This window comes from Lampetra planeri, chromosome 1 (assembly GCF_965212315.1).
Source record: "Lampetra planeri chromosome 1, kcLamPlan1.2.h2, whole genome shotgun sequence".
NCBI lineage: Eukaryota > Metazoa > Chordata > Hyperoartia > Petromyzontiformes > Petromyzontidae > Lampetra > Lampetra planeri.
In genome coordinates this window covers 21,030,947-21,097,908 of record NC_136107.1, presented here as the reverse complement: position 1 = coordinate 21,097,908, position 66,962 = coordinate 21,030,947, and the positions used below count along the sequence as shown (strand labels likewise).

Sequence of the window (66,962 nt, the reverse complement as noted above, 5' to 3'; positions counted from 1 at the left end):
GAAAGATTTAAGTCAAGATTGAAAGTAACAACGTGCAATTCGCCGATTTTTTTGTTTGTTTGCGTGATCCCACGACGTTTGAGCGATAAAACCGAACAGAAAAATCCTCCCGCGGCGCGGATCAATACGCAGAGTGGACGAGTCGAGGCACGCGAATTGCCATCAACATCCTGCTTCACTGGCGTGAGACGCGGTCAAAGTGCGCGCTGGATAGAGGGGCTCGGTGCAGGGAGGGGAGAGCGTCGTGAGGAGAGTGAGGGGTGGGGGAGATACAGCAAGGGAGACGTAAGGGAGAGTTAGGGAAGAGAAGAGAGAGAGAGGACGGGAAGGCGAATGGGAGGGAGAGGTAAGGTTAAGTTATGAGATCGCTCAAAGCTAGGAGAATGTATGAGAGACAAAGACGGGGGGGGGGGGGCAGGATGGTAGGGAGAGAGATTTCGGGGAGAGATTCCGGAGAGGATAGGAAGAGTCAGAGGAGAGCGTTAGGGGAGAGGGAATAGAGAGGGGAGGGTGGTACGGAGGGGAGAAAAGTGAGGAGGGATGTGAGTTAGGGGGAGAGTTAGGGTGAAGGGAGAGTGGGATGGAGAGTCAGGGGAGAGAGAGGGGTGAATTGAGAGGTGGGAGGGAGATGGGGGAGCAGTGTGTGTGACCGCTTCACGGCCGCATGCAATCAGACACACAGAAAAATTCGAATATTGCTTCATCAGTGTCTTGTCGCGCGTTCACCGCGCTATAATTAGGGGGAGATTGCAGGTCGTCAGCTCATTAAGCTGCTGTGCGAGCGATCTGGGAGCGGATAACGAGGGACTTTAGCATGGGGGGGGGGGGTGGCCGTGGGGGGTGAGGGGGGAGGGGTGGGGGTAGGAGGAGGTCACCGCCAGGAAGTTTAAACAGCGCGCAAGAAGATTCGTGCTTTCATCCACCCAGCAGTGTGAATGGGCCCACCGCCAATGTCGATCGGCCTAGCTGGAGCGACCTCTCACTGATCTACTCAGTGTGTGTATGTGTGTGTTGAACTTCTTTCGCACCGTACATAGCCCACCGCGCTAATCGGAGGTGCGGAGTAAGGATAGCAAACTCAACCGAAAGAGCAGTTCGATCTAAGTGAGTTTTCAATCTAGATTTAAAAGTGCATACCTCCAGAGGCGTGTTGTTCTTTCCCCGCACCTCCGATTAGCACGGTTGTCTGCGTACGGCGCGAAATAAGTTAAACGTACATGCAAGAAAGAAGAGCATTCCAGACGGCCGCAGAAGCGCATCTGAATGCGCGCGATGCCGTGGCCCGCCCTCTTTGTTCGATGGCCAGCAGCCAAAAGCCGTTGATGCGAGGAAAACCGTAGTTTGCGCTATGGTGTAGGGTCCTTGATGGTGGTGGTGGTGGTAATGGTGGTTGGCGGTATTGGTGGTGCTGGTGGTGGTGGCGTTGGTGACCGCGTTAGTGATTGTAGTGCAGGCGGCAGCGGTGGTGGTGGTTGTGGTGTCGTGCCGGTGATGGTGCTCGTGGTGATTCTTCTGGTTTGTGGCGATGGTTTCCGTAGTAATGATGGTGATGGTGGTATTCGTGGTAGTGGTATTGGTGGTGCTTGTGGCGACGGTGGCAGCAGTTATCGTGACAGGGCTGCGGCTGCTGTTGCTACTGGATGAAACAAACGGGAGCCTTTGTTTACGTTTGGCAAATTATGAACATTAATGAGTTTGTTTTGATTCGGTATCAGCAAACTGACCGCATCAATAAACATGCGTGGCTGGAGATAATGAGGCCTGCTCGGCCACGACTCACACACACACAGAGAGAAGGAGTCCCGCATTCTCTCGTGCTGGCTACTGCGGTGGGGGTGGTGCCGGGGGGTGGAGGATTCTGGGAGGGGGGGGGGGTTGTGGAGCGGTGGTGCAACGGTTAGCGGCGCTTCGCTAAGAACCCGGCCACCCGAGTTGGATTCCCGCTCGCGGACCACCAAAACCAGCGACGATTATCTGAACCGGTCCTGGGCCTCCCTATCGGTCGACTCAGGCTCAAATGAGTACCCGGTGCGGTGTGTAAACATCGTCACTGGGGAGACAAATGCGGCCGGGCCGTGGTGCTGGCCACCCACCCCATCGTTTACCGTGCCGTCCTTCACGGGTGCTACTCGCTAACAACACTTGCCCCAACAGTCTGTGAAAGGCCATACGGGGGGGGGGGGGGTCTCTGTCTTTGGTGCGGGGCTGTAGGAGGATGCGGGAGATGTGTGGGGGGACATTTGATTGTGGAAGAGGAATTAGGAGCACGTGGAGGTGCGAGGGTTGGGAGTCTGGGGCCGGAGGACGGTGGAAAAGATGCCCGTATCGTCTTAATCGTCCACTGAGATAATCTATTCACTGGCTGGGCTCAGGCGTCCAGCAGCCGAGAGGAACGCCATTGGGAAGCGGGGAGCGGCGACACGCGGTGAAGTGATGGACACACCTCTCACACGGCCGTCACGGCTTGCAGGGGAGGCCGTCGTCTATCAGTGGATTAACGGAGGGCTGTCAAACATGATTATTATTACGTATTATTAGTGTCGTTTTTTTTCTTCGGTTGGCTACTTCCGGTGCGAAAAAAGTTCGACGGACATCCACGCGGTCGGAGGGCCAATGTTTAACTTCGTGTGTCGCAAAGTCTGCGTTAAGCGGGCTAAGTAAGGATCGATATCGGTGGTTGGGTGATAAAAAAACCATAGCCCAGGATGCTCTTGCAGCGTTTCGTGCTGAGATGACAGCTGGCAAGGCGCCCGTGGTAGCTCTCTCTCTCTCTCTGCGTAACATGTCAAAGCACGGCGCCTTTACGTTTCGAAAGAGAATTTCGAGATGTGAAACGAGCGCGGAATGTGAAAATCATTCGCCGGTTTTGGGCCCACGCAACGGAGAGTAAACAAGCTACGCCGTCGAGCTCGTAGTGGATACCGCAGGTCCGGCATATGCCACCCCCAGGTGGGGTTCCCTTGGGCTCACGGGCTCCTCTCTCTCCGAGCGCGGTGTCGCACGCACGGAGAGTCGCCGTTGTGAATTTCGCCCCTTAGCGGCCACGCGGCTTCAGTGTCGGGCCGCGGCGCTTCGCGCTCCCATCGAGAGCCGTCCCTGCCTCTTTTTTTTTCTTTCACACTAAACCACCGCACCCCACTAAATCAATCCGTTCATCCAGCCAACCAAGTCACCCATTCGCCCACTCTCCTTCCATTCATCCGTCATCATCAATGTCATCATTATCATCACCACCACCACCATCGTCATTACCATCCATCATGTGTGGATAAAAATAAATAAAATAAATGCCATCACCTTTTTGCCGGACACGCTATTAATGGGCGGTGCGTGCGTTCAAGAAGAAGATGAATTAAGATTTTTTTTTTCGAATCTTGGTCGGAACATCTAATGCAAGACCGGATTCCATGTCCCTAGTGACCCTTCCTCGCCGCTCTCTCTCTCTCTCTCTGCGTGTGTGAAGGCACAGGTGGACAGGTACACATTATCACGTTCTCAGCAAACCCCGCGGGGACGCGTCTCTAACTTAAAAAAAACAAAACAAACGTGGAGCGACATCGAGACTGGAGAAAGACTGGGGGGGGGGGGGGGGGGTGGTGGTGATGGCTGAGGCTGGAGACTCCTAGCGTGTCACGACCCCGCAGCCGTCTCTCTGGGTCTCCGTGTTGCTCCACACCCATCAATTACACGGGCGCTACTATAGAGCGGTGGCGCAGCGGTTAGCGCCGCTGCACTATTGAACCCGACAACAAAGAGTTCCATCCCCCCCGCCCCCCATCCACGGCTGACGCCAGCGGTGGGAGATAGATGAATCGGTGGTTGTGGTCAGCTTCTTCTTCTTCTTCACAAAACTCGCACATGACCAGAGCGGTGCAGTATGGTCAAACCACCCCTCTGACCGAAGCGGCAACGTGGATACTGTCACCCTGCAGTAGATTAACAGAAGACGTTCTGATACAGTTCGACAATCTGTTACCCGAGCCCTGCCCTGTCCCCTCGCTCTCGTGCAATTATAGTTATGACTACGCTAATTGATCCAGAGACGCGTTCTAATTGGCTGCAGGAGCGTGTGTCAGTGCCGTGGCGTCACGATCGGTGGGGAGCGCACTGCGCTACGAACCCGGCGAACCGGGTGCGATTCCCGCTCACGACCACCACCAGTGACGATTTTCTAAACCGCTGCTGGGCCTCCCCGAGGTCGACTCAGCATTACATTACGAGCACGTCGTGCGATGTGTAAACATCGCCACTAGGGAGACAAAGGCGGCCGCGCGTGATGCTGGCCACCCACCCGCTCGTGTGGCGTGCCGGCCTTCATAGGTGCTACTCGCTAACAGCACTTGCCCCAACGGTATGTTAAAGCTATACGTCGGGGGGGGGGGGTCTTTGTCGCGATCGAGGGTGCAGGCGGTGCAACTGCTCCGGGAGTCGGAGGGGCCCAGCGGCCGAACTATAAAGAGGGAGGGGAGGGAGGGGAGTTGGGACTACGCTTCGCCACTTTCAGAGCAGTGGTTTTCACTTCACATTGGGCTCGTTTCTTGCAGCCACAGGACACCGGCACGCACGTGCATAACATGACAACGTATAATGACGATTGCTCCATAGTAGAGGTATTTTGGGTTAGATCGCGTGAATATATAAATGTGTCGTTAAAACCAGCCACCACCCGACACAGCCAACTAGTAAGGGTTGTCACGTGAAAAGAACGTGGCCAATTCGTCACTAGTACAGCATCACCGGTGTGTTGGAGAGCCAAGCCGCAACATTTACAATCTGAGTACGACGTTTCGCCAGTAATTACAACTAGCTTCATCAGGCGACAGCGAGATTTGTGGAGAAGTCTTACTGTTTCGTTTTTTTTTTATATAGACACGTAGATGTGTTGACTGTGAAAGTGACGAATTGGCCACGTTCTGTTAACGTGACAACCCTTATTAGGTGGCTGTGTCGGGTGGTGGCGGGTTTTAACGACACATTTATATATTCACGCGATCTAACCCAAAACAACCTCTATTATGGATGATATTGGTCGCGAAAGCCTACTTGTTAAAATGACGATTGCATGTACAACGTCTTTTTTTAGGAGGATCCTGCATTGGGAAATGTTTGGCTCATTTTATTGATGGGTCGTTCTATTAACGAGTGTTTCTTTGCCTTCAGCGCTGCCATCTCCTGGCCACCACCTCTCAGGGGTCACGCCTCCAAAGCCTGGCAAGCCCTTGGCACCCTTGGTGCTAACCCGACCACACATCATCCTCAAACTCCACGGGCAGAATGCCCGTAGGTGTCCACCGCAATTTCTGTCACTTGTTCCGACTTCCCTCTATCCAGTGCCAAGATGCTGAGGCTGTGCCACATCTCTCTGGCACCAGTCTCTAATGTCATCCAGCCATTCTCCACAGCAGGGGTCCCCAACCACCGGGCCGCGGACCGGTACCGATCCGTGGCCAGTTAGGAACCGGGCCGCACAGCAGCAGGAGGTGAGTGGTGAGTCCGCGCGTGGAACCCGCCCCAATGTCTCAGTCACAGTTTTGGTAAGCCCACAAGCTGCTAACCCCTAGCCACAATGAGTAAAAAACAAACGTCGCTGGAGAGCTTCTTTGAAAAGGGGAAAGACCCAATGATGAACCCCCACCCCGGCGGTCCGTGAAAAAATTGGCTTCCACGAAACCGGTCCCTGGTGCCAAAAGGTTGGGGGCCGCTGCTCTACAGGGTCGTCCTATTCTGCCAATTCACTCCATTAATCCCATCATTACAGTTTTTATTTGTCTGCTGTTCTCCATCAGGCATACGTGCCCAAACAAAGCAAATTTTCCTTCTCATTCCCACTTGCATCAAGTCTTCTGTGATGTGTTCAGCCGTTTTCTCGCTCCGACTGTTTGTCACTCATCGTGCTGGCCAGCCGTAAACCCCGCTTAGCTTGCGACATTCGACGGAAACGGACGCGCACAGGGGATGCCCTAGTCGTAGGCGCGGCAATAGCGATGACCTCACTCTATTAAAGCACACCTCGAGAACGGGATATCAGGATGCGTGACACGGGCGGACCCTGACGGTGGCGAGACGTGGGAGACGCGATCCCGCGCGCGTCTGCCACAGACGCGCTGATCCGACTTGAAACAAAGCCACTCGAAAGCGTCTGTTGCCCGAAACGTCCCTTCAGCGAGTCTGGAGTCGCGCAATAAGCGACTTGACGTCCCTGTCTAACCTCGTGGGGGGGGGGGGGGGGGTTCTATTCGTAACTCTCGCGACGGAATGAGCACGATAGCCGAGAGATGGGGGCATTGTGCCGGATGCGAGGGCGTCCTCGTCGCTGATTGGTCCGTACGGCACGCGGTTTCACTGTGCTCTGTATCGCAGCAGCAGCAGCAGGGCGTTGTAAACCGGACTTGAGAACGGTGGCTTCGTGTGATAGATTTCCCCCTTTTTCTGGCAACAAAGCAGGTGTTAATATGTTAAAACACCAAACTGAAACCTTTTACAAGGAATCATGTCTGCGTTAACCACAATACTTGTGGTCAGAATGCAAACAAAAAACATACTCTGATAATATATGCATTAGGAGGTCTAATGATGTAGATGCTTATCCCGAGCCCTCATTACTTTGATAGTGCATTGTCTTTGAGCTGTACGCCTTTTGACGTCCTCTGGTCTAGCACCAATTGAGACGAGGCTCAAAAGAAAGCTGTCTCTGGTGTGAACCAATCCGTTTCAAGGACAATGCATATATTATCAGAGTGTGTTTTTTGTTTGCATTTTGACTGCAAACATTGTGGTTAATGCACACATGAATCCTTGTAAAAAGTTTTCAGTTTTGTTTCCAGAAAAAAGGGGAAAACCCTATTATTATATTTTGGTACTGGCAAAGGAGGTCAAATGATGTAAATATATGCATTGTCTTTGAAACGGATTGGTCCACACCAGAGACAGCTTTCTTTTGAGCCTCGTCTCAAACGGTGTTAGACCAGAGGACCAAAAGTAGTGTGGTTAACGCAGACATGATTCCTTGTAAAATGTTTCAGTTTGGTGTTTTAACATCTTAACACCTGCTTTGTTGCCAGAAAAAAATGGGAAAATATATTCTCATATTTTGGTACCGGCAAATGAGGTTCCATATGGTGGCTTAGTGGTTGGCGCACTGCACTGCACCGCATGATGAAAACCATTTTTTTAATTATTATAATAATAACTTTTACAACAATCGAGCGTTAGGCTTGTTGTTGAAGGGGACATATATATACGGGCTGATTTTTTGTTATGTTATGCTTGAGGTGGTTTCGGAGGCGCAGTAACTCGTGCGTTGCACTATAAACCTAGGGTCTTGAGTTCGATTCCTTGCCAGGGCTAACATCAGTTGCGAGTGACATCTGAATCGTTCCTGGGCCTCCCACTACCCCCCGCCCCCAACCCCGACATTCACGCCTTGACGAGCGCGGCGAAGTATGTTCAGCAAAGCGGCCGCGTTTGACACGGCGTTCGAGCGGCCTTAAACTTGCAACGTAAAACGTGAATAAATGATTACACCAAACTTCCAGAGTGCCTGTGCGGTGGTGTGCAAAAAAAGTAATCACACCTTTCAAACGCATTACAGCCAGAGGTGACCGCGTGCCACAGAGGTGAGAGCACTCAACCGGCACCACCGACAACCTGGGTTCATGTTCCTGGTTTCAGCCGCTGCCCGAGACTTACAACCGGGTTCTCGAGTGCGGCGAGCCGACGACCACAATCGGAATCTGTATTCATCCTGGAGACAAATCCGATGAGCTACGCAGCCGCTTTTTTTTCTTTCTCCCACGCAGATGTCCGATAGATCTTCGGAGCTGACGATCTCTCCGATTAGCTCTGTTTGGCTACGTACGGTGCAAAAGAAGTTCAACGTGCATATATCTCTCACATCTCTATCATTATCTGAGATGATATATCGATGACATATGACTGCAAAATAATAAAAAAGTGTCCATGTATGTTATTTTTACTTACAAAGTTTGAATGCCATGGGGGGGGGGGTAAAACGTCAACACCGCAGCGGCCGCAGTGTTGATACGAGGCGACTGCACGGCATCTCAGAATCAGTGGCTGGGTGATGTTGAGCCCTGCTGCTGGGATCATTTTCAACGGACACTTCGGGGGGGGGGGGGGGGGGGGTGGAGGGGGGGTCGCGGTGGCTATGAGATGTTAACTCCCTCGCCTGGTATACAGGAGGTCGTGGATTCGATCCCGACCCTGACGCTGTAATTTGGAGTTTGCGTGTCTCTCTCTCTTTCTCTCCGTGGATTTTTCTCCGGGTCCTCTGAGTTTCGCCTCCACATTTAGAATCAACACGCGTTCAGAATATGTGGCTGCTGTAAATGTCCACATGATAGGCCACTTCATTGAGCTATCATTTTTGACCACGTGGTTTCTGAAAGAAAGAGCTACATAGCTCAGTGGGCCTTACCTGGTGAAGTAAAAAATAAAGTTTTGTTTTAGTTGAGTCATGACTCAACTAAAACATGACGCCGATAGCAACTAGAAAAACACTCGGAATAATACGAAAATGAAACAGGCGTTGGGGTGGTGATGGTGACGGTGGCGTCAGTTGCGGTGGTGGTGCCAGTAGTTCGTTCTCCTTCCCCCCCCACACCTCTGATTGGCACGGTTGGCAACGTACGTTGCGAAAAAAAGGTTGTACATACATACGTGTTGGTAGTAGGTAGTGACGGTAGCAGGGCTTGCTGCTGGTCACGCGACCAGTGACGGTGATGTGTCTGATGATGGTGGCTGTGTTGGCGATGACAGTGACGATGATGATGATGATGACGTGCAACCTCCACGAGACAATTGCAAGCGGACGCTGTCACCTGTCACTCGCACCTGCCACTCGTACCTGTCACCCGCACCTGTCACCCGCACCTGTCTACACCCAACAGCTCAATCGATCGATTGGTGACAGGAGGGGCCATAGAGGTATGGGCCTGGGGTGGGGGGACAAAAGTATGGGGCGGAGGGGTGGGGGAAGCGGGTGGGGTGGTGGTGCCCCCCGTTCCCACAAGCGCAGGCTGCATGGGGCAGAGCGTGCATAGGAAGTTAGAGGATGGAGGTGGTGATGACGATGAGTTGAGGTGCGGTCTATAGAGGGCGAGCTGCATCGCTAATCGCCTGCGCGGTGCGCCGACACATTAGTGGGGAATTTTCATTCCTTGAACGCGGAGCCGCTGACCTTAGCCCCGGGCGGATAGGGAGCGGCCTCGCACATTTTAGCGGCCCAGGTAGCCGTACATCGCTCCGTCGCACTCATCAGCTCAGGGGGTGCGGCAATCGTTCAGGTGGGACCCCCCTCCCCACAATATTTGATTTGTCTCGCACGGTCGCACCTAGAGGCGATTGTATTTCGCGGATCGTTTTGTCGAATTACATAGTCGTTACGGTCTCGAACATTTAACGCTGTCGGGGCTCTCCGTCTTCGCAATATAAGTGCATTGTTCTTTTCGACTGTTGTTGAAAACATTTCCCATGGTTGGTTGTCAGGGGGGCCCCAACTCGTAGCTTTATCCACTCCGGAGGGGGCCAAGGCACCCCCAGCCCCCCCCCCCCCTACGCTAGTTACGCTACTGGTGTGGTGACGCAGTGCACGCTACCTGCTGTGACACGTGGGTCAGACACGTGGACGTTCAGGAAGAACTCGAACCGACGACGAAGAGAGCGCAAAAGACGCACGGGCAGATGCAGGCTTGGAATTAGACTGAGACACAAGCAAAGCGGAACAACGCATGGATCAGGAAATAATTTTGACTGTTAGGGAAATGTTTTTGCGCTTGAAAGATTGCCGGTGGGTGGAAAGAAGATTGGGGGGGGTGGTGGTGGTGGGGGCCACCAACGGAGGGCACGAGGCCGAGAGGACGTCCACTGTGGAGATAAAATCTCGATTGGAAACTCATTTCTTTAGCACTGCTATTTGTTGTCCTTCAACCCGGCACCTCCATTTTGCGCGGTTGGCTACATACGGTGTGAAAAGAGTTCGACATACAGAACATACATGAAGCGATTAAATCGGCTCGTGCGCGGGACCGCGAGAGATGGTAACGACTTGGGGAAGTCTTCATTCAGCAGTGGCTTGTTCATGGCTGACGATGATGACGGCCCACGCCTGTGAGCCAGCGCTTTGGAGGCCAGGGTTGGTGGATCACGTGCTGTCGACTTGGGCCTCTCTGGAACCAATTTTGGTTTCGAAGTGTCCAGCAATTTGGCAGTAGCACGCCGGAATGCTTGAATGCATCTCCGCGGAGGTTTGAGTGTTAGCCCCTCGTGTGGTCTCTCTTGCTACCAATACTTCCTCCCATGACACTCGTTTAACAAATAAATTGGATCCTCCTGGAAACGAGCGTTGAGGCTCGGAGCGAGGATTTCCTTCACCCACAAAGCGCGTTATGTTGTCTTAAAAACAAAAAACAGTCAAGGACATTGGCTCCCAATGAATTCATTATTTAACGGAGCTCTTCAGCGCACAATTCACCTCTATTGACCATACGGAGAGAGATGGTCGGTCCAAATACATATTACCACCACGATCCAATTTCAATGGGCGCAGGGATATATTAATTCAGCAGTGGATTGACCATGGCTGACGACTTATCCCGAGAATTAATGTCTGCTCTGATCCCATGGACAATGCGAGAGAGGGGATCCCGATCGGGAAGGGTACCAATTTGGAACACTTCTTGCAAATACGAGGATCATCCCAAAGGTTATCGTTACCCTAACCAACGCAGGCACGTCGCTGTGCGACACGCTGTACTCGTGTCGCCTTATTCGATGAAAACATCTGCCTCTGTTTATCCATGCGACCCATCCTGGGCCACGATAAAGTAGTTGTCATGGACTATGGTTGCAAATAATGAAATGTGCCCCCCCCCACCCCCCCCGTCTTCAAATATTCCCGTATGTTGTGGATTCATATGGCCCGTGGGCTCCGGTGCAGTTTTGCCGCCTGCACACTCGATATGTACCCGTGTACGTTGAACTTATTTCGCGCCGTCCGTATAGCCAGCCGCGTTAATCGAAGGTGCGGGGATATCACGCCAATGTTCTGCCACGTGGTTCAATTACCAAGACGGCTAGCCGCTTTCACAGATTCGATGTGTGAGACGGTTTCGTTTGCGCATCGCGTAAGCGAAGTCGAGCGCGCGTTAAATTCTAGACAAAAAAATGCGATCGCTTTCCTCCAACCGCGAAGGGAGCGGTGGGGCAGGGGATGGGGGGGGGTCAGAGCAAAAAAAAAGCAGCTCCGTTAGTTCAAAACCCAAAGCGTAACAGAATGGCCCAACACGCCTCGAGTGTGAAAATTTGATTGCCTGTGGACACGCAGCAGCAGCATCAGCGAGGGCTGTGGTTTGGAGAATGAGGGCGCGCGTGTGTGCGTGTGTACAGTCCGTCAAGGCTATACGGGGGATCTTTGTGTGCGAGTGGGGAGCTGTAGTGTAACCTGATTATTCCGCTCACGGCCAACACTGGTGAAGATTATCTTAACCGGTCCTGGGCCTCCCCTAGGTCGACTCAGCCTCAAATGACTACCTTGTGTGACGTGTAAACATCGCCGCTGGGGAGACAAAGGCGGCCGGGCGTGGTGTTGGCCACCCACCCCCTCGTGTGCCGTGTCGGCCTTCATAGGTGCTCGCTAACAGCACTTGCCCCAACAGTTTGTTAAGGCTATACGGGGGGGGGTGGGGTCTTTGCCTTTTGTGCGGTGTGTGCGAGCCGGTGTGCATGAGAGTAAAAGGTCTTTTAATCGCACGTCTCGCTCATTGCTGTTGGACGAGATTTCACACGCAGCCTGTGGTTACCCTGCCTGCAGTAATGGGTAAATTGGATAATCGCCTCGCGCATTACCCGGCGCGCGAGGTATATGTTTAAATGCCACTTAATCCCTGGCTAAAGGCGTCTTACGTGCGAGTCGCTATAGCCGGGGCTTAAAGGTCCACTGCACCAGCCGAGTCAGTACACGGATCACGTCTGGTTAGACCGTGCCATGTGCGCGTGTGTGTGTTGTCTATGTCGGGAGCTGGCCACCCACCTCCTCGTTTACCGTGGCGGCCTTTATAGGTGCTGCTCGCTTGCAGCGCTTGCCCCGACAGTCTATTAAAGCCATACGGGGGGATCTTTGTCTTTTTTACATATATATATGTCGGGTGGGGTAAGATATCCACGTGCTCCGAACTCTGAGATGGCCGTCTCGCTGGTCCGTAATGTGCGTGTGCGTGCAGTCCTTCGGAGATCCACTGCTGGATGGAGAGGCCTTCCACGCCGTGTCGGTCACGAGCAGATTTTTTGTTGTAACCGTGCTGGGTCAGTGTGGGTTGGTTGAATGGGGGACTAGGCGACTGATCAGTGTAGATAGTCATAGGTTTTATAATCCGAATTAGGTGAACTTGTTCGTTGGGCAGGGAGCTAACCATTGAACCAATACCAATGGCGTAGCAGCGATTGGTATATTTTGCTATCAATGTGAATGAGTTTTATCGTGTATTTTGAATTCTGAAGGTTTCGTTTGAAACTCGGCGTCTGCCTTACGCGTGCAATCACAACTGGCAATTGGTCAATTTCATGAACATCTCCCAGCTTTGTTTTTGCACCCATGACGTAAGCTTTAATAAAAAAAAAACTAAAACTCTGCCATTCTCTTTTCTCTGAAAAAGGGCCATTGCCCGAAACGTCGGTGTACGATAGTTTACTGTACGACAGTTCTACTGACGATTGTGGTCATTTTTTGTTTCGTTACATAGATAACAAACTTGTATAAACACAATTTTCATACGAGCGACACGTGCCTACATTGCACTGGTGGAGGGAGGAGGCGAAGGAAATCTTCTGATATAAGCCCACCGACCTTCTTTCCAAGTAGCTGTGCTTATAAGCAGCTTGTGTATTCACGAGCGAGTTGCTCTCTAAGAAATCGCATGGGACCCACCTGCGAAACCAAGCCCTGATCTGCGCGATGACAGCTGTCTCCCGGCATAAGTCAGCCACGTGTCGCGGATTTATCCTACGTGATCCCAGTGGACTTACACGTTACATCCCCTCTATATACAAATGTGGAACGAGGTAGACACACACACACAAGAGTGTGTAACATTGGGAGACACTGCTATTTGTGCAGCGTTTAATGTTAAACAATGTAGGGCCCTTTGAAAAACCCATTGCTCGATGAAGACCTGGCCACGCCGTGTCATTCATGGGGAGGGGGGGGGGGGGTGGTGGGTCTGTTGGACCATACTTCACCGCGCTGGTCCATTCGGTTTAGTGAAGGTGGGGAGGTACAGGACTGGTGCAGATAACACGGGCCGCTGCTTGCTTAAATGTACCCTGGAATCGAACCCCCATTACTGGGGGAGTTACTTAGGGCTCTGTGCTTGGTCCTATCCTGTTTTCTCTGTACGTCAACCATTTAGGCAACTCTAATCCGCACCCTGACATTACCATTTTTTGCTGACGACACAGCCCTAATGGCCTCTGGGAATTCCATAGAGGAGTTACAACAGCATCTACAATAAGGCTTCGATAACCTTCAACTTAACCCGTTCCCATTCAAAGACGTCTGCAAGTTCCAGGGTGGTTCCTGTTCTCTGCTGAATTTCGGAACCTGTCAAGTAGTTACCGTTAATTGTGTTTGAAGAGGCATAGTGCCGTTGTTTTTAAAGATGGTGTTTTCACCGCAGATAACTGTCATGATATGACCGCACACTATGAGAGATGGCGCCAAACAATACCACACGCCTTTCCGCATAGCCTTTTCGGAGCCTCGGTACGTCTTCCGACCTGAAGACATACTGAAAGGAAGTTTGATTTCAGTTTTCTTCCGATTCCATTCGAAAAAAATAAGGACTGATGACGTTAATGTACGTCATCGGAATGGGAAACGGTTAATGCCTTAAAACTGGTCATCAATGCTAAAAAGACCAAAGTGTGACATGGCCAATAAAAACCTAAATGGAATTCCTAATACAGAATTAAATTCAGCAAATTCCACATCAACTTCTGCTGAATATAGTTAATGCCCACCATCATGCCCATACTTGAATATTGTGAAACCACCTACCAACCTAGCTTTCAAATCCGACTTAACACGTCCCATTCCATTAGAGCACTCCGCTGTCCGTTGTGTCCTTGACACGCAAAATAGAACCCACCATTGCAACATGTACAACAACTGAGATCTGTCCTCCCTGGATATCCGGAGAGACCAACATTGGGCCGTCTTCATCCTAAATATCCTATTAAACAAATCTGCCAATTACTCGAAGGGAACACTTAGTCCCTCCTAACTTTCGGCCTTAGCCTGGGAAGGGCCTCCTCATTGCCATGAAACATTACATTTGCTAAAACTTTGGTAGAGAAAACAGTCTGCTCCTCGTGTTTGGAAAACCCTCGCCACTCACCTACAGTTTCGTTCCCGTCCTTTACTGCCCCCCCCCCCCGTCTTTGTGTCCCGATTAGACCAAAACACAAAGATGACTTGCACATGTACTTAACTTCATTTCTGACGCCTCTTGCTTTCACATTGTTGGCACTTTCTTCAAATTCGTGTGTGTTTTGTTTAGAGCTGTGAAATACGCCACAGTGGTGAGACGTTAATTACCTCGCCTGGTATACAGGAGGTCGTGGGTTGTTCGATCCCGACCCTGTCTGCAGGTTCTCCCCGTGGTCGCATGGATTTTTCCTCGGGTCCTCCACATTGTTACATCCAGATTTAGAAACGTGCGTTTACAGTATTTGGCTGCTATAAATGTCCACATGATAAACCACTTCGTTGAGCTCTCATTTGTGGCCAGGTCTCTGTTGAAGAAGAGCAACATAGCCCAGTGGACCTCATGTGGTAAAATACAAAAATATACATTTTGTTAAATAGTTAAAAAGTTTAGTTCTCCACAATATCAATGTTTTTTTTTGTCTTTTATGTTATTGTTGCTGCTGCTGTGTTCACGTGTAACCTGTGCCCGCTGCGTCCCGTCCTTCTGGCCGTGATCCTCGGCGAGAACACAAGGGGTGGTTATCATCGTCACATCAAATCGTCAGAGTTTGGTGGAGCCCGTGCGTTGTTTTCGTGCCTCTGCTCCGCGTCTCTGTCACCCGAGGGCCCCAGCGCTCCCCACTCTCGCCCGAGGGTAGCAGCGCGCCTCCACTGCCTCTCGTCAAACACCAAAGACAAAGATCCCCCATGTAGCCTCATAAAGACTGTTGGGGCAAGTGCTCTGAGCGGCTAGAATGGCACACGAGGGGTGGGTGGCCAGCACCACGCCCGGCCGCCTTTGTTTCCCTCGTGGACGATGTTTACACACCGCACCGGGCACTCATTTAAGTCTGAGTCGACCTAAGGGGAGGCCCCGGACCGGTTCAGATAATCGTCACCGGTGTTAACCTTTATCGGGAATATAACTCGGCTCGCCGGGTTCGTGGCACATCGCGCTAACCACTACACCACCGCTCCCCACTCGTCAGCGCCTTAGGTCCGCTAATGGTGATGACGATGCGCGTTCGGCACGCGGAGTCAACACAGTGGGGGGGGGGGGGTGAGGATTGTGCTCACGCCGGGAGCCACGGTGGAGCAATCTCGCCGGCCAGGGGAAACCTGCGAGAACTCGTGCCTCCGCGCGTCTTCATTCCACGTGTCGCTCACGCTGTCAATCCTGAGCCTCTTTTTTCAAAGCTTCGCTGGTAAATAAATAAAAAAATTGGCAAGCAAGTCCCGCTTGCGTGTGATTGTAATACTATCGGTTATATCGTAGCCGGTGATTAATTTGTTTATGTTTGTTTTGGGGGGTGTCTCGTCTTTGTTGGAGTAGACTTGAGATACGTGGACTCTTTTGCCACATCCATCATTGCGAGATGGATATATTGGATGTAGGTGTACTGGGTGTGGACAAATATTCTGATTACGTGACCCGAACCGACCCTATTCGTAGCAATGTAAAGGCCTCATTGAGTCTCAAGGCTCTTGCTTCGGAAGAGCAGCACTCTTACTACGTCTTTCAACTATCTTGTCGCGGTGGCCAGATGTTAACTACCTCGCCTGGTATACAGGAGGTCGTGGGTTTGATCCTGAACGTGACGCCTCTATGTTTGCACGTGTCTCTCCCCGTGGTCGCGTGGATTTTGTTTTCCTCGGGTCCTCCACATTGTTCCCTCCGGATTTAGAAACATGCGTTGAGACTCTGTGGCTGCTATACATGTCCACGTGTTAAGCCACTTTGATGAGCAATCATTTTTGGCCAGGTCGTTTAAAAAAAATGGCTATATAACTCAGTAGGCTTTACCTGTTAAAATAAAGATAGTTAAGTTTGAAAAAATGTATGTGAACTCTTATAAATGGCGCTTTAAATCGTGCTGTTTGTTATTGGCCGCTTGGCTTTTGGACCTTTGGGTCTGTACTCAGCAACTACGATTAAAAAAAGGCAATTCAATGTTTGGCCAATTCCATTTTAAGTAAGAGGTGCTTTTCTTCATGTGTTGTTTGATTAACCTATTTGCTGTACTGACATATCTCAGTCACATCACGGCCCAGCAGACGTGGGACTTGCACATCTCCGCATAACCCACAAACCCTCGACTACCAAAGCACTGAATGAACATCGTTTGCCACGACAGCCGGCTTTTTTTCTTTCTTAAAGTCAGATGTCTTTTCCGTCAAAATTTCACGCGAGCCCCTAACGTGGCAATGTTGATGTGATTATGTTTAAGCCTGAGCCACCAGATGTGAAAATGGAATAAGAAAGTAAGAAAAAAAAAGCGATCAACCCGAAGAAAATTAATACCTATCCCTCATCCCGAGACTTAATTATGGCCGCAACTCGATCCATTAAACCGCACCGCGGGCCAAAACGTTGGCATCAGTGGTGACGAACTCTGTAATTCGGCGACAGGGCCTTTTTTTTTTGGCTCGGCAGTCTTCACAAGGTGATTATGGAGCGAGACAAGCCCTGCATTCCTCACATCTGCGGCGGTGACAGTCAACCCGTCAAACCTTATTGTCACCCTCAGGCCGTTGGTTATGAATCGACCGACGGCAAGCGTCTTCATTTTCATGCCGTAACAACAAACAAAAGATAACGACAAAAAAACACCCCCACGGCGAGCTGGACAGCGGTGTGGTCAAGGCCACGGCGCGGAGTTCCTGGGACCGTGTCAGCCACCTGTGGACCGAGGGTGGCAGGACTGCACGGTACGATATATTTATTTTAATTTCTTCCCTATTTCGGACTCGAAAAAACAATTGAACCGTAATTTCGCAAAGGTGGTGCCACCCTCGCCTGTGACTAAACCGGGTTCCCAAGCGGAGTGAGTTTGATGGTTATCAGCCGGGTCGCCAAATGACCGTGCAGAACCATCATTTGGTTCTCCGACTTAATGTGGCAAATCAAATCCAGCAATGAGAATTCAAATGTCAGTTTTATTGTCATGCGACGAACGTTAGTCTCATGTGCAGAGAGGTTGCGAATGTGTTGCCCTTTACCTCTTGCACCAGAGGTCACGTGAAGGAGTCTCAGAGGTGGCTGTGTGATATCCGCTTCCGTGGGTCGTTTACGAATACACTGCACGTTTCAGCGCCTGATGGCTGGTCGTGCAATAGGGAGAAAATTGGGATTTTTTTTCTTCGCAAAAAGAAAAATGGGTCATTTGCACATATGCATGAACACAAATGCACTGTATTTTTTTTAATTTGCTATTTATTAAAAAAAAATCTGAAAATAAATCAAAAGAACATTGCGTAAAAAATTGCATTCTCTTAAACCAACTTTCTACGCATAAATAATTATGACAAATGTTTTCTGGGAAATATACACCATACACACACACACGCGCGCGCGGTTGCGTGCGCGCGCGTCCGAGCGTACACGCGTCAGCGCGTCCACTGTACAGCCACAGCACAAAAACCCCGCTCCGCATTCCTCCACTACAGAAACGATTCATTCAAAGCGTCGCAAATAAATTAAGGTAACACTCTCTAGACTATTTACAGGCGCTCGGTGAGACAGCCGTAGCACGGGAGGGCATTTGCCGCCAAATGGCGGTGCCCAGCTCGGGATGGAGTCCTGTGGGTAGACGCCTATAGACTTAACCGTATTAAGCGTTTGTTTAACTAACTGGAACTTCTCTAACTTTGATCACTATACGAGATCTCCGCTACTAGTGACTCAGTGCTGAGACGATTGCTCGCGCGCTGCTGTGTATTTCCAAGTCTCCGTCATCGGCACAGCCATCGGTCCCGTCGCCTCGTTGCGGGATGAACAGCGCGTGCTCAAAAAAGACGATGCTTATTTCTCCCCGCTGTTTTGTTGTTTTGTTTGTGGTTGTACGCCATGACGTCGCACGATCTTGCTCCACGTGCTCGGGGCTTCTTCACCAACTGCGTTGCATAAGCACTGATGACGTTCCCCGGCACGTGGAGTGAAACGTCGGGGACGCTGTGCCGAACGAAACGCGCGGCGTGACGCGAAAACCGCATCAGAGGTATACGCAGCAGCACAACCGTGGATACCTTTTTTCCCAGTCGTACCGCGATTTTTTTGGGGGGTTTTGCCTAACGACTGACAATGTTGAGGGTGCCCCCAGACGCTCACGACAGCCCGTAGTGGCTCTGCGCCCAGGCCACAGATCCCATAAATGTTAGGCCTCGTCTCCTTGTTGGCAACGATGTCTCTCCGCGGATCAATTTGGGGGAAAAACGGAGACACTTTGTTAGGAGAGATCAAACGTGTTGGCCCAAGATCTATCGACAGAGGCACACCACGCCGACGTGGAGATTAAGATAGGTATTCGCGAAGACTAAAATTACGATTTTAATTTCACCCTGGCCGCCCACTTCTATCGGAGTTCCGGAGTTAATTTGGGCAACCGCTCGTTTCGATCTGATGTCCCCCTGTGTCGCCACTTAATTAATAATCGTGCAAGGCACTCGGTAATTGTTCAGGGAAGGCTGATGTGGAAAACAAAGGTGCAGTGGAGTTTAAGCTTTTTTTTTAATCATGGATTAGACACATGCGGTAAAGTCAGCTCTGGTGGCACATTTGCTTTCAATTACATAGCATTAAGATAAATTACAAAAATTAGTCGATTACCAACCGCAAAGGCTATGTGGAAACGAAGTCTGACAGACAGATAAAGGATCTCAGTTTAACACGTAGGCTTTCGCGACCAATAGTATTCATAATCAACGTTTTTGGGTTTAGATCGCGTTATTTATAAATGTGTCGTAACCCTCCACCACCCGACACGGCCAATCAGTAAAAAAGTGTCACGTTGACAAAAGACAAATAGTTCACTGCTTTAGCCAAACGGTGTGTTGAAGCGTGAAACCACAACATTTACAATTTGAGTACGACGTTTCGCTGGTAATTGCATCCAGCATCATCGGGCAATTCGCCGTGTCGGGTGGTGGAGGGTTGACACATTTATAAATAACGCGATCTAAACCCAAAAACGTTGATTATGAGATAAACGATCAGACAGACAGCGAGACACACCGACATGCAATCTGACAGAGATACACACAGAGACCCAGGGGCAGAGGCCGTACAGTGCTGGTTTTAGCCACTAGGAACACGCCACCCAGAGACCTCAAACACTGAGTGCGAACAGAACACTGAGTGCGAACAGAACACGCACGCGAACAGAACACGCACGCGAACAGAAGTTCAACACATACGCACAGACATGCAGACATACACCCAATACGCCACTGAAAACAATCCAACGTCAGCCGACCTTCCAACGGCCCTGCTGAATGAGAGCATCTCCCAAGCGTGACACACACACACAGATCGCTGTCGCCAACTTGGACGTCGATTGGCTGAAATTGAAGAATGACCCGGAGCGCTGCGTCAAACCACTGCTGGATTACGGCTTCCATTGGGGGGATTGCTTGACCATACTTCACCGGCCTTGTCGGTGTGACTTGCTGAAGTTAGGGGAGGGGAAGGCCAAGACGGGGTTTAAGCCGTGGCCTGGCATCGATCCCAGGTTCGCTGGATTCATTGCACAGTGCGCTAACCACTGTGCCACTACTCCACCCTGAAATAATATTTGGCGTGTATCGACGAAGCGATGTCACGATCGATTCAGATGTATTCTTATGGTCGCGATACACGAATTGAATCGTGAGGGTAAGAATCGCTTAAATGTCAATGTGTCGTTAACCTACCACCACCCGACACAGCCAATTAGTAAGGCTTGTCAGGTGAACAAAATGTACCTATTTTTATTGTATTTTATTTTTCTACCTACGTGATTTCACCGAAAGATCCACAGAGTATGGATTCCTGCAGTCACCAAAGCTTCAAATCACAGATTGTACCTATTAGTTGCTATTTCAGCACACCGGTGTGTTGGAGAGTAAACCCAATACATTTACAATTTGAAGACGAAGTTTCGCTCGTAATTACAACCAAGCCTCATCGGGCGATTTTGCCAGAATTCTGTAGACGTCTTCCTGCTTCCGATTTTAACATTTGCGCGATCTTACCCAAAAAGCCTTTGTTATGAATAATATTGGTCGCTTAAAAGCCCATGTGTTTTAACTGACTTGTAGTCTCTCCATGCGCTGCAATGCCAAGTGTGACGAGCCCGTTACATCGAGGGGAGGCATTCATCGTCACGTGCTTAGGTCATCGGGACAGCATTAAGCAAATGAGAGAAGACGCTGGAGAGATGGAAGCGATGAAATCAGCTCGCGCGCATGAGATAGATCAAGGGTCGGCAACGAGCATAACAAGAAGATCCATTCTCTTAGAATTTGGTATATATAAAAAAATATATAAGCAACTCAATATGAACAAGAGCCGCTATGCACGGTGGTGGTGGTGGTGAACACGAGACGGCGAGTCCAGAGCGAATAACGGCACGAAGCAGTCAGTCGCTTGAAGAGCCGCGCGTGGCTCTGAATCCACAGAGTTGCTGACACCTCCCGCTCACTGGGCTAGATGGATCGTTACCATCGCCAGACTGAGAGAGGTGGCGGACAGTTTCGGGAGTCTTTTATACAGCAGTGGATAGATGTGAGCGAACGACGACGATGATGATGATGCATTCATTTATGGGTTCATATCGACGCTTCTGGCTCGCGATACGCGCGAACAGATCGCCCTTGCGTAAGAACCAATGTTGTGCTGTACTTAATGGGTTCACGTGACTCCCCCCCCCCTACGGTCACTGGAGGTCACCGCATTCACCCGTTGTTAATGTCAAACAAAAAGTAGCAATTCATGAGTCCACTCGCGATTCTCACACGAGAGAAGTCATTCAATCGCTAAGGACGAAGGTGAAACTAACTACCAAGCTACTTAACATCGAGTGACGGGTTACACGCCTCGCGCCACGTGTGTGCTTGTACGCTCATTCGTGAGTATGGGATCCACGTGTGTGCGAGCCGTTTAGCGTAAGCACAACTTCGTTTCTCGCTGAACTTATTTGCGGGCCACTGGCACATTGAAGGAGGTGGCCACGTGACGAGCAGTACCCACAGCCACGGCGATAGGTATACTGGATGTGGTGTGCAGGGAGCAGAAATAATTTGTTCGGGGTCACGAACCACCGAACGAAGCCCCTGGTGAAAATAATCCGTGAACTCATGAGGTGGGAAGGGATTCGTGTTTTTGTTTACAAATATTCGGACTTGGAATTCACGTAGCTACACCTAGCGGAAACGAAAACACGACACTGGATACCAAAATTAAGTAATAATCACTTAACATAATGCCCATCGAAATGCCAATATTACAAGGGCGAATTGCATCGACTATGTGTGCGTGTGTGCTTTTGCAACGTCAATCAACGTAACGATCGAGTGTTTGAGTGTGAACTCTGCGCTACGTTACACGCTGTGTGATCGCACAGGCGATGATCGTCACGGTGATGATAGTGATGATGGTGGTGGTGGTAGTGATGATGATGATGATGATGGTGGTGGTAATGGTGGTCGTGTATCTATGGGTTTGTCATGACGTGGGTCTGTCCCGGACACTGCATTGAGGGGTGACAGCCTGGTACAACGTGGATAACCCACACATCTCGTTGTCCACAACGTAGCTTTGTGTTGACAGCAGGCAGATTCTAATAATATGTTTTACCCCTTTCTGCCAATAAAACAGTTGTGTTAAGATGTTAAAACACCTAACAGAATCGATTTTTCAAGGAATCTTATTGTAGCATATTGTAGCTGCTCACCCCGAGCTATAAATATCCTCATAGTGGCATTGTTTTTGTGCTGGTCGTCTTTTGGCGTTCTCTGCTCCTAACACTTTGAGACGAGGCCCTAAAGAAAGCTGTCTCTGGTGTGTTTCAAAGACAATGAATAGATTATTATTATTAGAGCATACTTGCTCTGATAATTATTTAATGCTTTCGTGACTGCAGGAATTCATACTCTGTGGGTCTTTCGATAAAGTCACGTAGATGGAAAAATACAATTATTTTCTATCTACCTGACTTTACAAAGAGTATTATTTCTTGCAGTCACGAAAACTTAAAATCATTATTAGTGCATGTTTTTTATTTTGTATGTTCGCCACAGGAACGTGTGGTTCATGCAGACAGGATTCATTGAAAAGGGATTCTGTTTGGTGTTTTAACATCTTAACACAACTGTTTTATTGGCAGAAAGGGGAAAATCTATTATCAAGGGTAAAACCTATACTCTTTGGTTCTTTCGGTAAAGTCACCACGTAGGTAGAAAAAATAATAGATCACGACGTTTCGATCGCAACAACAAGCGACCGTCTTCAGCTTGTTGTTGCGATCTAAACGTCGTGATCTATTATTTTATATACCTACGTGGTGAGTATGGATTCCTGCAGTCACGAAAGCTTCAAATCAAGGGTAAAACCTATTGCTATATTTTAATATACTGCCAAGAAATGTCCCAGGTAGATTAATTGGCTGAAAATAAGAATTACGCTCGTTGTTTGGGTAGGTCATACAATTAAAAGTAGGCTGTAAATTATCCCGAAGAGGGTAGCCTGAGTAATCTTATGTACGTGGCCTGTTCATGTACACCATTGTAATTTTACCCCAACAATTTTAAACGTGTGGGCACATCATGGAGTCAGCTTACATGTGTCAAGTAATGACATTACTGCTACTGAAACAGATATCACGCTTGCAAAGTGTGATTAAAAGCAGGTGTCCTCCATTTGACAGAGGCTGGGAAGCTTCTTTGAGACTCGGGACTTTTTCAAGAGGTCAATGCTTCCGAAAGTTGCGGCCAATTCCCCATATTTTTGATTTTCCGTGTTCGTTTGTTGACTCGACTACACGTGCGTGTGGAGGGAGAGGGGGGGAAGGGGGGAACGATCGATTTAAAAACCTCGCCGCTTATCGGTGTTAGTTCCACCCTAAAGATGACCGACCTGTCGAGGAAGCTCATCCAAAATGCAGCGTGTGAAACCTCGCAGGCCGGCACACAGACACGCACGTTGCTGCTCGCTGTACGCACTACGTGGTGAATAAAACGAACGCACAGACGAATGAGTAGACTCTCATCCCTCCTTGTCCACCTAAGGGTGAAGTCGACAATTTTTTTTTTCAGGGTCCAATGTCTTCAAGCAGCATTTGTTACACCAGTGTTTCTAGGCAAGAACAAAGACAAGTCAATAAGATGTGATGCTTACATTCACAATACATGCGTGAAATCATGCGATTATTTACAATGTATGCAGTTCGACAGAAGAGAACAAACGAAGAATCCCTGGCAGGGAGGGCGGATCGCTGTGTCCCTTGACGAACAGGATGGATGGGCCACCATCACTCATCGCACACGCCACGACTCACGATGCATAGGACATCGGCCATCGGGCACAGACCTTCACACCTTCTTCACACATCAGACGCACGCTCGTCACCCACCACAGAAGCCGTTCTGCCGTCACCCATGACACGACACATCGCCCTTCGCTCACAGGGACGCTCATGCTATGCACTTTTAAATCCAGATTGGAAATGCATTGCTTCAGAACAGCTTTTGTTTCCGTTTAGTTTGTTGTCCTTCGCCGGCAACCTCAAATTAGCACGGTAGGCGACGTACGGCGCGAAAGAAGTTCAACATCAATATCGCAGCAACCCATAGGCAAATCGATACATTTGTCATGATTCCGCGTCATGATTCGATTCAGCTATCGAATAGCTTATCCGTCTCGTGCTACCGTCTCATTCGTATCGTTTCTGTCTCGGTACGGTGGCGAGAGAGGAGTCCAGCTCGCCACACCAAACCATCACTCGTCGCAACGCATCACCCAACACCATCATCACCCATCACACTACCACGGCCTTCCCTCCGCCCCACCACCCTCCCTCCCTCCCGCTGTCACGCCGTAGGAAGTCACAGCCACTCGTCCACCCACCCACCCTCCCTCCCGCTGTCACGCCGTCGGCAGTCACATACACTCGTGCACAGTCTCCACCCGCGTGCAGTTCTGGCACGTGACGGTGCAGCACCAGTGGAAGGTGCAGAGGCACCGTTCGGTCACGCGCGCCTCCCTGCTCGTCCATCCGCGCCCGCAGCACAGCAGCTCGCAGCCGTCGAGGCCCGGCGAGCCACGGACGCAGACGCGGCCACGGGTTCCCGGCCACGACAACCCCGCGGTGTCCGCGTGGCAGAACTCGGGCGACTCGTCCACGTAGACGAGGTCGCGGCCACCCGGCGGTTTGTGCGCCAGATCTGCGGGTCGCAGGAGGCCGCCGCCGCCGCGATCGGAGTCTTTGGAGGCGCGGTTGCCCTCTCGGCCGTAGTCGGCCACCTGCGTGGCGCCGTCGAAGCGCTCCTTGAGGCAGTCGCCGACGGCGCGGAACGGTGGCAGGCGCAGCCAGCAGGTCTTGAGGGCGCACGAGCCGGACATGCCGTGGCACTTGCACTCGCGACGCATCTCGGAGTCGACGGTCTGAGACAGCGAGGCGAGCGGGGTGGGGTGGAGCAGAGGGGAAGGTGTCAGGAGGTTGTTGTTGTTGTTGTTTACCCGGGATTTTTTTTTTTGCAAGAGGGTCCTGCCAAGTGTTCACGGTAGAGGGCGTGGGGGGGGGTGATTTGGTAATCTTCTAATTGTGTACGCTTGGGCCACAACGCCGGCACACGACGGTGTAACCCTTGCGAATGACATCGGGGGATTATTGACGTCCGTAGTATTTAAAATCTGTAAAACACAACGTTTCACACCATTGCGGTGAATGCGGTGGTACTAATTTGTGGCTGAGTCGACCTACTGGAGGCTTAGAACCCAACTCTTAGTTTTTTTTCGGTAAAGTCACGTAGGTAAAAAATGAAATTAAAATTAATACAAATAAAATAATAATAACCAGGTTCAGATTATCGCCACTGGTGTTGACTCCTCACACAAAAAAACAGTAAAGACAAAGATCCCCCCCCCCATAGCCTCAACAAACTGTTGGGGCAAGTGCTGTTCGTGAGCACCTATGACGACCTTTACAGCACAGGAGGGTGCTGGGTGGGTGGCCAGCAGCACGCCCTACTGCCTTTGTCTCCCTAGCAGCAATATTTACACACCGCACCAGGTACTCATTTGAGGCTGAGTCGACCTCGGAGAGACCCAAGACCAGTTCAGATAATCGTCACTGGTGTTGGCCGTGAGCGAGAATCGAACCCGGGTCGCCAGGTTCGTAGCACAGGGCGCTAACCGCAACACCACCGCTCCCCATATACATGAACACACACACGCGTCACGCACACGCAGACACACTCACCCGCATGCCCGCCTCCTCGTTGTGTCGATCCATGAGCGCACGTGCGTCGCGTCCTCCTCGCTCTCCGGCCACACCACCACGACCTCCACCACCACCACCTCGACCTCCACTACGACCTCCTCCACCACCACGGCCACGGCCACCTCCTCCCCCGGCCGCCAGCTCCCGGGCGAAGCGAGTTCCGAATGGCAGGTTGTCGCTACAGCCTCCCCACTCCCAGTCGGGGCCCCCACGGCCCCGCCGCCCGTAGTCGCAGGTGCAGGAGGCGATGCTGCCCTCGCTGCAGGCGCGCGCCACGCCATGCGCGAGCGCCGCGCTCATCACGGCGTGGATGAAGGCCGTCTCGCGGCAGCCTGCACGCAACGCAGCCAATCGTCATGTCGTCATTGTTGTTGTTATTATTATTTTCATCAGCCATGGTTCTATCCGCTGCTAGATGGCCATTACTCATCTTCTTGTGAATACAGTACAGGCACCGTGCTTTGCTAAAGTTTGTTATCCCCCTCCCCGCTCACCCATCGCTAGTGCCTGACGTCTTCCGCAGAGAACACGAGGACTGGAGCTCACTGCCTTCCTAGCCTGGCATGGAAGTCGCCACGATGCTGCTGGCAGCCGTCAGGAAGCAAAGCGGCATGGGGAAAGCGACAATCCCCCTCGCCCCCCCCCCCCATTGAGTAGCGCACTTGACAAGGTGGCCGGCCGGTTGACCCTAGGGGTCAGAGCACGGAGCCGGCACCACCGCTGGAATCTTGGGGTTCGATGCGGACCTCAGTTGCCCATCCCCCCCCCCGATGAAGCTGGGTTCGTAAGAGTGGCGCGGGGGTTGATGGTGCCGGCCTGGTTACCAATGACGATGTAGGACTTGAGTTATAGCGTGCCACGCATTCTCTTCCACTGTTGCTATGCGAGCGAGCAGAGTACAGTGGGGTGTATGTGAGGACACGGTTGTTGTTGTGGCATTAGGTGAGAGGGTCGTTAAGTGTTGAGACAGGTGTTCGGGGTAGCCGGGGGGACACAGGCCAGCGATTGGCTAAGAGGGTAATTGGTTATTAGCTGGCGTCGCTCTGGCGGCAATAACAAGGTCACGTGAGACCGGGGGCCAGGGGGCGAGTGATAAGCGGGGGGTTGAGATAATTAATGGGGATTAATTGTTGTGGGGATATAAGCCACAGCGCGACGGAGAGAGGGTCTTCTTGTCTTGGTCGGCGTCTTGGATAGAGCTGCAGCGACAGTGCCCGGGGAATCGCAGAGCAGGCGGTGACGGTAGTAGAGCAGAGATAGAGTGGGTTAGCGGCGACAGATGGAGTAGAGTATAGAGAGACAGTGATAGCGAGAACGCAGTGTGCGAACAGGGGTAGCCATGCATCTGAAGGATGCAGTGTAGAATAGCAGGGGAGTCGACAGACCTAGAGAGAGAGAGAGAGGGAGACGCGGAGGAGACACGGCGCGGCGAGAGAGAGAGACGCGGAGCGACGCGGAGCGGAGTGAGGGCACGGAGAGACGCGGAGCGGTGGCGCTGCAGAGAGAGACGCGGAGCGGAGTGAGGCCACGCAGAGACGCGGAGCGGTGGCGCGGCGGAGGTGGACTGTTGAGCGGAAAATGAAGAGAACAGAAAGACAGCCGAGTAGAGTCCTACAACTGGTGTCAGAAGTGATAAAAGACCTGCGCCGAAATGTCCAAGAAAGTTACGAAGAAAAAGAACTTTCCAGCAGCCTCGTCGGCGGAGAGCAGCGATGCGGACTTGATACCTCCATCGGGAGTGGAGGCCCCCGCATCCCCAGAGGACGTGACTGAGCAAGCACCGCCGCACGACGAGGTCTACCCGCACGACGAGGAGGAGCCGAGCCCACCGCACGTATGGAGAGTTACGATGGCGGCGTGGGAGGCCAGGATGACGGCGCTCACACAAGAATTTGATCGATTTCTGCGGACAATGCGGGAAGTGCCGACGGGATTGGATCCACATCCGCACGATCTCGTTACATCTGTGGGGGCCGACGGCGCGGCTAGATCTCCCGAGGCGCCAGGTGCGCAGCTGGACGAGGAGGAGGAACCGGAGTCGCTGCCCTCGAGCACGCCACGCCGGCTGCACGTGGAACGCTTCGAGGTCCCAGTCGGCGACTGGACGGCGTTTACACGACGATTTCGGGCAGCGTACGAGTCGCTCGGGTGGACGGAAGCTCAACGGGCGCTGCCAACGGCCTTGGACGACGACGCGTTGGCGACGTTCTACGGCCTCCCTCGAGGGGTTCGCTTGTCGTTGCGAGAGATATTCGCGGCGATGCAAAAAATTTACGAACCTCGCTCGGTCGCCAAGCGCAAGTTCCAATTGAGGCGACGGGCGGAGGGAGAATCTTCCCTGGTGTATCGCAGTGCGCTGTTGACTCTTGGCCAAGCGGCTTACCCGGCAATGGACGAGGCGGCCCTTGATTCTTTGGCCCAGGAGAAGCTGTTGCAGATGGCGAAGGAGCTACAAGTCGTCCTCTCGCTTCCCAGTGACAACGACGACGTCTGGTCATCCTTGCAGCTTGCCAGGAACATCCAGGTCAACCTGGATCTACGCGACAAGCCATCGGCAGGGCCATCTCAGCCCCTGGTGGTGGGCGTTGGAGCGGACGGTGGTCTACCGGAGGGTGAGCTGACGCCGCTGACGGCAGCAGCCGCACGGCCACCATTGAGCCCACACCGCCGCTCGGATACGGGTGGATGTGGCGGTCCGCTACGGTGCTACGAGTGCGGGCGTCTAGGACACTTCACGCGGGACTGCTGGAGACGGAGACGGTCTTCCCATGTTCAGCAGGAGCCTACAATCGCGGATTCTACCCAGCGCAAGATTACCAGGCGAGTCGCGACACATGCAATACACGGCCGTATCCTACACCTCACCCATCCGCGACGATACACAATGTTGATCCCCCTTCATATGATGCACAAGGTAATGCGGTATGGGGTGCGTTGGCTCATCGTGTTTTGGGGGCTGCGCCGGGCTCGTCGGATGTGATGGCGCTTGTTCAAGGGGTTCAAGTTCGGGTTATTGTCGATATGGGGGCATCAGCGACGCTTATTTCCTTGCACACCTTCCGATTGCTTCCTACCTCGGCCCATGTTTTGGAACCGGTGGAGGGCCCATGTATAGCGGCAAATGGGGGTAGTTTGGGAATTATGGGTCGTATACTAGCAACGATACAGGTCGGGGAGGTGTGTGTAACGGTATACATTTTGGTTTCGTCTGTTCTGGCTGTGCCGTGTTTGTTGGGCACGGATTTTTTGCAAACGATGCCAATTAAGATTTCGATTGAAAAGGGACAATTGGAATTGCCGTCAGGGAAGTGGCAACATTTTTTTGGAACTCCGTCTAAATTTGCTCGTGTCAACGCTGTGGTCCAGGCGGTGGTTAGCCGCACGGTGCGCGTTCCGCCTGCGACGCAGATGCTTGTCCCGTTGAAATTGAAAAAGGGGCTGTCAGTAGGTAACTTGGAGGAAGGCATATTATTGTTGCCTTCAAATGCCATGACACGAATGCCCTCCTTGGTGGGGTATTTTACGATGGTGCCAGCGACGGCCGACCCATTCATTCAAATTGTAAACACGGGGCACGAGCCGGTCGTTATTCAGGAAGGGACTACGCTGGCGCACGCGTCAGTCGAACGAGGTTTGGAAAGTCATGTGTGTTTGGCAGCGGGGGGTGGTAGCACGCTGCCACGGGCGGAGGAGGAACCGAGCTGGTTTCACGAGTTGTATGAAGGCAACGACGATTTAACACCCGAGCAGCGGACGCGGTTAAGGGAGTTGCTTTGGGAATTCAGGGACGTGTTTAGCTCGGGGAAGTTTGACGTCGGTCGTACGACCTTGTTGCGACATCACATTGACACTAGGGATGCGCCCCCTGTTCGATTGAATCCTCACCGGGTGAGCCCGCTGGAGAAGGATTGCATTCAGAGAACGGTTGACGAGATGTTGCAACAGGATATCGTCTCCCCTTCGTCCAGCCCATGGGGAGCCCCGATCGTGTTGGTTAAAAAAAGAGCTGGTTCTCTGCGATTTTGTGTGGATTACCGTAAATTGAATAAGGTTTCGGTGGCGGATGCATATCCGCTTCCGCGCATTGATGACTCATTGGACGCATTGTCCGGTGCTACATTTTTTTCCACATTAGACCTCTTATCTGGCTTTTGGCAATTGCCTTTGGATGAGGAATCTAAACCGAAGACGGCTTTTCGCACGCCGCAAGGATTGTTTCACTTTAATGTATTGCCTATGGGGCTGCACTCCGCACCAGCCACTTTTCAAAGACTGATGGAACTTGTGTTGATGGGATTGCAGTGGGAGTCGTGTTTGATATACCTGGACGACGTCATTGTGTTCAGTAAGGATTTTGAGGGACATTTGCAGCGGCTGCGAGCTGTGTTTGGCAGGGTACGGAGCGCCAATTTGAAGTTTAAACCCCAAAAGTGTCATCTGTTGCGAACGTCCGTCAAATATCTTGGGCATGTGGTCAGCGAAGCGGGGGTCGCCACAGACCCGGAAAAAACTAGTTGTGTTCGTGCGTGGCCAGTGCCTAAAACGGTGTCGGAAGTACGTCGCTTCATGGGTTTTGCGTCATATTATCGTCGATTTGTTAAGCATTTTGCTACAATTGCGAGGCCGCTGCACACGCTGACTGCTAAGGGTAAGAAGTTTCTATGGGGTGACGAGGAACAGCGTTCGTTTGAAACGCTCCAGGACGCTTTGGCGGACGCACCGCCGCTTGGGTATCCAAATTTTGCGGAAATGTTTACTTTGGACACTGATGCCAGTGATACGGGCATCGGCGCTGTATTGTCGCAAACGATTGACGGGGTTGAAAGGGTCGTCGCGTATGGCAGCCGGGCACTGTCCCCGGCAGAACAAAGGTTTTGTGTAACGCGCAGGGAATTATTGACGATTGTTCACTTTGTGCATTTGTATCGACCATACTTGTACGGGCGACAATTTTTGGTCCGCACCGACCACGCGGCACTGCAGTACTCCTTGCGGATCGATCAACCCTCGGGCCAAATGGCCCGCTGGCTTGAGGTCCTGCAGGGATACTCATTTACGGTCCAGCACAGGAATGGTATGCGTCACGTTAACGCGAATGCTCTGTCCCAGTTGCATTAGGCATCGGGCTCGTGTAGATGCTCCGAAGGATCGCTGTGTTGTGGGCTGCCGCTGCAGAGCATGCCGAGCATGGCCGCTGCAGCTAATTCGAACCAGGTTGACGAAGCACCGGCTACTGAGCCTGGGTTGCTGGGATTGTCACGGGGGCATTGGGTGCGGTTGCAAATAGACGATCCGTCGCTTACCAAGATGAGGCTACGTGCCTCTCGTTCCAAACAGTCGGATGATCGGGCCTTTCTTTGACTCATTGACGACCTCCTGGTTAGATGGGATGTCGTCTTACAGAAATTTTGTATAGTGGTGCCACTGTGTTTACGAGGGAAACTCATTTCCGACACGCACGAGCGATTTGATGCACTCGGGGGAGAAGAAAACCGCTTTGACTTTGAGTAACGATTTCTATTGGCCGGGTTTACAGAATGATGTTCATTTGTATGTTAAAGCTTGTCACGAGTGCGCACGGCGGAAGGCGCCGGCCCAGCCATGCCGGGTACCATTAACAATCGATACGTGTTTCGCGGGTCAATGAAATTGTAGCTCTTGACATTCTGGGACCGTTCCCCGTTACCCCGCGGGGTCACAAATACCTGCTCGTGGGGGTCGAGTACTTAACTCGGTGGCCTATGGCATGGCCGCTAGTGGACCAATCAGCGGGATCAATCGTGGAGGCCTTCCTGCAGGGTTACGTTTTCGATAAAGGGGCCCCAGAGCACCTGCTTACAGACTAGGGTAGAAATTTTTCGTCCCGCCTTTTGAAGGAGGTGTGTGATGCATTGGGTACGAGGAAAATCCGGACATCCCCATACCACCCGCAAACCGACGGAATGGTCGTGCGTCTTCATTGAACATTGACATCTATGTTGTGCCAACAGGTTAATTCGGCTCAGACAGATTGGGATTTACATGTCCCGGCGGCTTTAGCCGCTTATAGATTGGCCCCACACGCTTCCACAGGGTATTCGCCATTTTATCTAATGTATGGGCATGAACCAGAAGCCCCGGCCTTGGTCAGGCTGGGTGTGAAATCTAAGAGCAAGTCGCCAGTGGTGGCCGTCCCCATGCGCGAGTCATTGGATCGGTTGAATTAGGCCAGGGAGGCCTCGCTGCGAAACACGAAACGAAGGCAGGCAGCTAATGAGCGTCTGCACGGTGGGCAGTCTCCACGGGAACCATGGCAGGTGGGGGACAAGGCTTGGTTACATTGTCCGATGGTGCCGGTGGGCACGTCACCAAAATTCCACCGGCCCTGGTAGGGGCCCGTTGAGATTGTGGAAGTTCGTCGGGATCAAAGTGTAAGGATTCGCTACGGTCGACGGTTGTGGCACATTCACCCGTCACGGTTGAAAAGATATGTGGTGCCATATGATGCGTCATCTCCAATCCTGGAACGGCTGGTATTGGATGTGTCTGACGAGTGTCCTGGGGGGCGATGGAAGGATGCACCTCAGCGGTTTACCCCCCGTGTGTCTGCAGGAGCACCATTTTTGAGGCAACGGTCACACCGGGACGCACAAGGCCGTGGGTGGCTCTCGTCGAGGAATGGACAGGGTGATGGAGATGGATGCACGATTCGGGCAAAACGCTGCCCTGTGGCCACGGACAGGGATGCCCTAGCCCCTGTTCAATCGAGTCGGGGTGACGGACCGGCCGCGGAAACACGTTCAAGAAGATTAACTTTTACTTAATTCCTTGGGGACTTGTTGTGTGTATATTGAGCATCTGTTGTACTTCTTGTGTATTGTGGGTTCCGCGTGGCGCGTTGTCTTTAGCCGGGACGGCTATTTTTTCAACAGGGGGGGGGGGGGGTGATGTAGGACTTGAGTTATAGCGCGCCACGCATTCTCTTCCACTGTTGCTATGCGAGCGAGCAGAGTATAGTGGGGTGTGTGTGAGGACACGGTTGTTGTTGTGGCATTAGGTGAGAGGGTCGTTAAGTGTTGAGACAGGTGTTCGGGGTAGCCGGGGGGGACACAGGCAAGCGATTGGCTAAGAGGGTAATTGGTTATTAGCTGGCGTCACTCTGGCGGCAATAACACGGTCACGTGAGACCAGGGGCCAGGGGGCGAGTGATAAGCGGGGGGTTGAGATAATTAATGGGGATTAATTGGTGTGGGGCTATAAGCCACAGCGCGATGGAGAGAGGGTCTTCTTGTCTTGGTCGGATGGAGCTGCAGCGACGGTGCCCGGGGAATCGCAGAGCAGGCGGTGACGGTAGTAGAGCAGAGATAGAGTGGGTTAGCGGCGACAGATGGAGTAGAGTATAGAGAGACAGTGATAGCGAGAACGCAGTGTGCGAACAGGGGTAGCCATGCATCTGAAGGATGCAGTGTAGAATAGCAGGGGAGTCGACAGACCTAGAGAGAGAGAGGGAGACGCGGAGGAGACGCGGCGCGGCGAGAGAGAGAGAGACGCGGAGCGACGCGGAGCGGAGTGAGGGCACGGAGAGACGCAGAGTGGTGGCGCTGCAGAGAGAGACGCGGAGCAGAGTGAGGCCGCGCCGAGACGTGGAGCGGTGGCGCTGCGGAGGTGGACTATTGAGCGGAAAATAAAGAGAACAGAAAGACAGCCGAGTACGAGTCCTACAACGATATAAAAACGCCGATCGCATTTGGTGTTCGCCTAAATCGGTTACATTTCAGCTCCGGAGGATTTAAACATCCAGGTTTTTTTTTGTTACTGCGATGTGATTATAGCGGTTGGCTACGTACGCTGCGAAAGAGGCTCAACATTGATCTGCGTGGCAAAGGGGCGTGTGGGGACGTGCTCCCCCCTCGTGTGCGTTTAATAGGGGTCACACCAAGACATCTGAGAAGTTGTAAGAAGTAGTTCAATGATGTTTCCTTCCACGGGCCGTACACAAACATGGACACGCGCTGCGCTGCGATATTTATGAAAAGGCATGAGGACCATAACACTAAACCAATACTACTACGACCACCGATATTTTCTTTTCCACCGCACCTACTATCATAACGGTTGTCTACGCACGGTGCTAAATAAGTTAAACATTACATAATGCATTATATTTACCCATGAAACCCCTCGCCCCGAGTCCTCTACAAAAGGGTTTTCAGCTCGTGGGTGGAGACTGCGGTACCTGGAAAACCCCGCGCACACGAGGGCACAACAACTCAGAGCTCCGCACAGATAGATTCAATCCGCGGCATGGCACTGCCATCTCCCGGAAGTCCCAGGCAAATAACCCACGTGAAGAAATATATAAAACAGCAAAGAGAAAGGTGACTCTCAACATCGGCCAATTGACAGACGCGTACAAGGCACTGGTAGTTAATTATTTTACTAGATAAGGGCCACCGAGCTACGTAGCGCTTTTGTAGAAGCGACCTGGCCACAAAGTATAGCTCAGCGAAGTGGCTTATCACGTGGGCATTTAAAGCACCCAGGTACTCGAAACGCGTGTTCATTTATAAATGTGGAGGGAAAAACCGGATGACCCGGAGAAACATCCACGCGACCACGGGAAGGGAGACACCGCAAACTCCAAATATACAGCAGCAGGCGGTCAGGGTATGGGATCGAACCCACGAACTCCTGTATACCAGGCGAGGTAGTTAACATCTCCTCGCCACCGCGGCGCCCGCTATGTCCGATTGAGTTCCAGTTCCGGCGGTTGTGAGGCGGCGATATTCTCCTGCTCGCAGCACGGAGCCGGCGGTGGAAATTCCTCGTTCATATGACGGGAGCCAATACACCCAGACCGTCTTCAGGTGAGAGACTCTCACCTGAAGACGGTCGCTTGCGTTGCGATCGAAACGTCGTGATCTATTAATTTTCTATCTACGTGACTTTACCGAAAGAACCAAAGACTATGGATTCCTGAAGTCACGAAAGCTTCAAATCAAGATCCCCCACATAGCCTGTAACAGACTGTTGGGGCAAGTGCTGTTAGCGAGCACCTACGAAGGCCGGCACGGCACACGAGGGGGTGGGTGGCCAGCACCACACCGCACCAGTTACTCATTTTTGAGGCTGATTCGACGAACAGGGGGAGGGGGGGAGGCAGAACCGGTTCAGAGAATCGTCACCGCGAGAATCGAACTCGGGTCGCCGAGGATCGTAGCGGTGGCGCGCTAAGCACTCCTCTATCGATCACCGGTTTCGATCCCTCGCTCGCTCAACTCAGATCTCACCGAGTGCCAGGCACGGTTCCAGAATCTCCACTTCACCGTCGAATTCGGATAAGCGTCGTCTCTTCAAACACACGCGCGTTTGTGTTTGTTTTTTTTGTTTTCTCTCTCTAAAGATCGATAGCGTGGCTAAACTTGCGCGTACGTCGTTTTTGAATGGCAGTCGAGGCAAAAGATGGGCAGTGTGTGGCCGTTTGTCGCGGATGGAGCGCGGCCCTCACATTCACCCCTTGTTTTATTTCGTGCGACAAGTTCAGCTCCAAGGGAAACAATCGCCGCTATTGCAAGTTGCGAATCGACCTCGAGTTGACGTCTTCTGCCGCACCGATGCTTTGCAACACGTGAGCGAAGCAGCAGCAGCAGTAGATGGGCAGTAGCTGACGGTGATGGTGATGATGGCCATGATGACGAGGACGGCGCCGAGTATTGCTGCTGATGAAGATTTATGATGATGGAGACAAGCAACGATGATGATGCCGACAATGGTGATGTTGATGATGGCAGACACGACGCGAGGTACGACGATGTTCACTCCGATGATGTGGATCACACCGACGGCGGCGGTGATGATGATGACAACGATGATGACAATGATGATGACGATGATGACGATGATGATGACGATGATGATTACGATGACGATGATGACGATAATGATGATGACGATGAATATGACGATTATTATGACGATGATGACGACGATGACGAGGAGGAGGAGTGTGGCGCATGATGGGTTGCCATGTATATTTAAGAGCACGCCGGCTTCCGCACGCTCGAGGAATTTACGATCAATGGACGAAGCACATCTGGCAAGACTCGAGATTCCTCAAATATTTCGACAATCGAAATTGATTTATTTCCTTTTTTTAGAAAGTGGGCTGAAGCCATAACAGTACGAGAGGACTCATGGTTCCGAACATTACACTTGTTATTAAGCTATGTATTGATCGTCCTCCAGGGTGACCATGTTGAAATTAAGTTCATGCGTTGAGGAGAGGAGTTTACACGTGGGACTACATGCATGTACATAAACATGTTGAATTTATTTCACACCCTACGCAGCCAACCGAGCTAATCTGAGGTGCGTGGGAGGGACATCAAAGTGCGGGTAAAGGCAGACCTTGCTTAGCGCGACCCCGTAGAACGCCGATTCGTCGTTATGGCTCTGTTTGTCCTTGATATTTTTATTTTATTACAAAAATGCATTAATAAAATAAAAAAAAAACATCAATGAAGCGCTTACGAGCGGGAACACACCGCGGCGCTGTCTCGAGCTGTTTCGCTTTGTGCGGCCTTTGTTTTTTTGGAACGCATCTACCGCATAAAGCGAGGGAGCCCGTACACCAACCTCGCAATCAGTGAACCGAGCAATTCGCCTCGCAGGGAGTGTTCCTCTAAAGCCGATAGGCAGCCGGTGGCGGTGTAATGCGAGCGCTCGACTCGAAAGGGTTCGGATCTAGGTTCCGGGGGGGGGGGGGGTTGGAAGAAGGATACATTTAGCCAATCATCCTGCACGTGGTCGATACAATCCATACAAATTTTTGTATGATTTGTATCGCGGTCGTCGCGCAGATAAACTGGCCCCCGCCATGGAAATGTGTGGAACTTTTCGACTTAAAACTTTCGTGACCGCAGGAATTCATATTCTTAAAAAAAATAAAAAATAAAACATTTTAATAAATGTTTCTTATTTTTATTATTATTTTTCTATCTACGTGACTTTACCGAAAGAACCAAAGAATACGAAAGTGGCTCAGGGCTGCTCAGTGTTCTTCTCAGACTGCGTTCACTGTTGACTCGCAGTGCTCCTGCTGCGTACGCTGCCGGGCTATGGAATGCATTTGCTGTGCAGATGCCCTGCGTCACAGCGTGCGAGTTCTTCTCCAGAACTCGCACGCTGTGACACTCGCAATGCCATTTGGGGGGTCGGGTGGGGGCTCAGAGGTCAGAGTGCTAAGCCGGCACCGCTTAGGGATCTGGGTTCGAATCCGGGTTTGTGCGATCGCGTTACGATACACTAATTCACGGAATACGATCAATCTTGTTTAGACGCTATACGCGCAGCAGCGAATCGAGCATGCTTCGAACAGATGAATATATTTTATGGCTAACGTGACCCACTGTAGCCACTAGAGGCCGCTACATGCACTTCAGAATGTAAAAAAGAAGATTTTTGAATCGCCAAAATGTATAAATCAAAGAATGGCCCTTCCGTCAATCCACGACTTCTTGGGGGGGGGCATGTCTCTCCACGCTGGTGGGCACGACAGCGAAGATCATAGACGCGGGGAGCGTACAAGTGCAGTGCAACGATGTGTTGTGTGCCGCAGCGCCCTCCGCCACCCAGCACCAGGTAGCCGAAAGCACAGCCTGGCAGCTGCCTATGGCAACCCGGGCCCGCATGCCGATCGCAAGAAAAATGCGCCGTGCACTCACGGACGCCCCTTACTTGCACATGCGTGAGCATGTGTGCGCTCGCTCGTTTGGCTCGGCACGCACGCACGCCAGCCTCACTCCCACGTTACCACGAGGTCACAACACAACCCACTATATCACCCCTCCCTCCCGCGTCTCTTCCCACACCCCCCCTCTCTCCAAATGCTCTACCCCCCACCACCACCAGCTCACTAGCCGCCCAGCAACATCAACCATCAACCACCCCCTCTACCGCACCCTCCCTCCTCTTCATCACGAGCAGCAGCAGCAGAGCGTTGTGTCAGTCGCGTCGCTGTTCAATCATCCCCATTAATGTTTGACGAAGAGTGTTGTTCACGGATTCCAAGTAATCGTGGTTAGACCGGCCCCTATCGCCAGCGGCTCACCGCAAGAGGCACGCGGAACATACGCGACTCTGCATTCATGATAAAAGTAATAAGATTTTGTGTGGGTTTTGGGGGGGGGGGGAATTAGATTTAATTAAAAACTATTATTTTATTTCATTTGGTAAGGCCCAGCGACCTGGCCACAAATGATAGCTCAAAGAAAGTGGTTTATCATGGTGTGGAAATGTATTGCGGCCAAATACTATAAACGCGTGACATTGATTCTGAATGTGCAGGGAAAACCCGGAGGACCCGGAGAAAAATCCACACGACCACGGGGAGAGAGACACCGCAAACTGCAAATATGCAGCAGGCGTCAGGGTCGGAATCGACCGGGCAACCTCCTGTACACCAGTCGAGGTTGTTAACATCTCAAAGTTGTGATGAAGCGGATCTTAATTTCTCGTGAAATACTTTTTTTTATATTTCACCAGTGGAATATTTTGATTCCTCAAACTCCCTTCGAACCTCCCTGGGCAAATATTTCACAGCTCAGCTGCCGCTATGGATCCCTATGAAGTGAAGCCTCGTGGTGAGACAGAGAGAGAGAGCAGTGCATCACCATGTGACATTCAAATGCCAATTTTAAATATCTTCACCGGGGGCCACATGGTGTTAAAAGCACATGCAGTGTATAACTTGAATCTACGGCCTATCTATTTACGTGCTATGAAGGAGGACCATAGCCCGAAACGTTACCATATTCCTCCTTTGAAAACCACACTGTTAGTGGACAATATATTGCGTTTTTTGTTGCCATTTGTATTTGTGCACAACTAACAACGCATTATTACCAAATAGTGCGTTAGACAACGACCTCGGGAAGTTGATATCACAGAGCCACGTCTGAGGTTATTTCCCTTGTCTATTCTCCACACTCAGGGGGAGCTGCGCCTTCCCACACGTTCTGTTCGTCGGCTATCGTAGGTTTTAGTTTGAAGTCCTCGGAGTTGGGGAAATATGTTGCCGAATTAAGTTAAAACGACATTCAGTTAAGGCGTTGAGTTGGCGGTCGTCCACCACCACGTAGAGAAGACGACGACCTCATGGCATTGGCCAATGCCACTGTCTTATAACGGAGCAATGTAAGGAGCGTGTAGCGAGATTCGTGTGCGGTGCCTGGTGACCCGACTAAGACGAGCAACTCGCTACACGTGAAAACCCGGTCCAATCACAACTCCGTCTATGCGATCTATGGTTATCTATGCGAGTCTGTGAGTTTCTGTGTGAGTCTATGGGTCTTTTTGTGAGTCTATGGGTCTATGTATGCGCCTCTGGGTTTCTGTGTGAGTCTATAGGTTTTAGTGTGAGTCAATGGTGCTTTGTGTGAGTCTATGGGTTTCTGTGGGAGTCGATAGGTCTCTGTGTGAGTCTATGGGTCTCTGTGTGAGTCTATGTGTTTCTGTGTGAGTCTATGGGTCTCTGTGTGAGCCTATGGGTTTCTGTGTGAGCCATTGGCGACCGGGCTAAGGCCATCAACCAGCTTCTCTCGAAACCTGGTTTGATTAAGAATGGCTGTGAAACCCGGATTCTAACGCAAGGATCGAAGCGGCGATGACAGCTTATTGTCTCTGACGAGGACATCATGACCCACCCCCCACCACTCCACCACCCGTACAACCCTCACCCCGACGAGCCACCACTATTAACCTCAAACGAAATGCATCCCTTTTGAAAAACATCACCGTGCGCCACTTAGCTTCGCGTTTTAAGTGACGTGCCATTTGTTATTGTAACGAACGTGCACTCTCTCCCTCTCATCGCGCTCTCTCCAACGCGCGCTCTCTCCGTCCTCCGTCTCGCCAACTCTCTCTTCAACTTCTCTCACGCTCTCTTTCTCCCATGCACCCCCTCCCCCCGATACTCTACTTCTCTCTCTCTCGCTCTCTGTCACTCTCCCACCCTATTCGTGTCCTCTCCATCCAGTCGACGACACCCCCCCCCCCACTCCGCCGACCCCAACAGCCAGCTCTCGACGACTAAGCTCCCCCACCCACCCCCCTCCACCACAGCCACCCCCCTTCCTCCTCCTCCCTCTCGATGTGTCGATCCATCTCCCTCCTCTCTCTCTCCATCTCGGTCGCCTCTCTTAACCCCCCCCCCCCCCCGCGTTCTCTCATGTTATCTCTCGCTCTCTCTCTTTTTTTTTACGATCAGAGGAAACAAGAAGATGCTCGGTGTAGTCGGCACTTTGCTTCGTTCATCATTTAGTATTTTTTTCAAAGCTTTGCTTTATGTGCCCCCCCCCCACCCCGCTGTTTAAATGAAAGATTTCACGAAATATTTCACGCTCTGCTCTCCTCCTTCTTACCTCTTCCCTCTCTCTCTACCCCCCCTCTCTCCCTACTCTACATCTATGTTCCCCCTGTTTTCTATATACTCTTCTTTTTTACGACAAGTGCTGCATCTGCACCCAGCCCTCCTCGCAGTCCTACGGCCTCCGACGCTCTCTCGCTCTCTCTCTCTCCGTCCATCCATCAATCATCTCGCATCGAACGTCCTCCGCTCCTCCGCCTCTGCCGTCTCTGGAACCAGGTCCGGCGCGCGGCGCGAGTGAGCCACCGATGCCGGGAGCGGGGCCCAGACGCCGACCAGAGGCGACGCCCCACGACCCTCGGCACCTGCCGCCTCGACAAACAGCGCGCGTCCTCTCGAGTGTCTGACGGAGGGGCGCTCGGCTCGTCACAAACACCGCATCGCGCAGACAAACTCGCCATCGCCTCCCCACTACCCCACCCCCGGATAGCCGGACACACACACACACCGCACGGCTCCCCCTGACACACCGCACGGCTCCCCCTGACACACACACACCGCACGGCTCTCCCTGACACACACAGACACACGGCTCCCCCTGACACACATACACCGCACGGCTCTCCCTGACACACACAGACACACACGGCTCCCCCTGACACACACACCGCACGGCTCCCCCTGAAACACACACACACACGGCTCCCCCTGACACACCGCACGGCTCCCCCTGACACACACACACCGCACGGCTCTCCCTGACACACACAGACACACGGCTCCCCCTGACACACACACACGGCTCCCCCTGACACACACACGGCTCCCCCTGACACACATACACATACACGGCTCTCCCTGACACACACACACACACCGCACGGCTCCCCCTGACACACACACACACACGGGGGCGGGGGCAGTGATGGACACTATGAAGCTGATCGTGCAGGATTGCCAACACACATCATCTTCCACACCGTAGCCATCATCGAATCATATCGCACTATCGACATTCTTCATCGCTACCGTCGCCGTGACGACATCCTCATCGTCGCAGCTCGCTCGCCGCTCGACTTGAATCGGCAGTGGATGGTTTTTATTGTCTCCTTGATACCCTCCGGCCAATCCCCCCCCCAAGCCCGAGACCACATCTCCCTGCTGCGGTGGATGTGGAGGATCGCTGCTCAAGAGCCCCCCCCCCCGCAGGCGACCTCGACTCACAGCAAAGTCGGGGCCAGAACAGGTGGGGGCGGGCGGGTGGAGTGCGAGGAAGACAAAGGCGGCCGGGCGTGGTGTTGCCCACCCAACCCCTTCGTGTACCATGCCGGCCTTCATGAGGGATCGCTAACAGCACTTGGCCCTGCGGTCTGTTGAGGCTTTCCGGGGGATCTTTGCCTTTACCTGTGGCAATGCAGAGAGTGGCTGTGGAGCGACATCAATTGTCGCTCGCTGCGTGCGCTCCGACTCAACGCCAATGCCAATGCCACCAACCCCCCTCCTCCTCCTCTCACCCCCCCCCCACTGTCACTCCCACGCACTGACCGGCGTGGTCAAGTATGGCCAAATAACCTACGCGGGCACGGCGTATAGGGGAGGCCGTAACCCACACCTCCGAATAGCGCGCGCCTCCGATTGATAGTCGGTTGGCTACGTACGGCGCGAAAGAAGTCCGAACGTGCATACATGCGATAAAGTTGTGCACGTACAGTTCAGCGCATTTCACCCCCCGCCCCCCACACCCGCCGCGCGCATCGATTGCCATAGCGTTGAGCACGCATTTATTATTTATTTACATCTGCAACCGACACTCATGTACGACGTATTGATTTTCTCCCAAGGAGGTCCTCGAAACAGCGTACTCCTCCCTCGCGTGTGTTTAAATCAAGGCAAACCAAGAGGTGACCCGCTGGGCACCGGGTATCGGAGGCACTCAGCCGGCTCCGCTGGGGACGCTTGCGAATCGGACGGTCTCAACACCCCCCCCCCCCCTCGGGAATTCCTGTCAGCCAGCAAGCCAGCAAAACTTTTTTATTTCTAATATAATATGATTAATCTTGATTCGAAGCTTTCGTGACTGCAGGAATCCATGCTCTTAATTCGTAATTACGTTTTAGTTTTATTTTAGTTTTCTACCTACGTGACTTTACCGAAAGAACCAAAGAGTATAATGTCTTCTTGGTTCTTTCGGTAAAGTCACGTAGAATGGAAATAATAAAATAATAAAAATAAAACATAATACAATAATTCTCACGACGTTTCGGCCACAACGCAAGCAGCCGTCCTCAGGTGGAGAACAGGTCTGTCGAGAAGACAGAGTCAGACATTACAGCAGCCTCAGACTCTGTCTTCTCGACAGACCTGTTCTCCACCTGAGGACGGCTGCTTGCGTTGTGGCCGAAACGTCGTGAGAATAATTTTATTATGTTTTATTTGTATTATATTATTATTTCCATTCTACGTGACTTTACCGAAAGAACCAAGAAGATGAATCCCTGCAGTCACGAAAGCTTTAAATCGGAGTATAATATGATTAATTGATGTGTGTGTGTGTTTTAAGTGATGTTGCTGCTGCTTCTTCTTCTGTGTTGACAGTGGTGTGCGAGCGCAAATGACAACACGTTCGTCAATCTTGATTTGAAGCTTTCGCGACGGCAGGAATCCATATTACTCTTTGGTTATTTCGGTAAAGTCACGTGGGCAGAAAAATCATAATAAATCACGACGTTTCGATCGCCACACAAGCAACCGTCTTCAGGTGCTTGTGTGGCGATCGTAACGTCGTGAGCTACTATTATTTTTCTTCTACCTAGCTTCGTCAATACCACTTTGGTCTTAAAAGAAAAAAAAACTAAATATATGATAGGCGACGTCTTGGGAAATGACTCTTCCTCATATCACGGATAACATTTAGATACGTTATGAATCGAAGGGGCATTTCCTTGTCGGAGGATGTTGTGGGTAAGTGCTCCGTTGAGTCTGTGAATACTGAAATTTCACGTGAATGAATCCCAAGGTCGATTCTCGCTCACGGCCAACACCAGTGATGATTATCTGAATCGGTCCTGGGCCTCCGCTAGGTCGACCCAGCCTCAAATGAGTACCCAGTGCGGTGTGTAGTAAACATCGCCACTGAGGAGACAAAGGCGGTTGGGCGTGGTGCTGGCCACTCATCCTATCGTGTGTCGCCCCGGGCTTCGCAGGTGCTCGCTAACAGCACTTGCCCCGACAGTTTGTTCAAGACTAGATGGGGAATCTTTGTCTTTGTGTGTGTGTGGCCTCCGAAGATTGTCGAGTGTCGTCCTATTGTCAATGTGTGCATCCACTTTGCCGATCCACTGCTGGATGGAGGCATCCTCCACCGTCGTTGGTTATTGACGGGAGTGGTGGACCAGGGTTCGGTTCAGAAATCACCACTGATGTGAGCCGTGGTCGGGAATCGAACGGAGGTGGCTTGGTTCATAGCACAGTGCCGCGACCCGCAGCGCTAAATCTACCACCCGCTGAACTGCATTAAAAATTGTGCTGGAGATGAATCCATTCGAGACTCATCATGGAACAGCGCGTCACTCCGCATTACAGCAGCCTGCGTAAGCAGATGTAACAGAACTACCTATCGGAATCCCTCCACGTGACGTTCGACATCGCACACGCAACGGCGAACTTTCCACCACACACACAAAGAAATGCCAATGGAACTAATAACGTCTCTAACTGTGGGGGGGGGGGGGAGTGGGGGGGGATGGGGGGCGGGAGTGAAGTGATGGGGGGGGGAGTGGGGGGTGAGTGGGGGTCGGAGTGGGGGAGTCGGGGGGTAGTGGGGGGGGGGATTGGGGGGGGAGTGGAATTAGGGGGGGAGTGGGGGGTAGTGGAAGTTGGAGTGGGGGGGAGTGGGGGGGGAGTGCGGGGGAGTGGGGTGGGAGTTGGGGGGGAGTGCGGGGTGGGAGTGGGGTGGGGAATGGGGGGGGGTGGGGGGGGAGGTGGGGGGGGGGGGGAGTGTGGGGTTGGGAGTTGGGGGAGAGTGGGGGGGGGGGAGTGGGGTGGGAGTTGGGGGGGAGTGGGGGTTGGAGTGGGGGGGAGTGCGAGGGAGTGGGGTGGGAGTTGGGGGGGAGTGCGGGGGTGGGAGTGGGGGGGGAAGTATGGGGGTGGGAGTCGGAGGGCAGTGGGTGGGTGGGAGTGTGGGGGTGGGGGGGGAGAGTGTTGGGAGTGGGAGTTGGGGGTGTGGTAGGGGAGACCACGCGCACGCAGACACCGCTCACCTCGCTGCAAGATTTTGCCGAAGATGTCGGGGCCGCTGCCCGTGGTGGGGCAGTCCCAGCGCCGGTGGCGGAACTGCCACTTGCACTCGCGGACTGCCGCGTGCACGGAGGCGAGGGCGCTGTGCAGCACTCCCGGGTTGTGCCGCACCAGACGCCGCTGCCGCTTGCCCAGCGGGGCGAGCGCCAAGTCCGTCGGTTCCGCAGCGGCCGCAGGGCCCCCGTGGGCTCGGAGCAGGTTAGATGGAGTCCCCGACTGGGCGATGCCCCTTCGGGTGGGAGACGCAGCGCGGCAAGAGATGATCAGACGCGCAGAGATTTGAGGCGGGTAACATGCAGACGCTCACGCAGACCCAAAGACATAGACGCAGGTCCCCCGTGTGTGGCCCTTAACAGACTGTTGGGGCAAGTGCTGTAAGCAAGTAGCACCTATGAAGGCCGCCACGGCACACGAGGGGATGGGGTGGCCAGAACCACGCTCGGTCGCCTTTGTCTCCCTAGTGGCGACATTTGCACACCGCACCAGGTACTCATTTATAACTGAATTGACCTCAGGGAGGCCCAGCACCGGTTCAAATATTCGCCACTGTTATCAATCGTGAGCGAGAATCGAACTCGGATCGCCTGGTTTCTAGCACAGTGCGATTACTGCTGCGCCACGGCTCACCCAAGATATACATGCATACAGACACACGCGCACACAAACATAAGAGTGCACTCATACATACACACATGGACACCAGCGCACACAGACACCCATACATCTGAGTTCCACAGTGGACACAGGGATGCGTTGGGCAGACCGTGGCCCGAAATGTAATTTTTCGTGGAATGTTTCTTTTTTTTTGGCGAAATTGTGGCGATGCCTCTCCATCGCCAACCACCCATTGCGGCCAGGTGGGCGGTGTCGAGGTGTAACAACCTCTGCCCGAAATGTCTGTTCGTGTTGGGAGGGTTTTATTTGTTTGTTTGTACTCTCGCAAAAGATGAATTCGCAAGGCGCTTCTATAAATGACGCGGTTGATGAATGATTTCCCAAAGACTAATGTCTGTTTTTTTTTTGTTTCAAGCCAGTTAATCCAACCGGAACACATCTTTTCGAAATCAGCCCTGGTAAGTGCGATGAAGCATGGTGATTCCTCGATGCACACGCAAGGTTCTTTGTCAATCCACTGCTGGATGAGCGCCTCTCAACTCCATGCGGGTCTGTGGGAAGGGGAGCTATTTGTCCATATTTCTCTGCACTGGTCATGGGTGGCTTTGGGAACGCAGGAAAAACTTGGCATGGGAAGAAGTGAAATGACAGAATAAGTTGTGAGTCCACTGCGCTGCCCTCTGCTGCACAGCCCGTAGCCCTGCAGCCTGTAGCAACCTGACGAACGTGGCGATCGTCCATCCAAGCGAGAAGAACTCGAGCTCTGACGAGGCCGGGGGACAGTGCTGGGCGATTCGGTCACAGCGGGTGTCGCATGAGGGTGTGTGGACTGTGTCGACTACGCACTCGGCCCGCTGTAAGTTAGATTCCCGTACACGGCTGACATCAGTGGCGCGTGGTGTCCGAGCTGGACCCCGCTCTCGTCACCCCAACTCCCGCCGCCAAAACCGACGGTGATGAGCCGTGGCGAAGTGCGGTCAAGCAACTCCCACGACAAACACGGGCTCGTGGCGTGGGAAAGACCTTCGCTCGAATAACGACCTCAACGACGACAACACGAGAAAATTATAAACAAAAAACGAAATCCTAAGCACGATTCCATAACACCGTGCGAGAGCGTGAGCGCGTGAACTCCGTGCGTCGGCTGTGGGGGGGGGGGGTGGCACGTGCCCACCCCATGATCCGATCGAAATCCCAAATCCCTAATTTCGATCGGATAATTGGGGTTTATTACTAATAAATCGGCATTTTGCGAGCCCCACTGCAACTGGGTAGTATATTATTACGTGCCAGGGACTCTATGAGATGATAGGACAATAGTCTGAGTCCATAATTGGCAATAAGTAACGGCAAAGCGGTTATAAGTGACTCCCAAAATTGTGCGCAGTTGCGTATACAGTGCACGACTTCCCTGAAGGCATTCACCTTCAGCGAGCGCGATGCCGATCACACAACGCGGTTCGAATTTGACCCTCGATCGATGGCTGCGCCATCACCCCACACGCGTCGAATGAAAAACAAGGGACAAGTCCTTACTTACTAACAACTCCTATAATGTTTCATTGCTGGAAGAGTTGCCCCCCCCTACCTGAAAATCCTGGCTCCGCCATTGGAAGGCAGGAGTGAGAGGAATCGGGATGGGGAATGAACGTGCAGGGCCTTTGGACAGAAGCAGAACGTTGCGCCGAGGGGAAGTTTTGAGCTGCACCTGAGACGCAGAGGGCACCCAAGGCTCGACTCGCGATTCACCATACTTAGCCATCACCCCTAGCCCCTAACCATAACCCGAGCGCTAACCCTAACCTCTAACTCTTAACCATAACCCCTAACCAATAAACCCTAACCTCTAACCATAACCAATAACCCTAATCCCAACCCCCAACAGGTGCGGGACATGTAATTATTTGGCTGCTATACATTGCCACGTGATAAGCCACTTCTTTGAGCTATAATTTGTGGCCAGGTCGCATCTGAAAAAAACAGCTACATAGCTCAGTGGGTTTCACCTGGTAAAATAAATAGTTAATCCTAATTCTACCTATAACCCTATAACTGGAACTCTATCCACAGCTTTCCTATGAATCTAAACTATAACCCTACCTCAACCCCTAATCGGATTTTAAACGATAACTCTAACCACACATTATAATTATAACCCTACCACACGCAAGTCAAATGATAGCCCTCAAACTAACTCTCATTTTAGCTCTAATCCTAACTTCAACCATATGCCATATTCCATAACCCTTTTACATAGCTCTAGCCCTAACCCCTAACGCTGAACGTAACCCTATAACTGTAACGCTAACTTTGGCTACATCCCTCAAATCTAACCTCACACGTAACTCTAACTCTAACCCTAAACTTTGACTCTAACCTCATCCCCTGATCTTAAACGTAACCCTAGCTCGTTCCATTACTATGGTTCCAGCTCTCATCCTTAACCCTAAACTTAACCCCAACTCAAACCCTAACCGTGACCACCATCGCAGACTCATGCCAAGATCGTGGTGAGTCGTCACTGCGACTCGCACGCTTGGAAGCTCTCGAAGCCACGACTAATGCGTTTGCTCATCATCATCATCGCTGTCATCGATGGCGACCAATGCCTTCAATCGATCGTTATTAATCGTCCGTCATCACTGTCGTCACCGTAATCATCACCACCGTCGTAATCATCATTATTTGCACGATCATCCACATCATCATCACCACCATTGTCATCGTAATCATCAACATCACCGTCCTCATAATCGTCATGGCAATCGTCAATATTTGTTGTCGTCATCATTGTTATATTCGTGATGTGCGTCACGCGTGTTGCAGCTTGTCCATGAGCGAGGAGCCACCCTTGAGATGTTCCTCCGGAATTCTTTACTGGCTGAGACAGCTGTTCGTGGCTGACTTTCGCTCGGACTATGAAAGCTCAGACGGCGTTGATGGTGTTCTTGAAAAGCACCGAAAACCGCAATGATTCAATGACCTGTAAAGGTGGGATTGTGGTGGCACAGTGGTTCAGCGCACCGCGCTACGAACCTGCCGATCGAGTTCGATTCCCGGCCACGGTGCAGTATCGGTGGCGAGCGATATCTGAATCGATCGTGACACCCCCCCCCACCTCACCAGAACCCGCAAGACCAGCGTGGTGAAGTATGGTCACAGAAGCGCAAATGGCCATCACGACAAAGAAGAGGAGACCTTCATCCAGCAGTGGATTGACAAAGGGCTGTCAATTGTCGTGGCGTATATAGTCTATGAACCTTGTAAAAGCCCCTGTCACATGCACGTGACCGCAAGCACGAACGTGAGAAAACACTCGTTAGTTTGGGGTCAGACAAACATGGCAAAACCTCCTCTAGGGAGAGCCTTGAGACTCCGTGTGGACGTTCTTGAATAAAATACACGGGGCATTGATATCGTTCGTGGAGACTGTTGGATAGCAAACGCGAACCCGCGCGTGCCTGTGACACTGCTTTGACGATGGTGCACAAACACACTCACAACAACCAAAAACACGCAATTGTCGATTCAGACTGCCCTGAAAGGGGACGCGTACGCGATGAGCGACGTTTCGGGCAATGCTCCTTCATCGTAGCACATAGCTAAGAAGGAGGGTTATAGCTATGAAGAGGCCCCATTGCCAGAAACGTCGCCCTTTTAACGAGATATGCTAAGTCCCTTTTAGGGGCGGTTTATTTTTTTGGGACGATTGTGGTCGAGTGAATATGTGCGGGGTGGTGCGTGGCAGCATGGGGAATGTTCGGTGCTCGGCCCTGCTGTGCTGGATCGCTGTCTCCGGCGAGTCTGCTGCAAGTCCTTGCTTGTGTGACCCGATGCGTGCGCACGTGCATCAGCGAGTAACGGCGTGCGTGCAGGGAAAGGTTGTGTGTGTGTGTGTGTGTCGACGTGTGTGTGTGTGTCAGCGGTAGTGTAGCGGTTAGCGCGCTGCGCTATTTACCCCGTGACTCGGGTTCGATTGCCGCTCACGGCCAACACCGGTGGCGATTATCTGAACCGGTCCTGGGCCTCCCCTAGGTCGAATCAGCCTCAAATGAGTACCTGGTGCGGTGTGTGAAAACATCGCCACTGGGGAGACAAAGGTGGTCGGCTGTAGTGCTGGCCACCCCCCCCCCTGCCCCCTTCGTGTGCCGTTCCGGCCTTCGTAGGTGCTCGCTAGCAGCACTTGCCCGAACAGTCTGTTAAGGCTATACGGGGGATCTCTGCCTTTGTTTTGTGTGGCAAGTGTGTTCGTGTGTGTGTGCGCACGCTTGTGCACGCATTAATGTATGTGCGTAACGGATTCGTCAATAACCCCTGTGAAGAAGGGTCATTGCTCGAAACGTCGCTATGATTGATGAATGCCTTATTGTTGGCTGTGCTTGTCCACCACTGCCAACGCAGCGACAGCAGCAGTAGCGTCACCAAATAAAAAAAAATGCGTTAAATGAGGCGCGTAAAATAGTGTTCCAAAAACGGCAACCGTGAAAAACCGGTAACCGTTGTGATAATCGATTACTGCCTCCGAAAGTCACGAACCGGTAACCGTTTTCCAGTGGAGTTTTAGCGGCAAGAGGTGGGCGTACCCACACTTTACCCCACCGCACGCGACCTGCTGATATGTGGTCTAATCTTGATTTGAGGCATTTGGTGACTGCAGGAATTCATACTCTTTGGTTCTTTCGGAAAAGTCACGTAGATGGAAAAGAAAAATCAAATAAAAATAATAGATCACGATGTTTCGATCGCAATAACAAGCCATCGTCATCAGGTGGTCTACCCATTTTATACTGCGGGGTGAACGAAGGGTGGGTAGGGGGGGGATTTCATACGGTTACCGGTTATGCAAAAACCGATTGGACCACCCAAGTGTGTATGTATGGTAACGAATGCGTGCACGTTTGTTGGTATGCGCAAGAGTATGAGTTTGCAGGTCCATGAGTCACACCACCCCCTCGTGTGCCGTGCCGGCCTTAATAGGCGCTCGCTAACAGCACTTTGTATGTGCAGCTAAGTAGAATGCACGTGTCTTGTATGAACGCACGTGCGCATTCAAGTCAGTGAATACATGCATGTGTAACTTAGTCATAGAAACATTACACGTATGTTTGGGTACGTGTGTATGCATGTGTGTGTGTACGTGTGAGTGCATGTGTGTGCATAGGTACTCGCTGACAGCACTTGCCCCAACAGTCTCTTAAGGCTATAGGAGAGATCTGTGTGTGTGTGCATATGAATGCATGTGTCAACGCGCGTTTATATGTCAGTACACGTGTGTGTATGTACGTGAATGCATGTAAGTGCATGTATTTGTAAGTATATCGTTACAAGTAAGTGCATGGATATGCATAAGCGTATGCGTGCAATAATATATCGAGGAATTAATGTATGTTAGTGCATGAATGTTTGCACGTGTGTGTGTATGTCAGTGAATGTGTGTGTGTGTCAGTGCACGTGCGTGTCAGTTGAAGCCTATACGGGTGATATATGTGTGTGTGTGTGTACGTGAACGCGCGTGTACCCACCACCACGGCCGGCGCTGCCGCACAGACGAGGCCCTCGCGGCCCCGAGACCCCCGGGGAAGGCGACGAGCGGCAGCAGGACGAGCACGAGGGGCAGGGGTAGGCTGCGCATGGCGTGACCGTGCCCCCCTGCTCGGGCAGGAGGAGGCGGAGGGGTGGTGGTGGTGGTACGCCGAGGAGTGACGGGAGACGCAGCCTAGAACACCACCACCACCTCCCCCTTGCAAACCCCTTCCCCACCCCCCACCCCCTACTCAGCGAAGGGGAGACGATTCTGCTCCGTGCGTCCGCGGATGTCCCAGGCCGCGAGGTGTCCGAGGGGTCAATGCGGCCGGGGTGCCGTCGACGTTGGGATGAGCCGCGTCCCCGATGGCTCGTCGGATGGAGAGGGGCGCGCGTGTGACCTGTCGCGCGAGCAGCGCTGACCCTTTTTCAAGACTCGGGGGGGGGGGGGGGCAATCGAGCGCGGCGAATCTTCTCGCGCGGGAGGACGCGGAGACAGGAGCCGCTATTCCGCGCGCAGCAGTGTGCCCCCTTTTGCTCACTTTACAGGACGCGCGCGGGGGGGGGGGGTGGAGTGGATAGAAGAGATGGTGGGGGAGGGAGTGGTAAGGGGGGGAGGGAGTGATGGACAGGGTGGGGACTAACGGGAGAACGAGGGTGTCTGCGTGGTCCTAGGGGGGTGATGGTGTGGTGGTGGTGGTGATGATGATGATGGAGGGGTGGTTGGTTGGTTGGTTGGGGGGAGCGGTGGGAGGTGTTGTGCTGGCAGCAGCAGCAGCGGCAGGAGGAGGAGGAGGAAGGGAACTATGCGAGATGTGCCCGGAGGGAGGGGAGCCGTGCTCGGGCAAGACCAGACCTCGAGCTCGGTGAGCGCCTCTGGGTGTGCGACGGCGACTTCGCGTCAAGTCGCGAAGCGAGAAGCGACAGGCGCCGCGCTCTCGCGCGCGCGCTCCGTCGTTGTCACGCGCACGCGCACGCACAAAGCCAAAGTTCCCCCGTGTAGCCTTCACGGAATGTCGGGGCAAGTTCTGTTAACGAGTAGCACCTATGGAGGAGGGTGGAGAGGCACGCGACGGAGTGTGTGGTCAGCGCCGCGCCCGGCCGCCTTTGTCTCCCTAGTGGCGATGTTTACACACCGCGCCAGGTACTCGATTTTGAGGCTAAGTCGACCTAGGGGAGGCCCAGGACCTGTTTCAGATGATCGAATTAGGGGGTCGTGGTTAGCGCAGTGCGCTATCCGCTACACTAACGTACAGAGACACACACACAGGCACACTTACGGTTACACGCTCACAGATACGCACCCGAGGAACGTAGGCACATCCGTAGAGCAACAAAAAAAGATCACGTCGACGCGTCATACGCAAGGGCAAAGGTGCAAGATCCGCAATATAGCCTGCATGGATTGCTGGGGCAAGTGACGGTAAGCGAGCATGAGTGGCGGTGCGACCAGAGCTGCCTTTGTCTCCCCAGTTCAGATGTTTAAACGCCACAACAGAGTGCTCATTTTAGGCCGAGTCGACCAAGGGGAGATCCAGGACGAAATTGTCGTCACCGATGTTCACCATGGGGTGGAATCCAACTCGGGTTGCCGGATTCGCTGTGCGATTTGCCACTTCACGATCGCTCCTCAGTGACACGTGCACACGTGGTCGCACTTACCGACAATACAGAGATCTCCCGTATAGCCTGTAACAGACTGTTGGGGCAAGTGCTCTTGGGTGACCAACGCCACGCCCAACCGCCTTTGTCTCCCCAGTGATGATGTTTTTACACACCTCACCCGGTACCCAATTTAGGCTGAGTCGACCTAGGAGAGGCCTCGGACCTCGTTCAGATAATCGTCGCTGGTGTTGGGCGTGATCGGGGAATCGAACTCGGGATGCCGGGTTCGTAACCCAGCGCGCTAACCGCTGTACCACCACTCCCCACACACACACGCCGACACACACGAAGGCAAAGATCCCCCGTATAGACTGAACAGACTGTTGGGACAGGTGCCGTTAGCGAGCACCAATGAAGGCCGGCACGGCACACGAGGGGGTGGGTGGCCAGCCCCACGCCCCGGTCGACATAAACACACACACACCTACACACACCGATATAACACACACACACCACACACACCACGCTACAGCACCACGCTACACCACACACACCACACACACACACCACACACACCACACACACACCACACACACACCACACACACCACACACACACCACACATACACATACCACTCACACACCACACACAACACACAACACACACACACCACACACACACACCACACACACCACACACACCACACAGACACACCACACACACCACACACACAACACACACACACACCACACACACCACACACACACCACACACACACCACACACACACCACACACACACCACACACACACCACACCCACACATACCACACACACACCACACACACCACACACACCACACAGACACACCACACACACCACACACACAACACACGCACACACCACACACACACCACACACACAACACACACACACACACACCACACACACCACACACGCCACACAGAGGGGGGACTGTGGTGGTGTGGTAGAGGGGAGGGCTGTGGTGGTGTAGTATAGGGGGGGGGGGGCTGTGTTGGAGTGGTAGAGGGGGGGGGGCTGTGTTGGAGTGGTAGAGGGTGTTGGAGTTGGGGGGGGACAGAATGGCCATCCGCGTGCGCAGCGGGTCATGAGGTCAGAGCGACACGTGTACCCGCGCGCCACGTGGAGACGAGATATCCCTGGGTTTGATCTTCCACGCAGCTCACGAGTCTACCCTGAACCGCGTTCACTGCACAAACCGTGGCAGGAGATGCGGATTCCCTAAATGTACAAATTGGAAAAATGCAAAAAGAACTCTCCAGGAGTGTGCGACTCTGGCCATCCAGAACAGAGACCGTACACCTCGTGGCGACGCAATGTTCGATCCGAAAATACGAAGGAGACATCGCAGCGATGATGCACTACTCCTGACGCGGTTCTCTGGCGTGACCACCTGAATGTGAAATTGTCGTTGTTGATCTTTCAGCCACATCAGCCGTAGGGAAGGAGAAGAAGATCAGCAGTACAAACACTCGTCGGCAGACCGAATTGATATCGATAGACATCTGTATTGACGGATAGGTTGCGAGACCGATTGATCGATATGGATATCATCGGTAGAATAAATGACCCGCGGAATGTGCCCCGTATCGTCACATCGCGGACGCTGAGCGTCGTTGAGCCTGGGTGGTGCTTGTAACGACGACCCACTCTGTGAACAAATGAAAGGAAAGTGCAGCAAAACCCCCATTGTTGTACTGGACTTCTATGCTTCCGCGTCTATGTTTCTTCGCCCTCACCGACGACGCGCACGGCGTGGGGAGGCTAGGCCCATCATCAGTGACACGTTCATGCACGGGATTTCGTGCATGAACGTGTGCACGTGAACACAATGCGGACCACTCGTCGGCACACAAATCTCCGTGTACGTGAATCAGCTCGTCGTCGTCATCGTCATAATCCTTGGGCAGATGGCACGTCGGTGTCCACTGCACATTTTCCTCGTTTGTTTCTACTTTCCTGTCCGCCTTGTGGCAGTGAGCCAGAGTAGTTTAAAACGTAGCAGGCTTTCGCGACCGGTTTCATTCATAATAAAGGTTTTCGGGTTAGATCGCGTTATTTATAAATGTTACGTAGCAAGCCTCCACCACCCGACACGGCCAATCAGAGTAAAAAAAAGTGTCACGTTAACAAAACGCCAATTAGTTACCTCTTCAGCCCACCGGTGTGTTTGAAGAGTGAATCCACAACGTTTCGAATTTGAGCGCGACGTTCCGCTGGTAAATCACATCCAGCACCTTCGGGCGATTTGCCGGAAGCAGTGGCCTCACATCGTTCTGGCGTCAATCTCTTGTGTGATGCCCTCGTCCAATCCCTCTCCGCGAGGTATTCCTCCTCCTTCCTGTGGCTTCTATCTTTTTTTTCGACGGTTTTACTTAACTCGAGTCCTGTGTTTGTCGTGGTCAAATCCTGTAATATAAATTTAGTTGAGTCGACTTCCTGTTGTCCAATCAATTCCCAAATATTTCAACGGTTTTACTTAACTTGATTCCTGTGTTTGTCGTGGTCAAATATTGTAATTTTAAAGTTAGTTTAGTCTACTTCCTGTTGTCAAATCAATTCCAAATTTTGCACACGTGCTCGGATCCGGTGACAATGCATGCCTGTATCAAAATCAATTAATCAATTAATTCGCTACTTTAAAGCAATTTACATATTGTATGGACGCCTTATTATCGAATCGTCTGCTCCGTGTGAACGAGATACGGAAGTAATCAATGAGTTCAGGTCAGCGTTGATGTGGGAGCAGACGCCACATCATTGACGTACTTCTCGACCGTGAGTTAAACGAAGTTGTTAATAAAACCGTTGTTTTTTTTAAAACTACTTTTTTAAAGGAGTTTATTCTCAATCAGCTCAAGATTCCCCTAAATCGCGTGCTTTGTGTGGCCACTCCCACTCTGAACCCCCCCTCGCCACCACCCGATGTGAAAACAGACGCTGTTCCAGCAGCAGCAGCAGCGTCGATGCCCTCATTGTAGCCTCCTACTCCTCCGAATCCTCGTTTGTTTTCCTCACCCCGTGCTCCCGTTACTCCGTTCCTTACGCACCTCGTGCCTCTTATTACCATTTTTGCATCTTCTTTACCCTTTCCCGTTCCTTTCTCTACATGCACAAAATAAATTCTCGACTCTGAGTACTCCGATCGGCGTGGGCGTGCCACGCACACCCTCGTACACAGGCAGACACGGAAAAATGTACAAAAATTGTGTGAGCACGTCGGCAATTTTCCCGACATACCTTCGCGGCTGCTGCAAAAACCTCAGCGATCGTCACACTGACACACGCGAATAGGTCACCAACATCACTTGTACGACCTAATAGTTGATGCGGCAAATGCTCTTTGTGAACACCTGCGCACGTGACAACTTTAAACGCAAAGATCGCCCCGTACAACCTGAACAGATGTATGGAGTGCGTGCTGTTAGGAATTCATAAAGAGCGCGCTAACCACTGCGCCACCACTCCCCATGTGAACACTTCACACACACACACGAACCCGACAACAACAGCGATGACTTCATCCCGACGTACGTGCCAGGCTAAGTGCACTTTGAGGCTAGGTGAAGTGTCCAAGGCTTGCTGACAGGTTACGGGACAGATCCAGATTCCAGGGGTTGACTGACTGAAATGACCCACAAATGCGCCACCTGTGTCTCATACTGTGCCAACTTACTGCATTTTATCCACCTTGGCTCGTTGTTGTGAGCGTTGCTCCTTAGACATCCGTTATTGCCTCCAACTCTCCAGTCGCGAGCCTCCAAGAGCCTCCTTCATAGGATCAGGCACGCACACAGACATGAACACACGCACGGACACATGTCTTATGCGCACACACCCTCAAAAACAGGCACAAAGGCAAAGATCCCCCGTATAGTCTGAACAGACTGTTGGTGCAAGTGCTATTAGCGAGCACCTATGAAGGCCGGTACGGCACACGAGGGGGTGGGTGGCCAACAGCACGCCCGCCCGCCTTTGTCTCCCCCAGTGGCGATGTTTACACAACACACCAGGTATTCATTTGAGACTGAGTAGACCTAGGGGAGGCCCAGGACCGGTTCAGATGATCGTCACCGGTGTTGGCTGTTCGCCGGAATCGATCTCGGGTCGCCGGGTTCGTAGCGTAGCGCGCTGACCGCTACGCCACCGCTCTCCACTTGAACACATACGTGCTTGAACACAGACATAGGCCGCATATACATGCACGGGTTAAGTCAGCAACCTGTTACCCGCAGTCATTAGCAAACGGGAGTAGCACGCGCTACAGAGGATATGGACTGATGCCGTACACGAGGATGTGGAGCTGATTCGACTTGCCGATGACTGGTATCAGCGTTGTCAAGATCGGCCTCTGTGGAGGAGGAGGCTCCTGAAGGACGCTGCTACTGGGCAGTTGGAGGCAGTCGCCCTCCAACAATGGTGGAGGGCGGAGGAGCGACGCTCACAACAACGAGTGGAGCGAACGGTGGATAAAATCCAGCGAGTTGGCACAGGAGAGGGCACAGCTTGGGAGAAGTGAGTGTGAGAGGGAGTGTTGGGGGGAGTGGTGGTGGGAGTGTTTGAGGGAGTGTTGGTGGGAGTGTTTGGAGGGAGTGTTGGAGGGAGTGTTGGTGGGAGTGTTGGAGGGAGTGTTGGAGGGAGTGTTGGTGGGAGTGTTGGAGGGAGTGTTGGATGGAGTGTTAGAGGGAGTGTTGGAGGGAGTGTTGGTGGGAGTGTTTGTGGGAGTGTTGGTGGGAGTGTTGGAGGGAGTGTTGGAGGAAGTGTTGGGGGGAGTGTTGGAGGGAGTGTTGGTGGGAGTGTTGGGGGGAGTGTTGGCGGGAGTGTTGGAGGAAGTGTTGGTGGGAGTGTTGGAGGGAGTGTTGGAGGGAGTGTTGGGGGGACTGTTGGAGGGAGTGTTGGTGGGAGTGTTAGGTGGGAGTGTTGGAGGGAGTGTTGGTGGGAGTGTTGGGGGGAGTGTTGGGGGGAGTGTTGGTGGGAGTGTTAGTGGGAGTGTTGGGGGGAGTGTTGGGGGGAGTGTTGGAGGGAGTGTTGGTGGGAGTGTTGGAGGGAGTGTTGGATGGAGTGTTAGAGGGAGTGTTGGAGGGAGTGTTGGTGGGAGTGTTGGGGGGAGTGTTGGGGGGAGTGTTGGTGGGAGTGTTAGTGGGAGTGTTGGGGGGAGTGTTGGGGGGAGTGTTGGAGGGAGTGTTAGTGGGAGTGTTGGAGGGAGTGTTGGTGGGAGTGTTGGGGGGAGTGTTGGAGGGAGTGTTGAAGGGAGTGTTGGTGGGAGTGGTGGTGGGAGTGTTGGAGGGAGTGTTGGTGGGAGTGTTGGGGGGTGTGTTAGTGGGAGTGTTAGTGGGAGTGTTGGGGGGAGTGTTGGGGGGAGTGTTGGAGGGAGTGTTAGTGGGAGTGTTGGAGGGAGTGTTGGTGGAGTGGTGGAGGGAGTGTTGGAGGGAGTGTTGGAGGGAGTGTTGTTGGGAGTGTTAGTGGGAGTGTTGTTGGGAGTATTTGAGGGAGTGTTGGAGGGAGTGTTGGTGGGAGTGTTGGAGGGAGTGTTGGTGGGAGTGTTGGTGGGAGTGTTGGAGGGAGTGTTGGTGGGAGTGTTTGAGGGAGTGTTGGTGGGAGTCTTGGAGGGAGTGTTGGAGGGAGTGTTGGTGGGAGTGTTGGAGGGAGTGTTGGAGGGAGTGTTGGTGGGAGTGTTGGAGGGAGTGTTGGAGGGAGTGTTGTTGGGAGTGTTAGTGGGAGTGTTGGTGGGAGTGTTTGAGGGAGTGTTGGAGGGAGTGTTTGAGGGAGTGCTGGAGGGAGTGTTTGAAGGAGTGTTGGTGGGAGTGCTGGTGGGAATATTGGAGGGAGTGTTGGAGGAATGTTGGAGGGAGCGTTGGTGGGAGTGTTGGAGGGAGTGTTGGAGGGAGTGTTTGTGGGAGTGTTGGAGGGAATGTTGGAGGGAGTGTTGGAGGGAGTGTTGGTGGGAGTGTTAGAGGGAGTGTTGGAGGGAGTGTTGGAGGGAGTGTTGGTGGGAGTGTTAGTCGGAGTGTTGGAGGGAGTGTTGGAGGGAGTGTGATAGGGAGTGTTGGAGGGAGTGTTGGAGGGAGTCTTGGTGGGAGTGTTGGAGGGAGTGTTGGAGGGAGTGTTTGAGGGAGTGCTGAAGTGAGTGTTTGAAGGAGTGTTTGAAGAAGCGTTGGTGGGAGTGCTGGTGGGAGTGTTGGAGGGAGTGTTGGAGGGAGTGTTGGAGGGAGTGTTGGTGGGAGTGTTGGAGGGAGTGTTGGAGGGAGTGTTAGTGGGAGTGTTGGAGGGAGTGTTGGTGGGAGTATTGGAGGGAGTGTTGGAGGGAGTGTTGGAGAGAGTGTTAGTGGGAGTGTTGGAGGGAGTGTTGGAGGGAGTGTTGGTTGGAGTGTTGGTGGGAGTGTTGGAGGGAGTGTTGGTGGGAGTGTTAGAGGGAGTATTAGTGGGAGTGTTGGAGGGAGTGTGAGAGGGAGTGTGATAGGGAGTGTTGGAGGGAGTGTTGGAGGGAGTGTTAGTGGGAGTGTTGGAGGGAGTGTTGGAGGAAGTGTTGGAGGGATTGTTGGAGGGAGTGTTGGAGGGAGGGCTGGAGGGAGTGTTGGAGGGAGTGTTTTAAGGAGTGTTAGTTGGAGTGCTGGTGGGAGTGTTTGAGGGAGTGCTGGAGGGAGTGCTGGTGGGAGTGTTTGAAGGACTGTTAGTTGGAGTGTTTGAGGGAGTGCTGGTGGGAGTGCTGGAAGGAGTGTTTGAAGGAGTGTTAGTTGGAGTGCTGGTGGGAGTGTTTGGGGGAGTGCTGGAGGGAGTGCTGGTGGGAGTGTTTGAAGGAGTGTTAGTTGGAGTGTTTGAGGGAGTGCTGGAGAGAGTGCTGGTGGGAGTGTTTGAAGGAGTGTTAGTTGGAGTGCTGGTGGGAGTGTTTGAGGGAGTGCTGGAGGGAGTGCTGGTGGGAGTGTTTGAAGGACTGTTATTTGGAGTGTTTGAGGGAGTGCTGGTGGGAGTGCTGGAAGGAGTGTTTGAAGGAGTGTTAGTTGGAGTGCTGGTGGGAGTGTTTGAGGGAGTGCTGGAGGGAGTGCTGGTGGGAGTGTTTGAAAAACTGTTAGTTGGAGTGTTTGAGGGAGTGCTGGAGGGAGTGCTGGTGGGAGTGTTTGAAGGAGTGTTAGTTGGAGTGTTTGAGGGAGTGCTGGAGGGAGTGCTGGTGGGAGTGTTTGAAGGAGTGTTAGTTGGAGTGTTTGAGGGAGTGCTGGAGGGAGTGCTGGAGGCCGGGATTCCCACCCCGCCTTGGGCGGCGTGGGAACGCACCGAGCGCGTCTTTTCGCGAGTGCGCGCGACGCTCGCGCCGACGGAAACGCGAGTCGGTGTCACCTGCCCCAGGGGCCCCTAAGTGGGCATCACCTCCGCGCGTGTGTGGATTGTGTTTACGAGTGGGCTTGTGGTTTGTGTGGGCGTGTTTGGAGGGGTGGCGGTGGAGGGTTTTAATTGTGTGTGTGTGTATGTTATATACAGCGGTAGCGTAGCGGTTAGCCCGCTGTGCTACGAACCCGGCGATCCCAGTTCGATTCCCGCTCACGGCCAATTCCGCCGAGGAATTGGCCGGATTATCAGAGCCGGTCCTGGGCCTCCCCTAGGTCGACTCAGCCTCGTATCTGTTGCGGTGCATAAAGGCGTAGCTGCCTGGTAGACAAAGGCGGCCGGGCGTGGTGCTGATCTCCCACCCCCTCGTGCGCCGTGCAGGCCTTCATAGGTGCTGCTCGCTAACATCACTTGCCCCAACAGGCTGTTAAAGGCTACGCGTGAGATCTTTGTCTTTGTACATGTGTGCATTGTGTGTGATCGTTTCTGTTGCATGATGGGGATTGCTTTAATTGGCGGTAACTTACAACACTCTTTGTGTTATAGACGCATTCATTAAAGAAAGTATGAGTCTTTATAGAGTTACTTCGAAAATATTTACGAAAACAACCCCAAAGATCGTTGTTTTATAGTAGGTTTCATTAATACTTTATATATTTAAAATCTCAGCCATTCTTAATCAACCAATTAACATCAGTCGTGTGGCATTTTCAACCTGACTTCATCAGGCTGGCCAGTGCGTGATGGTGAAAGGGAGGCAGGACACGATGTCACTCGCCACTGATGCGAGCCGTTTCCGGGAATCTAACTGAGACCGCCTGGTGTACTGTATAGCGACGGTGAACAGGTAGACACGTGTCTGTATACTTACACTGCACGCGGCCTGAAGTCCCGTTTGGTTTTGTGAAATTGCCTGGGCTAAAAGTAAGTCATGGCACAGTTTCGTGCCAAATTTGTCATATCCTGCTCGGAGGGTGTCTCTCTCTATGTGTGCCTTCGTCACGACGTGCGGCATAGCGGTTCTTAATTCCATTCGAACACCACACCCACAAGACAAAGCCAAAAATCCCCCTCCTATATCCGTTCAAGAAACTTTTGGGGCAAGTGCTGTTAACGAGCACCTATGAAGGCTCGGCACGGCACACGAGGGAGTCGGTGGTAAACACTACGCCCGGCCGCCTTTGTCTCCCCAGTTCTGGTGTTTATTTTTACACGAGCACCAGGTACAGAACTAAGGCTGGGTCGATCGAGGCGAAGGACCACGACCCGTTCAGATATTTTTCACTGATGTTACAAAAATCGAACCCGGGTCGCCGGATTCGTATTGCAGCGCCGCTAACCACAGCGCTACCGCTCCCCGCACACAACACCGACACTCGCCGTTCCGAATAATATTTTTTTGGCGCGCCATGTCGCTCTCGCCCTTAGGGGCCGTCCATAAATGACGTCACGCACCTAGGGGGGGGGGGGGTCAGACATTTGTGACGATGTGTGACGAGGGGGGAGGGGGGTGTTTTGATAAATGTGACGTCACATCAAAATGCGCAACTTTCAATTAATATAGACAGCACGTTCTACTTATTTAAATAGACTTTTTAATAAATGTTTTCTCCTACAACATCAGAGTGTAGCGCCATATTAAATACGTACTACAATAACAATAGTTTAAAACGATTTGAAGCATGTTTAATTTTTTTGGGGGGGGAGGGGGAAGAGCTTTGTGACGCCTTATTCGACCTCATGTTCTAAATATGTTCATAGGATACGAGGAATATAAGAGATTGCTATGAATAGACGAACCTTGTCCTCTCGCGGTAGCCTTTAACCCCTGCCGCAAGCCAGCCGAGCTCTGGATATATCGAGCCAGATGTTACGCGCTGGCCGCACGCACGAGTCGATTGGACTTGATTGGAACTGTTCAACGCGGGTCGGTCGATCGCGCTCACGAAACTCGGGGACGTCTTCGCCTCCGCCACGAGAGGTTTTTGCGTCCCCGTCTAGAGGGATCGTTGGTTTCGTTCTCGACGTCCCAGCGTCGTCCACCCCTCGTCCCGTCCGCCCCGCGTGGGCGCCGTGGATTTGCCGCTCATGCAGAGACGCGGGCAGCGGTGCTTACCAGCGCGCACTGTCAATCAACGCTCCACGCCTGCTGTGTGCGCGTGCGTGCATGCCTGGGTGCTGTAACGAACCCCGACCGCCCGAGTTCGATTCGCGCTCACGGTCCAACACCAGTGACAAGTTATCTGAACCGGTCCTGGGCCTCCCCTAGATCCACTCAGCCTCAAATGAGTACCTGATCCGGCTGCGTAAAAAAAACATTTGCCACTAGGGAGACAAAGGCGGTCGGGTTGTGGTGTTGGCCAACCACCCGCTCGTGTGCCGTGCCGGCCTTCATAGGTGCTGCTCGCTAACAGCACTTGCCCCAACAGCATGTTAAGGCTATACGGGAAATATTTGTCTTTGTGTGCGCGTGCGTCTGTCTCTTGTGTGTGCGTGCGTGTGCGCACGTATGTGTGCATGTGCGTGCGTGTCTGTGTACGTGTGCGTGTCTGTGTGCGCGTGTGCGTGTCTGTGTGTGTGCGCACGTATGTGTGCATGTGCGTGCGTGTCTGTGTACGTGTGTGTGTCGGTGCGCATGTCTGTGTGCATGTCTGTGTGTGTGCGTGCGTGTCTGTGTTTGCGCACGTATGTGTGCATGTGCGTGCGTGTCTGTGTACGTGTGCGTGTCTGTGTGCGTGTCTGTGTGCCTGTGTGTGTGCGTGTCTGTGTGCGTGTCTGTGTGCGTGTGGGCGTGTCTGTGTGTGTGTCTGTGTGCGTGTCTGTGTGTGTGTGCGTGTCTGTGTGCGTGTGTGCGTGTATGTGTGCGTGTGTGTGTGCGTGTCTGTGCGTGTGTGCGCGAGGTTGTTCACGCAGCCCCCCGAGCGCTCTTGCCCGTTCTCCAAATAAACGCCCGACGCCGAGGACATTCGTAGGGATCGCGTACAATGTAAAACAAGCCCGCAGTTTGTGACAATAAACGGGCAAAATCGTCCACGCGAGGGAGCAGCCGGAGTGCACGAACACCCACACCACCTTGCGCCGAGGGTGAGTCAGGGTTCGAGGTGTCTTTGGTATTGATTCAACCATGGCATCGATTCAACGAACGTATTAGATAAAATAAAACAACGTGGCAACTGTGTTTGTTTCTTTACCGAGTGAGTAATGTTTAACACGTGTGGCCGTTGAAAGATAATATGCACTGACGGGATCAACGCCTTCGACCCATGCTGCACCGTGTCTGATCAGGAGGGCTGGCTCAGACGTCGTTCACTACCGATCTTGGTTATTGGACCGATAATCGATTTCGGGAGGTCAGGTTCACAGGGCGCTGCGCTAACTGCTGCACCACCGCTCCCCCCTACGTAGTAATTACTTATCGCCATCAGCAGCAGCAGCCATGTTCAATCCACTGCTAGACAAAGTGTCAATATTGTTCATATGCCTTCGATAGTAATTGATTTAAATGCAATTTTGTTTGGTATGGAATTTGATTTATTATTCTTGTGATTTAGTTTATTTACAATGTTTTTTTTTATATATGTACAGAACTTTGAAAGGCATCCTTTGCACGACATAGTGCTATAGAAATACAGACTTCATTGATTGATAGGCCTCGGCAAGTCCCCGCCAGCGCTCACGATCCTGCGATGCAATAGTCCGGCACCTGCGCACGAAGTGATTCCATCGTTCCTTCTCCTCGCTGGTCATCCTCTCGGCTGCACTCCATTCCACGCACAACATTGCCAAAATTGATGATGGTGGTGATTGTGATGATGATGGTGGTGGTGGTGATTATGATGGTGGTGATGGTGATGATGGTGGTGATACTGATTATGATGATGGTGATGATGGTGGTGATGATGGTAATGGTAATGATGATGTTGATGATGATGGTCATGATGGTTCTGCTGCTGCTGATGATGTTAATGATGATGATGATGGAGATGGTGTTGATGATGATGATGATGCTGGTGATGATGCTGATCGTCATAGCGATGATGATGATGTTAATGAGGAACAGCAGCCACTTCGCCACGATTCCCGTGCCGAATCGTGCAAGGCGTGAGCTCTGAGGCTCTGAGGCTGCCGCACACGCAGAAGCTGCGTGCTTCACCAGGGGGCCTCGGGTTCCACGCCAGTTCACCGACCGCCGTGTTTGAAGGTGAACGCACACGCGCACACACGCACGTGTGTTCATTGTGCAATCGTTGCTGCTTCAGTGGACACACACAGTGAACCTAAGCTCACGGCAAAAAGACAAAACGCAAGGAAATACTTTTGCCTTAAGGAGGTCGAGCGGCTGAGAAGTCGAGATCTTCCTTCCCTTTCAATTACAAAAAACAATTCCCCCCCTTTCATTTGTTACGTAGCCTTCGACTCACGCGCACGCATCCCCCCCCCCCCCCCCACACGTGGGACAGACCCACTTAGAGCCCTTGGTCACTCCACTGCTGGATGAAGGCCTCCACCCACCGAGCCGCCTTGGTCAGGGCTTTGTTTGATCATACTTCACCACGCTGGTCAGTGCGGGGAGTTGATGACGGCGCGGGGGAGGGGGGGGAAAGGCCTCGATTATCGATCAGATGTCTCTCGCCCACGACGTGAGCGAAGGCTGGGGATCGAACTCGGGTGATGAAGTTTATGGCGCAGTGCCACAGTCACTGCGACAACGCCGCGCTCCATGAACGGACGACTCGTTGTGCTAAACACCAAAAATCAGCATGCTCCGTCACTCACACTGCTGAGAGACCGTGGCTGATGATCAGTCGCGAAGGTCGAGTAAAGGAATCGCACTATCTCAGCAGACAGAGAATAGCCAACGGATCTCATGGCTACGAGGGGAGGGGGGGGAGAAGATAATAATGGAAGGACACACATTACCGCCTTCGCTTAGACTAAACAAATACCCGGACGCAGCCGTACAACACAAGAACACACCGACGATTGTTTCGATGTAAGCGAGAACGTCCTTAAATGTTTCGTACCATTATACTCGAGTGTATCGATCAGACGTGCCCGTCGATGAACACGAGTCGATGCGTAACATTGGTGTGCGCGCAATTTTCCTGCGCGGTGCAAAACCGATCCTCGACCCATCTAACCCGTCCACAGCATCACTCAACGTGCAGCCACTGCTCCTCGATGGCCAGAGTTGAGAGGCAACGGAGCGTGTACTCAAGCACACGATTTGTCCTGCCTAATTATAATGATATATTTTATTTTCCAATCAAGAATGTAAATCGACATCGAACAAATATGCACATGATTATAGGTTTAAACCCTTTTTTCTGGCAACAAAACAGGGTTTAAAACACCAAACTGAAACCTTTTACAAGGAATCGTGTCTGCATTAACCACAATGCTTGTGGTCAGAATGCAAACAAAAAACATACTCTGATAATATATGCAGTGTCTTTGAAACTGATTGGTCCACACCAGAGACAGCTTTCTTTTGAGCCTCGTCTCAAACGGTGTTAGACCAGAGGACGTCAAACGGCGTACAACCCCAGACATATCTGAGGACCTGAAGCTGCTGATGAGACTCTCAAAAAAATTCATCCACTCCTGGTGTTTTTTCTTCCGTTGCTTATGAAATAATTCCTGCTGTTGTGGATTGGTCTAGAAGGACTTTAAGATAACGGACTAAACCACAGGTTATTTCATTGTACGAAGAGACGGACTGTCGGATAATACACGCGTATAATGAACTATGGGGGGTTGTTTGGCCGTACTCCCCCATGCTGGTCATTTCTGGTTGATAAAGGGTAACAGGTAGGCAGACTCAGCACTTACGTTGACTGACGTTAGCCGTGTCCGGGAATCGAACTCGTGCGTCTCAGCGAAATGTCCCCGGCACACCAATCGCTTCACCTCCTCGTTGTAGCAACGCTCAAAGAAGATTCCAGAAAATAATTTGAGATGCTTTGTAGTGGCCGGGGGACGCTCAACATTCGAATAGTGGACGGTGCGAAAAGTCATCCAGGACTGCATGCCAACGTCACGTGGACATCGCCTGTAAACAACGGGCATCGTGACACAGCCATTATAAAAAAAAGACCACCTCGAAACAAATGAAGAGGTCTTGTCTTGACTTTTTGGAGTCAAAAAATATTCTCAACTAAAACTAAACTTACTTTAATTCTATTTTAACCAGGTGAGCTCTATAGATCTCTTTCGAAAGCGACTTGGACAAAAATGATGGCTCAACGAAGTGACTTCTCATCGCGTGGAAATATGTATAGCAGCCAAATACTCTAAACGCGTGTTTCTAAATGTGATGATAGGTAAAAAAACACAAAAGAAATGACCCAGAGAAAAATCCACGCGACCACGTGTGGGTCGGGATCGAACCCACGACCTCCCGCACACCAGGCGATGGAGTTAACATCTCGCCTGAACAGGTCTTGCTATTTTTGTTTGTTTGTTGAATCGTGAAATTCGAAAACGCGCGGTTTTTTTTTCGTGTGTTTTGTTTTTCAGAAGCTTGGGAATTTATCGTCGCGATCGCTGTCGCGTCGAGGGTGGCGTCAAGAGTCGCCGGACTCGAGAGAGAGGCCCCCTTCAGCGCGATGCGCGCGACATTCTTGCCTCCTCGCCACGACCGCTCGTGATGAGAACAGCGTGACACGGGGGGAGGGGAAGTGGAGCGGGGGGGGGGGAAGGCAATGGTGGGAGGCGAGAGGGAGGGAGGGTGGGAGGCGAGAGTGAGGGAGGCGAGAGGGAGGTAGGCAAGGGGGAGGGGGACGGAGGGAGGCTAGAGGCGAGGGAGGTGAGAGGGAGAACTCGGGGGGGGGGGGGGATAAAACTCCCAGCACCCAGCCGAGTGCAAGTGCCCCCTACCAACCGGGGAGTGAGCGGGGGAGGCTTCGCAGGCAGGAGGATTGCGCCGTGGTGGATGGGGGCGGGGAAAGGTCGAGGAGGAGTGGTGGAGGAGTGGTTAGGGGGGCTGCGAACCCCGCCACCCGAGTTGTAAACCCCGGCAACGGCTGCCATCGATCGGAGATTGACATCGGAAGAGTTCCTTCGGTTCCTTCCGTGCCCTTCACAACCAATACGTACCGAGTCAGCATTGTTGAAGTTGTGGCCAAACAACCTCCACGTGGATGAGTGGATTCATGAAGGGTTAAATATATTTATTTAAACTATGGCGGTGAGGTGAGGATGGTGGGTGTAGGATTGTGGGTGGTGAGAGTGATGGGTGGGAGGATGGTGGTTGTAGGATTGTGGGTGGTGAGGGTGATGGGTAGGAGGATGGTGGATGTAGGATTGTGGGTGGTGAGGGTGATGGGTGGGAGGATGGTGGATGTAGGATTGTGGGTGGTGAGGGTGATGGGTGGGAGGTTGGTGGGTGTAGAATTGTGGGTGGTGAGGGTGATGGGTGGTGAGGGTGATGGGTGGGAGGATTATGAGTGGTGAGGGTGATGGGTGGGAGGATGGTGAGT

General features: G+C 52.4%; 1 protein-coding gene across 1 annotated transcript; it reads right to left on the bottom strand.

Annotated features, from left to right (window-relative positions):
- Positions 1–24,395: 24,395 nt before the first annotated feature.
- On the bottom strand, positions 24,396–50,680 carry WNT1 (Wnt family member 1). The gene is made up of 4 exons (XM_078604671.1): positions 50,515–50,680; positions 44,341–44,606; positions 25,717–26,069; positions 24,396–24,899 (listed from the first exon to the last, which is right to left on the bottom strand). The coding sequence occupies exons 1-4, from the start codon at positions 50,622–50,624 to the stop codon at positions 24,396–24,398; spliced, it is 1,233 nt and encodes a 410-aa protein (XP_078460797.1). The 5' UTR covers positions 50,625–50,680.
- Between the last annotated feature and the right edge of the window lie 16,282 nt (positions 50,681–66,962).

Excerpts from the sequence above, each read along its gene's own strand:
- WNT1 (XM_078604671.1), bottom strand. The coding sequence starts at position 50,624 with ATGCGCAGCCTACCCCTGCCCCTCGTGCTCGTCCTGCTGCCGCTCGTC. Across the intron at positions 44,607-50,514 it reads CGGCAGCGCCGGCCGTGGTG|GGGCATCGCCCAGTCGGGGA; the intron begins GTGGGTACACGC and ends TCCCACCCGAAG. Across the intron at positions 24,900-25,716 it reads ACGAGGAGGCGGGCATGCGG|ACCGTCGACTCCGAGATGCG; the intron begins GTGAGTGTGTCT and ends TCGCTGTCTCAG.